Source organism: Cololabis saira, chromosome 10 (assembly GCF_033807715.1).
Source record: "Cololabis saira isolate AMF1-May2022 chromosome 10, fColSai1.1, whole genome shotgun sequence".
Lineage (NCBI taxonomy): Eukaryota > Metazoa > Chordata > Actinopteri > Beloniformes > Belonidae > Cololabis > Cololabis saira.
The window spans coordinates 743,916-816,004 of record NC_084596.1 but is presented as its reverse complement, the minus strand read 5'-3'; the positions used below and the strand labels follow the sequence as shown (position 1 = coordinate 816,004).

Genomic DNA, 72,089 nt, shown 5'->3' with positions numbered 1-72,089 from the left:
GCATTTAAATGCAGTAACTTATGTCCACTAGAGGGTAAATAAATGCATTTAAATGCAGTAATTTATTTGTCCACTAGAGGGCAAATAAATGCATATAAATGCAATCACTTTTATGTCCACTAGAGGGCAAATAAATGCATTTAATTGCAGTTACTTATATGTCCACTAGAGGGAAAATAAATGCATTTAAATGCAGTAACTTATATGTCCACTAGAGGGCAAATAAATGCATTTAAAGACAGTAATTTATGTGTCCACTAGAGGGCAAATAAATGCATTTAAATGCAGTAATGTATGTGTCCACTAGAGGGCAAATAAATGCATTTAAATGCAGTAACTTATATATCCACTAGAGGGCAAATAAATGCATTTAAATGCAGTAATTTATGTGTCCACTAGAGGGCAAATAAATGCACTTAAATGCAGTAATTTATGTGTCCACTAGAGGGCAAATAAATGCATATAAATGCAGTAACTTTTATGTCCACTAGAGGGCAAATAAATGCATTTAAATGCAGTAACTTAAGTGTCCACTAGAGGGCAAATAAATGCACTTAAATGCAGTAATTTATGTGTCCACTAGAGGGCAAATAAATGAATTTAAATGTAGTAATTGATGTGTCCACTAGAGGGTAAATAAGTGCATTTAAATGCTGTTTATTTTATGTCCACTAGAGGGAAAATAAATGCATATAAATGCAGTAACTTTTATTTCCACTAGAGGGCAAATAAATTCATTTAAATGCAATAACCTTTATGTCCACTAGAGGGCAAATAAATTCATTTAAATGCAATAAACTTTATGTCCACTAGAGGGCACATAAATGCATTTGAATGCAGTCATTTATGTGTCCACTAGAGGGAGAATAAATGCATTTAAATGCAGTAATTTATGTGTCCACTAGAGGGCAAATAAATGCATTTAAATGCAGTTAATTATGTGTCCACTAGAGGGAAAATAAATGCATTTAAATGCAGTAACTTTTATGTCCCCTAGAGGGCAAATAAATGCATTTAAATGCAGTTAATTATGTGTCCACTAGAGGGCAAATAAATGCATTTAAATGCAGTAATTTATGTGTCCACTAGAGGGCAAATAAATGCATATAAATGCAGTAACTTTTATGTCCACTAGAGAGCAAATAATTTAATTTAAATGCAGTAACTTTTATGTCCACTAGAGGGCTAATAAATACATTTAAATGCAGTAATGTATATGTCCACTAGAGGGCAAATAAATGCATTTAAATGCTGTTTATTTTATGTCCACTAGAGGGCAAATAAATGCATATCAATACAGTAACTTTCATGTCCACTAGAGGGCAAATAAATTCATTTAAATGCAGTAACTTATGTGTCCACTAGAGGGCAAATAAATGCATTTAAATGCAGTAATTTATGTGTCCACTAGAGGGCAAATAAATGCATTTAAGTGCATTAATTTATATGTCCACTAGAGGCACAACAGATGGGCAAATGTTGCACAAAGCACAGCAGACTGTGACCATCTTGTCAAGACTGGATGTAACTGGTCTCTACTACAGTAGATCACCCCCTGTGATTAACTAGTGATTAACTAGTGATTAACTGATCTATCAGAGACAGAGTCTGAGTTTCTGAGATTGTGATTCGAAAAGTTCAGGCAAAAAAATAAAAATAAAGATACGTTCAGGCAACGTTGGCAAAGTTAAAACGTCATTTCTTTGTTTATTTATCTCAGAACGTAAATGATTTGATTTTCTGGACGTTAAGTTGGCACTTTAATCCAAAAACAGAGGTTTAACTCCGTTTAGTTCGGATTCAGGAAATAAAATAACCTCCATTCATCCACAGATACCTGGTATCAGTAGTACAAGTACCTGAGATACCTGGAATTCAATTCAATTCAATTCAATTTTATTTATATAGCGTCTAATACAACAGAGTTGTCTCTAGACGCTTTACAGAGACCCATACCCAGAACATGACCCCCGAGCAGTTATTACATAAACAATGGCAGGTAAAAACTCCCCTAGTGGGAGAAAAACCTTAAGCCAAACAGTGGCAAGGAAAAACTCCCCTTTAGGAGGGAAGAAACCTTGAGCAGGACCAGGCTCATCAGGGGGGACCCTCCTGCCGAGGGCCAGACTGGTGGGTCAGGGACGGCAACAGCACAGCAGGCAGGTGGAAGCAGCAACGGGATGACCGGGGGTGGGGACCGCAGGCCAGCACACAGCTCCCGAAGCTCCGGCCCAATCAGCAAGTCCCAGGTTGGGGTGCAGGGTCAGGAAAAGACTTGTGCTCCGTAATGCAAGCTACAAGCCACCCATGGCCACCTGCAGGACAAAAGAGAGAAAAGGGAGGAGAAGGGGGGGACAGCTACGGGATGACCAGGGGTGGGGACCGCAGGCCAGCACGCAGCTCCCGAAGCTCCGGCCCAATCAGCAAGTCCCAGGTTGGGGTGCAGGGTCGGGGAAAGACTTGTGCTCCGTAATGCAAGCTACAAGCCACCCACGACCACCTGCAGGTTCCGGTGTCCGGCAAAGGATGCTGCAACATGGACAAAAGAGAGAAAAGGGAGGAGAAGGGGGGGGCCAGCACAAGAAACCACAGGAGCGACTCTGACACACTAAAGTTTACACTACCTAGAGATTTACCAACACCAGCTAGAGGTTTACTAAACACTAACTATAGGCTTTACTAAACAGAAATGTTTTAAGTTTAGTTTTAAAGGTGGAGGTGGTGTCAGCCCCCTTAACCCAGATTGGAAGTTGGTTCCATAGTAGTGGCGCCTGATAGCAGAACGCCCGCCCTCCAAATCTACATTTAGATACTCTAGGAACTACAAGTAAACCTGCACTTTGAGAACGGAGAGCTCTGACAGGAACATAAGGCACTATCAGGTCTTGCAAATAATGCGGAGCCAAGCCGTTTTGGGCTTTATACGCAAGTAATAAAATTTTAAATTGGATTCTGAATTTTACGGGTAACCAATGGAGCGACGCTAATACTGGAGAGACGTGGTCTCTCCTGCTAATTCCTGTCAGTACTCGTGCTGCTGCATTTTGGATCAGCTGGAGCCTATTCAGCAAATTACTTGGACATCCTGCTAACAACACATTACAGTAATCTAGTCTAGAAGATACAAACGCATGAACTAGTTTTTCTGCATCACTCTGTGAGAGGATTTTCCTAATCTTTGCAATATTACGGAGATGGAAAAAGGCTATTTTACAAACCTGATTGACATATGGTTTAAACGACAAATCCTGATCGAAAATAACACCAAGATTTCTCACAGTTGCACTGGAAGCCATCGCAACACCATCTAATCCCTTCCTAAGATGCTCTGGACCAAGAATGATAACCTCTGTTTTATCTGAATTTAGAAGCAGGAAATTTCTGGACATCCAGTCCTTGATGTCCCTAAGACATGCCTGAAGTTTAACTAACGGTTCTGTTTCATCCGGCTTCATAGACAAATAGAGCTGCGTATCATCAGCATAACAATGAAAGTGTATGCCGTGATTCTGGATTATACTTCCCAACGGCTGCATGTATAAACTGAACAAGATTGGCCCTAGCACTGAACCCTGCGGAACACCATAACAGACCCTTGACTGTTCTGAAGAAACCTCATGTACATGAACAAACTGGAACCTGTCAGATAGGTATGATTTAAACCAACATAGAGCTGTCCCTTTAATCCCAACAACATGCTCTAACCTGTGCAGTAAAATGCCATGATCTATAGTGTCAAAAGCAGCACTGAGGTCCAGTAGAACCAGTATGGACACTAATCCCTTATCTGAGGCCATAAGGAGGTCATTCGTGACTCGAACAAGTGCTGTCTCTGTGCTATGATGCATTCTGAACCCTGACTGAAAGACTTCAAACAGATCATTTCTATACAAATAGTCACATAACTGGCTTGAAACTGCCTTTTCCAGAATTTTAGACACAAATGGAAGGTTGGAAATTGGTCTATAATTAGCTAAGGTGTCTGGGTCAAGAGAAGGTTTTTTAAGTAAAGGTTTAATTACTGCGACTTTGAAAACCTGTGGTACATATCCTAAACTTAGGGATAAGTTAATTTGGTCCAGTATTGTCGTACCAATAAGAGAAAAAATATGTTTGAATAGACGAGTCGGGATGGGGTCTAACATACATGTGGTTGACTTAGCTCTATTAACGAGTGAAGTCAGCTCAGGGAGGTCTATAGGATCAAAACAGTCTAGAGACAAGTCAGAGCCTAAGGAAGTCACTAAAGCTGAAGAAACGCCCACAACCGGCTGGTTGATTTCTTCTCTAATTCTCGCGATTTTACTGTTGAAGAAGCCCATAAAGTCCTCACTACTGAGAGCTGCAGGAATGCACGGCTCAACAGAGTTGTGACTCTTTGTCAGCCTGGCTACAGTGCTGAACAGAAAACGTGGGTTACTTTTGTTATCCTCTATCAACGTTGAATAATAAGCTGTTCTGGCTTTGCGAATGGCTTTTTTATATACTATTAGAATATCTTTCCATTCACGATGAGAGTCTACAGACCTACAAGAGTACCACTTCCTTTCCATTTTACGCACGTTTTGTTTCAACATGCGGATATCTGAATTATACCAGGGAGTTAAGCTCCTGTGGCTAGAAACCCTCCTTTTCAAAGGAGCAACTTCATCTAAAGCTGAATGCAACAAATCAGCAGTGTTACTAGCAAGGAAATCAACATCTGCAGAGGTAGAACCCAGGTCACTGGCCTCGACTACATCACTATTTCGCACTGTCGTAAGATAAGCAATGGCCTCCCTAAATTTAACAATAACTTCATCAGACAAACATCTGCTAAAATAATACCTCCTATTTTGCACTTCAACATCAACAAAATTAAATTCAAACGTTATTAAGTAATGGTCGGATAAAAGGGAGTTTACAGGTGACACCAACAGACCATCAGTTTCAACACCGTAGGTGAGAACGAGATCGAGAGTATGATTAAAACAGTGCGTCGGTTTATCCACTTTTTGTGAGATACCCATTGATTCTAGAAGAGAATCGAAGGCTAATTTAAGATTATCGCTTTCAACATCCATATGAATGTTAAAATCACCCACTATGATGAATTTATCTGTGCTGATCAATAATCCAGAAAGGAAATCTGAAAATTCAGACAAAAACTCCAGATACGCACCAGCAGGGGGCCGGTACACTACCACTAACACAACTGGCTTCTCTGATTTCCGGCTCGGAAATTTCAGACCAAGCATGAGGCTTTCAAATGTATTATAGTTGCACTTGGGTTCAATTTTTGTTTGGAGACCGGAGTTATAAATTGCTGCGACTCCTCCGCCTCGGCCCGTGCTTCTAGGAATGTGATGATTAAAGTAGCCGGGCGGAGTTGATTCATTCAAACTAACATACTCTTCCTCCTGTAACCATGTTTCTGTTAAGCAGAAAATATCACTCCTGCTCTCTGTAATTATATCATTTACTAACAGAGACTTAGAGCTTAATGATCGTATATTTAGTAGTCCGCATCTAATTTTTCGGTCTGTAATTGGTACCAAATGTGCATTGGTTTTAATTTTTACAAGGTTATCTTGGTTAACGCCTCTATAACGCTGCACCTGGTGAACTTTTGGAGGGCGGGGAACTGCAACCACTTCTATTTTGCTAGGCACCTGGCCAGAGTCGCCAATATCATGTAATCCTACAGTTTTAGAGTCGCTAATTACATAATGCAATCCTACAGTTTTGTTGGCAGGCGTTGGTCCTTGAGAAGCAACAGATGTGTCGCTGAGCCCTTTAAGACTACCCTTCCTCCGAACCGTCACCCAGCTGCCCTGCCTGGCCGGCTGCCGGGGAGCTGCAGGGGAGCGGTTACGCTCAGCTGCTACGGGCCGGTCCGCAGAGGATTCTATCGGACTATGGTCTAGTTGGCCAAACCGGACCTCTAACTGACTAAGCCTCGCCTCCAGCCCTGTTAAACTACAGCTCTGCATCCTGGCCTGGACCCTGCATTGTCAGGGGGAGTGTCTAATAACATTGGCCAGATTTCTAGACATAAGAGCTGCACCATCCCGGGTGGGATGAATGCCGTCCCTTCTAATCAGACCGGGCTTTCCCCAGAATGTCTCCCAGTTGTCAATAAAGTCCACGTCGTTTTCTGAACACCACTGAGACAACCAGCGGCGGAGCGAGAGCATGCGACTAAACATGTCATCGCTGGTCAGATTGGGGAGGGGGCCAGAAAAACCTACAGAGTCCGACATGGTCTTGGCGAAGTTACACACCGAGACAATATTCATTCTGGTTACTTCCGACTGGCGAAGACGGGAGTCATTAGCTCCGACATTGATGATAACTTTACCATATTTACGATTACCCTTTGCCAGTAGCTTCAAATTTGCTTCTATGTCGCCCGCTCTGGCCCCCGGGATGCACCTAACTAAGGTCTCTGGAGTCGGCTTCACATGTCTGACTATGGAGTCTCCAATCACCAGGGTCGGTTTCTCAACAGATGTGTCGCTAAGTGGGGAAAATCTGTTAGACACATGAAGCGGGTGGTGGTGTTCCGTGAGCCCTTTAAGACTAGTCTTCCTCCGAACCGTCACCCAGCTGCCCTGCCTGGCCGGCTGCTCGGGAGCTGCAGGGGAGCGGCTACGCTCAGCTGCTACGGGCCGGCCCGCCGCTAGCTTAGCCTGGTTAGCTGAGGAGGCTCTCGGACTATGGTTTAGTTGGCCGAACCGGACCTCTAACTGACTGAGCCTCGCCTCCAGCCCTGCAAATAAACTACACTTTAAGCACTTACCGTCTTCACTAAAGGAGGCAGAGGAATAACTAAACATTTCACACACTGAGCAGGAAAGAGGTGAAGCGGTGGGAGCCGGAGCGGCCATGCTAAGATGCTAACGGAGGCTAACGGACAGAAAATGTATCGGTGATTGGTGACAGTGAAAGTTACGGAAGAGAAAATGAGCGAGTGTTGAAATAAAGACAGTAATGTACCAGATATAGTGCTATTTTACCAGAAAACAGTCTAAGTTTTAGATAAAAAGTCGGGAGAGATCTGAGCCTGCAAACGCCGTAAGACGGCAGCAGCACAGACCGCAAACACCAGGAAGTGACGCGATGCGTGACGCAATACGTTACCCAATCAGCAAGCCCTGATGCAATCCAGCAGCAGTCAAAGTGTAGTGTAGTGTTGGGTGGCTGACTTCCCTCCCTCAAACCAGCAGGAATCAGTAGTACAAGTAACTCAGATACCTGGAATCAGCAGTACAAGTACCTCAGATACCTGGAACTGGTAGTACAAGTACCTGAGATACCTGGAATCAGTAGTACAAGTAACTCATAAACCTGGAATCAGTAGTACAAGTAACTCATAAACCTGGAATCAGTAGTACAAGTAACTCATAAACCTGGAATCAGTAGTACAAGTACCTCAGATACCTGGAATCAGTAGTACAAGTACCTCAGATACCTGGAATCAGTAGTACAAGCACATCATACCTGGAATCAGTAGTACAAGTACCTCAGATACCTGGAATCAGTAGTACAAGTACCTCAGATACCTGGAATCAGTAGTACAAGTACCTCAGATACCTGGAATCAGTAGTACAAGTACATCATACCTGGAATCAGTAGTACAAGTACCTCAGATACCTGGAATCAGTAGTACAAGTACCTCAGATACCTGGAATCAGTAGTACAAGCACATCATACCTGGAATCAGTAGTACAAGTACCTCAGATACCTGGAATCAGTAGTACAAGTACCTCAGATACCTGGAATCAGTAGTACAAGTAACTCATAAACCTGGAATCAGTAGTACAAGTACATCATACCTGGAATCAGTAGTACAAGTAACTCATAAACCTGGAATCAGTAGTACAAGTAACTCATAAACCTGGAATCAGTAGTACAAGTACCTCAGATACCTAGAATCTGTAGTACTAGTACCTCAAATACCTGGATTCACTGTTTATTTTGTCATAAACTCCGTAGCAGACGAGAGTTCAGGATGTTTAGAGTTTAAAGTTCCGCTGGAACTGAAAGTGAAAGTGAAACTCGAGTTCTGCCGGCTCCTCGTGGTATTTTGTGGCATGCTAACGTAGTTAAACGATTTATACTCGATTTGAATATCATTTAGAAATAGATGTTGGACCGACGACCGGAACCGAGCTACGTTGATAAATTAGCACTTCCTGGTTAATGTTGAACGATAACAAACGTTACATATAACAAATGTTATCTGTTAAAATCTGTTTGATTTTGTTTTAAATAAAAATTGTAAACTTCTTTATATGTCATTGCTTAATTTACTAATGGTTAACTATGGTTAAGTAATGCTTATGAGGCAGTTAAGCATTAATAATGTGTTACCTAAGGGATACATGTGTTACACTTTACAATAAGGGTCCAGAAAGTATTTACTAATGGTTAACTATGGTTAAGTAATGCTTATGAGGCAGTTAAGCATTAATAATGTGTTACCTAAGGGATAAATGTGTTACACTTTACAATAAGGGTTCAGAAAAGTATTTACTAATGGTTAATTATGGTTAAGTAATGCTTATGAGGCAGTTAAGCATTAATAATGTGTTACCTAAGGGATACATGTGTTACACTTTACAATAAGGGTCCAGAAAGTATTTACTAATGGTTAACTATGGTTAAGTAATGCTTATGAGGCAGTTAAGCATTAATAATGTGTTACCTAAGGGATAAATGTGTTACACTTTACAATAAGGGTCCAGCAAGCCTTTACTAATGGTTAAGTAATGGTTATGAGCCACTCCTATACATTTATTAAGGTTTATGTCAGGTTACCGTTCATAAGGTCAGGTAAGCTACCTGATAACATACACAGCACAATTAGGAAATGATTACTTAAGACTCTAAATAGTTGCTTAATAATGCCCATCCAGGTAACATGTACACCATTAGTGAATGATTAGTAGATGTATTAGGTAGCTGTTACTTAATGCATATTCACTCCAAATAAACACCATTAGTAAATGATTACTAGATGTATTAGGTAGCTGTTACTTAATGCATATTCACTCCAAATAAACACCATTAGTAAATGATTACTAGGGACATTATTAACGTTTTACTTATGTATTAACTAATGTATTACTTAATACTAAGTAATGCATACATAAGGATAAATAATTACATCATGTAACGTATATTAATGCTTACTAATGTATTAATTAACTCTGAGCAGTAGGCATTAATTAACTGTTTATTAATGCATTAACTAATATGCTACTTAATGTTAAGTAATACTTAATAATGGTTATTTAACTATTATTAAACTGTTAATTAATGCTTAATAATGCATTAACTAACGTTAATTAAGGGACCCTTATTGTAAAGTGTTACCAATGTTTTTATTTTAAGCCCTTTGAGCTGTCTTGTACATGAAATGTTATAAACAAACTTTCCTAAATGACCTCATGATCTAGCTTTAATCTCCTCTGCAGGTTGAGTGTCTGTAACCTCTCAGAGGACATCTGTCCACTTCTGTCCTCAGTTCTCAGCTCTCAGTCCTCCAGTCTGACAGAACTGGAACTGAGCAACAATGACCTGCAGGATTCTGGACTGAAGAAGCTGCGTCCTGGACTGGAGAGTCGACACTGTCACCTGGAGTCTCTCAGGTCAGAATTCATTCAAGTCTTTTCCAGGTCCAGAGAACATGCTGCTAAACGTGTCTGCAGCAGGACACTTGAGCAGAGGACATGAAATAAAAAGGGTCCGCACGAAACTCCGTGTCTCTCCATCCTTCGGTCGGGCCCCCGTGGCACTCGCCCTGCCACATACACCAAAATCAATGCAAGAAATTGTACTCTGTGGGCTACCAGGAGCCATCCCACGCTGAGCATATGGTTTGCTGTTAGGTGAGCCCGAGATGGAAGATTGAGCAGCCTTATCAGTTTGTTTTGAGCTGTCTGGAGCTTGGTTTTCAGAGCCTTAGTGGCGTCACGGTACCAGACATGAACTCCATAATCAAAGTGAGGTTGAATGAGTGCCCTTTTTTTTTTTATATATTTGTATCCCGGTTTTTTCCCCATTTTATCACCCAGTGCTCCTACCTAACAGTCCTGGGCATTGCTCACCCTCTACCAACCCCGGGAGGGCCCTGCACTGAGCTCAGGTCTCCTCCTTAACCTGAGGAGTGAGCAGGCCGCATCTTTTCACCAGACAGGGTGGGGCTTCTCCAGCCGGACGTAGCGCGTGGAAGGATCACGTTATCCCGGACGGATCCTCCCCACCCCATCTGGTCCCCGGTTGGCCAGAGGGGGCAGTAGAGCCCAGGACTGTTGCATGTTTTTGTGAGGGTAACTCACATTAGCTACCCAGGGGAACACGGGGAGAACATGCAAACTCCACACAGAAAGATCCTTTCGCCAACCCCACCCAGGGTGTGGGCGCACCCAGGGTGGAGCCTGCTGGACAACGATGGTTGACACCAGGAGGATCTTCACTCGTTCATGAGTCCATCAGTGATCAATAACTGATAAATAATAACTGCAGCTGCTTGTTTGTTCTCTCCATCAGATTCCTGTCAACTCACCATCGACACAAACACAGTCCACAAGGAGATCAAACTGTCTGACAACAACAGGAAGATGATGTATGTGATGGAGTATCAGTCATATCCTGATCATCCAGACAGGTTTGATCTTCATCAGCTGCTGTGTAGAGAAGTTCTGACGGGTCGCTGTTACTGGGAGGTCCAGTGGAGCGGACCTGTTTCTGTATCAGTGAGTTACGGAAGAATCAGCAGGATAGGAAACTCTGATGACTGTTGGTTTGGAGGAAACGATAATTCCTGGAGTCTGTCATGTTCTCCAGGCGATCGGTACAGTGTATCTCACAATAACAAATACACATCCACCTCCTCATCTCCATCTTCATTCTCTGGCAGAGCAGCAGTGTACGTGGACGTTCCTGCTGGAACTCTGTCCTTCTATGAAGTCGTCTCTGACAGACTGATCCACCTCCACACCTTCAACACCAGCTTCAGTGAACCTCTCTGTGCTGGATTTGGATTCTGGTCCAGTCCTGGTTCCTCAGTGTCTCTGTGTCCAGTTTAGTCTCCAGAGTCTCCTGTCAGAGAAACTGTCTCTGTTGGATCCTGGACTTGGACTCTGGTTCTGGTTCCTCAATGTCCCCATGATGATGATGATGAAGATGATGAAGATGATGATGATGATGATGATGATGATGATGATGATGATGATGATGATGATGATGATGGTCACTGTTTATCTTTAGTTTTTGGCTTAATTGTATTTTTTTAAACATTTAAACATTAAATCATTTACTGGATTGTTGAAGTTTGATCATTTAGATTTTTAACTCATTATTCTTGTTTGATTCTTGATTCTGTCTCTAAATGTTTTCATGTTTGACTTCACGTTGAGATTCTTAAAGTCTTGTGTCTTCCCTTAAAGAAAGTTTGAGCTTCAAATCTAAACATTTCCATTTTACATTCAACTTTTCCAGTTTGTATAATATTTGATTGATTTATCTGATTGTTTTAATTTGATTCCTTCAGTTTTCAAAGTTGTTGATGTAAAAATGAAGTGAGAAGAGGGAAATATTCATGTAACATCCAACATGTAAAAACATCAGCAACATGTGTAAAAGTATTCAAGTACTCTTGAAATAAATATAATAAATATATAATAAATACATGTAATTTTAATGCAGTAATTTATGTGTCCACTAGAGGGCAAATGAATCATCTTATCAGTCAATCAATGATGGTGATCAGTTTATCAATGATGATCAGTTTATCAATGATGGTGATCAGTTTATCAATGATGATCAGTTCATCAATGACGGTGATCAGTTAATCAATGACGGTGATCAGTTCATCAATGATGGTGATCAGTTCATCAATGATAGTTATCAGTTTATCAATGATGGTGATCAGTTTATCAATGACGGTGATCACTTCATCAATGATGGTGATCAGTTTATCAATGACGGTGATCACTTCATCAATGATGAACAATTAATCAATGACGGTGATCAGTTCATCAATGACGGTGATCAGATATTTTCTTTTTTCAGTTGTAAATATTAATCATTAATCAATACGATCAGAAACAGCTGGAATCAACCGACAGACGAAACAGTAAAACAATAAAGAAGAATATTTGATAATATTTAATATTTATGCTTAAATTTCCTCCTCACATTAAGAACAGTCATATAAAAGCACATGGTTGCCATGGCGATCAGCGCTAACATGGAGAGCTCACATAGAAAACTATAACTGGCAAACACTGAAATATCTGGTAATAAATGATCGTAAACTTCTTTAGAAAAGAAACGAGTCGTTCCTTCGGCGTTTCCCACAATGCATTTCACCCAACACTCGGCAGGAAAGAGAAATGAGTAAAAAATAGAGAAAACATCGTTGTTGTATAGCAGATTAAAGATATAGTCGTCTAACTTCATATTCGTGATAAAGTTCTCAACACAGAGTCTACGCTAACATTTCCGCGTCAATGTTTTTGATTGTTTTCACTTCCACTAAACTTTATTTATAACAAGGCAGAAACACAAACGTATAAAATCCATCCAAACACCTCGATTAAATTAACACCTATAAACGTTTAATCCCGACGAGTCGTTCTGTTGTTTAAGTTAAGCTAATGTTGCTCCAGAACAAACGGGAATCACCGTAAGAAAATTCCTCTTTAAGTTACACGAGTCAAATAATTATATAAGAAAACAGTCGTACATTTTTGAGGAAACAAATCTGTCGTACGAACAAACGTACGATGTTTCCCCAGAAAAACATTCTCCGTTTCTCGGTTCCCCTTCTAAATTCCACACGTTCTACATTTATGCAGATTAGTCACTAATTTACAAGAATGACGTCATTAACTTGCATCTTTATAATCTCCTATTGTTTTTTTACATTAACATTTTTTTTTAATAAATAAGAATAAAATAGAAGAAAACTTTTCTTATGAAATTATGACTTTAATCTTGTAATTCTGACATTAATCCCATAAATCCATCTTTAATCTCATACATGGACCTTTTTGTAAATCCAACTTCTCTTGTTGTAAAAAAGTAACTTTATTTTCACAATATCTTTCATTAAATTAGGACTATTTTTAAACTAAATGTTAAAACTTCTTCCTCTAACGGGCCTGTTGAGCCGCCTTTTGTAATAACGGTGTATTTTGTAATAAACGTCCAAAATGTTATAACTTTTTTCAATTCATTTTGTAATAAACTACCCCATTTTGTAATACATTTTGGCGCATTATGTAATAAGTTATTGCATTTTCAGAAGATTATTATAAATTGCACTGGCAACTTTTTTATTTTCTAGGAAATGTAATTACATGGTGCATTTTCTAATAATACATATTATTGTTTGTTTAACAATTAATTCATACAAGAGTGACTTTTGTTGTTTTTAATGCAATTTCCCTTAGAGCTATGTAGCCCAATAAATCTATGTATAAAACTCCAAATATAACTTTAGTTGCCTATTTGAAGTTTGGAATTATATGGATGTTTTGGATGTTTATTACAAAATGCGCCTCAACAGACGACCTCAATGTTCAAAGTGCAACTATAAAATGTTTCTGGTGTTTTTATAAAACCGTTAGCAGCAGCGACATCTGCACCTCCAGATGTGAAGCAACGACGACAGAAGCAGAAATATCCAGAAATATCCAGGTATGTACAAAAACCTCCAACCGGTGGTGGAACCGGCACGTTACGGTGGAGCATTAGGCCGGAATAAAACTCAAATCCATTTCTCCACCACAACCAGCACTTAAAATCTAAAAATACCTACCAGTTCCAGTTGAGACCCTGGTAGGGTGTTGGGGTGGGGGCACCCCTGGTAGGGCACCCGGGTGCCCTACCAGGGGTGCTGCTACCCCAACACCCCCACCAGGGTGCAGCGGTGCCCCCACCCCAACACTCTACCAGGGTGCAGTGGTGCCACCGATGGATTCAAACTCGTCACCAAACTCCATCAAAACGCTGCACGTCAAAGGAAAAAACAACAGTTATCAGAACATAAACTGGGTTATATTTGTCCATCACAATGCTGTTCTGCCCAGAGCTAGCGGCGCTGCGGCCTCCGCAGGATTCCGTCCGCGGGATTCCGTCCGCAGGATTCCCCCTGCAGGATTCCCCCTGCAGGATTCCGTCCGCAGGATTCCGTCCGCAGGATTCCGTCCGCAGGATTCCGTCCGACCGTCGTCTCACTCGTATCTACTAAACATCACAGAACTGAGCTGCAAGTGTTTCAAATCATCGGTTCTCCATCCTTCCGGGGGTCCGGGATTAAAAGAGTCAAGCTAACAAAACATGACATTACAAATACAGGTAGCCTGTAGCCGGTAGCCGGTAGCCGGTTCCAGGTAGCCGACGGCGGGGCCAAAGGTCCTCACAAGGTCCAGGAACCAGTCAGAGTTCAGGTCCAGTTGGACCCAGCGGGGCAGGAACCAATCAGCAACCAGAAAAACCACTAGAGAGTTTGGGGGCGGGGCTAGAACAGTTTGGTCCCGCCCCCAAAAGTGCAGGTCCCGAACTCGCGGCCGCCGCCTGTAATAACGGTGTATTTGTAATAAACGTCCAAAATGTAATAACTTTTTCATTTCAATTTGTAATAAACTACCCCATTTTGTAATACATTTTGCCGCGTTATGTAATAAGATATTGCATTTTGAGAAGATTATTATAAAATGCACTGGCAACTTTTATTATTTTCTAGGAAATATAATAACATGGTGCATTATGTAATAATACCTATTGTTATTGTTTGTTTAACAATTAATTTATACAATAGTGACTTTTGTTGTTTTTGATGCAATTTCCCTCAGAGCTATGTAGCCCAATAAATATATGTATAAAACTCCAAATATAACTTTAGTTTCCTATTTGAAGTTTGGAATTATATCGGCCAATAACAAACAAACTATGCTTTAGAATTGTTATTACATAATGCAACATGTTATTACATTTTGTAGAGAATAAAAAAGTTGCAAGTGCATTTTGTAATAATCTTCTCAAAATGCAATAACTTATCACATAATGTTGCAAAATTTATCACAAAATGCGTTAGGGTAGTTTATTACAAAATGCGGCTCAACAGACGACCTCAATGTCCAAAGTTTTTCAGTCCTTGTAGGCAAGGCCCAGCGTGGGGGAAGGGGCGTGGCCGAGGACGGGGCGGGGCAGGGTGGGGGGGGGCGTGGGGCCCGGGCGTCCGAACCCGCCCCCCCCCAGGGGCCGGCCGGGGAACCCAGGGAACCCGGGAAACCCGGGCACCAGCGGGTTCTCCTGGAAGCTGCGCAGGTTCTCCTGGAAGCGGCTGCTGCTGCCGTCGTGGTCGTCGTTGAGGCGGGGGGGGTTCAGGTCGGGGGTGGGCCCCCGCTCCGGGGCCCCGCCGCCCCCGCCCCCGCCCTTCCTCCGCAGGGTGGACTCGCGGCTGGACGACGCCACGGACTGGCAGTCGGAGCCGCCGTCGCTGCTAGCGGCCGCCACCTCCACCGGCGTCACCCTGATGGTGGTGAGCGCCTGCGGGTGGGGGTGGAAGGGCGGGGCGAAGGTGACGGCGGGGGGGAAGGGCGCGGCAGGCGGGGGCGGGCCGGGGTAGCCGGGGTTGTAGCCGGGGTTGTAGCCGGGATTGTAGCCTGGGTGCTGGTGCAGCGCCGGGTGCAGCACGTGGGGGTAGCTAGCGTAGACGCCGCCCCCGTCGCAGCCGCCGCCCTCGCCCTCCGACTCGGCGCCGCCCAGGCTCTGCCTCCCGTCCAGCGAGCCGCCGTCCCTCAGCGAATCGCAGCTGTCCGTGTGTCTGCTGAGGTCGTTGAGGGCGAAGGTGGAGCCGCGTAGCGCCGCGCGCGCCTCCGGCGGCTTCCAGCGCCACGAGCCGCTGCCGTCGTTGCTGGGCGGCTTCACCACCGGCTTATTCTGCCGCTGCGCCTCGGGATGCGCCGAGACGCGGACGATGCTGCCGCTGCGCTCCAGACCTGCAGGGACACCATAGCTAGTTAGTTAGTTAGTTAGTTAGTTAGTTAGTTAGTTAGTTAGTTAGTTAGTTAGTTAGTTAGTTAGTTAGTTAGTTAGTTAGTTAGTTAGTTAGTTAGTTAGTTAGTTAGTTAGCTAGCCTCGGGGTACGTCCTGGATGTAATCTATCGTTGTTTGTTCATTCGTTCGTTCGATCGTTTGTTGTTCGTTCATCGTTTGTTCGTTTGTTTGTTTGTTCGGTTGCTCGTTCGCACTAAGAAAATGTACATTTGTGATCAGTGCTGCCATCATTTAGTTTGGGAGTTCATTTGAAATGCACCAATTGAGTTTGGTTAGTGTAGTTTGAGAAGAAATAATTTACACATATGCACTGACACACAAACCCACATATAGATGATCTGAAGTTTGTGTTTAATGTTTAGTGAGTTTTGTTTATGTGTAGTTTACGCATCGGAATTCATCCCAAAATGTGTTTAATTTGTTTTAAGACTTTTATACATTCTGATTAATTTGAATGAGAAAAAGGAGTAAACAGGAAGTGGAAAAAGAAGGCTAAAAAATAAATAAATAAATAAATAAATAAATAAATAAATAAATAAATAAATAAATAAATAAATAAATAAATAAATAGATGAAACAGTAAAAGCTGCTGATGGTCTTGCAGATCCATTTCGGGATACCGACCAGTTTGCAATTGGCTTGGTAGATTTGGAGTTAAAATTAAATAATCACATTATTGTGTCTCCGTAGAGGAGCATGCACTTGCATTGCAGCATGCAAACAGAAGACTGGGAGTCTCCTGAAGACTATATGATTCATCAGGAGACGAATTTCCGGCATCATTCTGGCTTTCCCTTTGAACTTGCGGACAATAGAGCTTAACAGCAGTTGATAAGGCATTATTATATACTCCCTTCAGTCAAACGTTTTGTAACAATAAATTATTGTTTATATATACAGTATATAGGTTCACTAAGAACTACTACTGTTTTACGTTGCAGGAGAGTTGCTGCACGGACAGTTTTGTGTGTGAGGCACCCGAGCATGAACGGCCAGGACCGTTATGTGGTTAATAACTTATGTTATTAACTTGTGTGTTGTTACTTTAATAAAACCATAACCCACTTGGGTTGAAATAAGATAATTCTGTGGTCCTTGACTAAGGTAGGAGACAGAATTTAACAGGTTTTGCCCCTTTTTAATCTAAGGTGATGGGAGGGGGGATCTGGTGGATCTCAGAGAGATAACTGACCCTAGAGAATCATTAAGTCAAACCTCCGACCTGCCAGGATGCAAAGGTCAAGAAGTGGGAGGACCACTTATCCGGGGAGAAGTCAGGATTCTGGCAGCCCTGACCCCTGTTGACATGCGAAAACAATGTTCCTGTCATGGTTTTTCAGTTGAATATGTTTTTTACTTGTTAACTCACTCTCCTGTCATTCCAGACCCTGCCACCCTCATCAGCCAGAAATCCACTCATTCCCTTCACCTGTGCTTCCCCTGCCCAGCTCCACACCTGGTTTCCCTCATCAGCAGTTCCCCTCATATACCGGCCCATTTCCACCTTCTAGTTTGCCAGATTGTCGAGTGTTTGTGCCTCACTTTCCAGCGTTCCCGATTTTTGATCAGTTTTCTGCCTGCCTGTCTGTCTGCGACCCTGCCTGATTCCGGTTTTTGGATTTTTGCCTACCCCCTTGGATTGTTTGCCTGATCTGCCTGACTACCCGGTTTTGACCCCTGCCTGCCTTTTGACCCTGATTAAAGCTTCTTGGACTCTGATTCTGTTTGGTGTCGTGCATTTGGGTTCTCTGTCTTTGAGCCGTGACAGTACAATCTGGCCAAAAGCATGAACCCAGCCGACCCAAATCTAGATCCAGTACAGCACGCGCTGTCTTCTCAGGCTGCTGCTATTCAGCGTCATGAGGAGGAACTCTCCAATGTTGCCGGAGGACTTCAGGAGTTTGCTGCTCGTCAGGACCGGTGTTTAGACGCCATCCGGGAGCAGATGAACCAGCTTTTCTTGTCGACCCGACCCCCAGCACCTGAGGCTCGGCTTCCGCCTCCAGAGCGGTACTCCGGTGAGCCACGAACATGCCGGCCGTTCCTCACTCAATGCTCTCTCCTCTTCGAGCTCCAGCCGTCTTCCTATCCGTCGGAGAGGGCCCGGGTGGCCTTCATCATTTCCCAGCTCACAGGGAAAGCCAGGGACTGGGGAACCGCGGAGTGGGAGAGGCAATCCCCGATCTGTTCCTCAGTGAAGCTTTTTTCAGACGAGCTGAAGAAAGTTTTTGATCACGTTACACCGGGGAGAGAGGCGGCTCGTGGTCTGCTCACCCTGGCTCAGGGGGGACGAAGTGTGGCCGATTATTCCATTGAGTTTCGCACGGTGGCAGCTGAAAGTAAGTGGAATGCTGATTCACTCTATGATGCGTTTTATCATGGTCTCTCTGATTCTATTAAAGATGAGCTGGCAGCCAGAGATCCGCCCATCGGCCTGGATGCCCTGATCGCTCTCGCCATTCGGGTGGATGGACGCCTCAGAGAGAGGAAGAGGGAGAGAGCCCAGTCCGTCGTACTCCGGGGGTTCCCTCACCTACCGGCCGCGGTTCCTGTCTCAGCTCTCCCGTCCACTTCTAATGATTTTCCGGAGCCCATGCAGTTGGGGCGGACTCATCTCTCCTTGGCAGAACGCCAGCGCCGCCTGCGGGAAAACAGGTGCATGTACTGTGGCCAGGTTGGACATTTTGTGGCTTCCTGCCAGGTAAAAGGGCAGGCTCACCAGTAATTCCGGGGGTGCTGGTGAGCCGGATCTTTGAGTCAGAAATGCCCTCTCGCCCTTTGGTCTTTGGAAGATTGACTGTAACTGGTCAGACTCATGTGGTGACGGTCTTCATCGACTCTGGTGCCGACGCCAATTTTATGGATAGTTCCTTGGCAGCCCAATTGGGAATCAAGCGGGAGCTCCTATCCAAGCCTGTCCCGGCCAGCGCAATTGATGGGCGTCGGCTCTGCTCCGTAACTCACCGCACGGCTCCGGTTCACCTTGGCATGTCAGGTAACCATCATGAAACTCTTACATTTCACTTAATTCATGCACCCAGTTTACCTGTCATATTGGGTTATCCCTGGCTGAAACAACACAACCCTCACATAAACTGGTCTTCAGGGATCATTTCTCAGTGGAGCTCTCATTGCCATGCTGTCTGCCTCAGATCTGCTCTGCCTGTCACTCCCTGTAACTCCCCTTCATCTGAGTTTCCAGATTTGTCTGAGGTTCCTCCAGAGTACATGGACCTCAAGGAGGTGTTTAACAAGGCTCGTGCCTCCTCCTTGCCCCCGCATCGGCCCTACGATTGCGCAATCGACCTCCTGCCTGGCACTTCTCCACCCAGGGGCCGTATCTTCTCCCTGTCTGCTCCAGAAACCAGGGCCATGGAGAAGTACATCAATGACTCGTTGGCAGCAGGCCTCATCCGTCCATCTTCATCTCCTGCTGGGGCCGGATTCTTCTTTGTGGATAAGAAGGACAGGACGCTGCGCCCCTGCATTGATTATCGTGGTCTGAACAACATTACTGTGAAGAACAGGTACCCCCTCCCACTCATTTCCTCTGCTTTTGAGCTGTTGCAGGGTGCCACGGTGTTTACCAAGCTGGACCTCAGGAATGCGTATCACCTGGTACGCATTAGGGAGGGTGACGAGTGGAAGACGGCGTTCAACACTCCCCAGGGCCACTACGAGTATTTGGTCATGCCATTCGGGCTCACTAATGCTCCTGCGGTTTTTCAGGCTCTGGTTAACGACGTCCTCAGGGACTTGCTCAATACCTGTGTTTTTGTTTATCTGGATGATATCCTCGTCTTTTCCAAGTCCAGGGAGGAGCATGTTCAGCATGTGCGAGGTGTCCTCCGCAGGCTCCTGGAGAATCACCTGTTCGTGAAAGCCGAAAAGTGCCAGTTTCACGCTTCGGAGGTTTCATTCCTGGGCTCCATTATCAAGGAGGGGGGCCTCCAGGTGGATCCTGCCAAGGTAAAGGCTGTTCGGGATTGGGCCTCTCCTTCCTCCCGGAAGGAACTGCAACGCTTCTTGGGCTTCGCCAATTTTTACCGGCGGTTCATAAGAAATTACAGCGCTGTGGCAGCCCCCCTCACAGCTCTCACTTCCATCAACTCCCCTTTTGTGTGGTCCCCCGAGGCGGAGAGGTCATTCGGTGAGTTGAAAGTTTTGTTCACCTCTGCTCCTATACTCACCCTCCCGGATCCCTCACTTCAGTTTCTGGTAGAAGTGGATGCGTCTGATTCTGGTGTGGGGGCTGTCCTCTCTCAGCGGTCTGCTAGGGATCATAAACTTCACCCTTGTGCCTTTTTTTCACGCAAGTTGTCTTCCGCAGAGAGGAATTACGACATCGGCAACCGTGAGTTGCTAGCCGTCAAGCTGGCTTTGGAGGAGTGGCGGCATTGGCTGGAGGGGGCGGAGCTGCCGTTTGTCGTTTGGACCGACCACAAAAACTTGGAATACCTCCGTTCTGCCAAGAGACTGAACTCCCGCCAGGCCAGGTGGGCGTTGTTTTTCAATCGGTTCAACTTCACTCTCTCTTACCGCCCAGGGTCCAAGAACACAAAGGCCGATGCCCTGTCCCGCCAGTTCCAGCTCATGGAGCCCCAGGCCGCACCTGAGGGGATCCTTCCGTCTGCCTGCGTGGTTGGGGCCATTACTTGGCCTGTGGAGGACAAGGTCAAACAGGCAAGCTCTCAGTTTCCTGCCCCCAGTAATTGCCCCAATAACCTCCTCTTTGTGCCTGCCAGCCTTCGCTCTGAGGTTCTTCAGTGGGGCCATTCTTCACCCCTGGCCTGTCACCCCGGTGTCGCCCGCACCCTGGCGTTCCTTAAGCAACGGTTCTGGTGGGCTTCCATGGAGAAGGATACCAGAGAGTTTGTCGCTGCCTGTCAGGTCTGCTCCCAGAATAAGAGTCTTCGGCAGGCTCCTGCCGGCCTCTTACTTCCTCTACAAGTTCCTCATCGGCCTTGGTCCCACATCTCCCTGGATTTTGTCACCGGGCTTCCTCCCTCAGATGGTAACACTGTAATACTCACTGTGGTTGACCGTTTCTCCAAAACTGCTCACTTCATTCCATTACCCAAGCTACCATCTGCCAAACAAACTGCTGAACTGATGCTTCATCATGTGTTCCGTCTTCATGGCCTCCCCAGGGACATTGTCTCTGACCGGGGGCCCCAATTTACCTCTTGTTTTTGGCGTGAGTTTTGCAGGCTCTTGGGTGCCTCCGTCAGCCTCTCTTCAGGCTTCCACCCTCAGTCCAATGGCCAGACGGAGAGGATGAATCAGGAGATGGAGACGGCCCTGCGTTGCCTCACGTCCCGTAACCCCTCATCCTGGTCCAAGCAGCTGTTGTGGGTGGAATACGCCCACAATACCCTTCCCAGCACAGCTACTGAACTCTCCCCTTTCCAGTGTTCCCGGGGATATCAGCCTCCGCTTTTCCCGACTCAGGAGGGAGAAATCACAGTCCCATCTGTCCAGGCCTTTATTCGCAGGTGTCGGCGAACCTGGCTGCAGGCCCGCTCCACACTGCTTCGCACCTCTGACCGGTACCGTAAGGATGCTAACCGGCGTCGCGTCCCAGCCCCCCAGTACGCCCCTGGTCAGAAGGTCTGGCTTTCTACCCGGGACTTGCCATTAAGGGTGGAATCCAAAAAACTAGCGCCCCGCTTTGTGGGTCCCTTCCCCATATCCAAGGTTATCAACCCAGCAGCCGTTCGACTACGCCTCCCTCGTTCCATGAGGGTTCATCCCACATTCCACGTTTCTCGCCTCAAGCCTGTCAAGGAGAGTCCCCTTCAACCCGCCTCCAGGCCCCCACCGCCCCCCCGGCTCATTGGGGGTGGTCCGGTTTACACGGTGCGGCGCCTCCTTCGGTCCCGTCGCCGTGGGAGGGGCTATCAGTATCTGGTGGACTGGGAGGGCTACGGCCCTGAGGAGCGCTGCTGGGTTCCTACACAGAGGATCTTGGATCCCACTCTCATCCGGGACTTCCGCCGTGCTCATCCCGACCAGCCTGGTGACCCTGCCTGATTCCGGTTTTTGGATTTTTGCCTGCCCCCTTGGATTGTTTGCCTGATCTGCCTGACTACCCGGTTTTGACCCCTGCCTGCCTTTTGACCCTGATTAAAGCTTCTTGGACTCTGATTCTGTTTGGTGTCGTGCATTTGGGTTCTCTGTCTTTGAGCCGTGACAGCTCCGCAAAGAGAGGAGGACATTTGACTAAATGAAGGTGCTACTGTACCTTCAGAAGGCCTCTGTGTGGTGCGAAGCAAACCAGTGCTCCCAAGCAAACCAGTGTTCCCAAGGGATTTGTTCCCCCTGGTGGCTGGGGTTGGTACATCACCAGGACTAATCTAAATACATTTTAAAATTGTTTTTTTCAAGTTGGATTTCATTGAGCAGTCCGGAAGTGGGCGATACTTGGAATTAACTAATGGCACTGTTAAGCTAAGGCTCAGGAAAACCATGGAAGAAACTGGAAAACCGTGACCTGAATGCCGCCCATTATTCGAAATGTACATGAGAATCGTCACGCCCTTTGGGTGGTGCATGGTCGCCCGTTCCAACTCCCTTCTATCGGACGGAGAACCATGGCAAGAGAAAACCGAAGAGGCAAATCCACGCTCGATGTGGAGGAGCAAATTGTTTGCTGGAAAAATGTTCAAAGTTCTTGTGAGCTGCTGGTTTCTTCTCTCTCTCTCCTAAGCAGGAACTGCTGAAATTGGGTGACCAGATCCTGAGTCGAGTGGTGAAAGGTCATCACCCCGTCAGGACGGCCCTTTTGCTCTCCAGATCACGACCCCGACAGCAGTAAAGTCTGCTGAACGATCTACGTGGGTTCACCAGTTACAGTGAAAGCTAGTAGAAAACTTTCCAGACCCTGAGTAGGCCGGAAGTCGGACGGTATCAAAACCCTTGTCCGCTGAAGAACTCACCTGACGCCTACTCACCAGCCACAGGGCTGAAGAAGATGACTAGCCCAAACTGACTGGCTACAACAGACTGGAGAGGACAAGTACCTGCTGGCTGGTACTGGTACTGACCTCCGCCACCCATGGGCCCGGTGGTGGACGCCGGCGGCGACGGGTCCTGGTCCGTCAGGGCCCGGTACCGGATGGATCCGGTGCAGCTAACGCTGCTGCCGCCGTCCTCCGAGCGCGGAGAGTGGAGCAAACCCTGCTGCTTGGACAAGGCTATCACCTGGAAAACAAGGACAAGGACAAGGCTATCACCTGGAAAACAAGGACAAGGATATCACCTGGAAAACAAGGACAAGGCTATCACCTTGAAAACAAGGACAAGGCTATCACCTGGAAAACAAGGACAAGGCTATCACCTGGAAAACAAGGACAAGGCTATCACCTGGAAAACAAGGACAAGGACAAGGCTATCACCTGGAAAACAAGGACAATGACAAGGCTATCACCTGGAAAACAAGGACAAGGACAAAGCTATCACCTGGAAAACAAGGGCAAGGCTATCACCTGGAAAACAAGGACAAGGACAAGGCTATCACCTGGAAAACAAGGACAAGGACAAGGCTATCACCTGGAAAACAAGGACAAGGCTATCACCTGGAAAACAAGGACAAGGCTATCTCCTGGAAAACAAGGACAAGGCTATCACCTGGAAAACAAGGACAAGGCTATCACCTGGAAAACAAGGGCAAGGCTATCACCTGGAAAATAAGGACAAGGACAAGGCTATCACCTGGAAAACAAGGACAAGGCTATCACCTGGAAAACAAGGACAAGGCTATCACCTGGAAAACAAGGACAAGGCTATCACCTGGAAAACAAGGACAAGGCTATCACCTGGAAAACAAGGGCAAGGCTATCACCTGGAAAATAAGGACAAGGACAAGGCTATCACCTGGAAAACAAGGACAAGGCTATCACCTGGAAAACAAGGACAAGGACAAGGCTATCACCTGGAAAACAAGGACAATGACAAGGCTATCACCTGGAAAACAAGGACAAGGACAAAGCTATCACCTGGAAAACAAGGGCAAGGCTATCACCTGGAAAACAAGGACAAGGACAAGGCTATCACCTGGAAAACAAGGACAAGGACAAGGCTATCACCTGGAAAACAAGGACAAGGCTATCACCTGGAAAACAAGGACAAGGCTATCTCCTGGAAAACAAGGACAAGGCTATCACCTGGAAAACAAGGACAAGGCTATCACCTGGAAAACAAGGGCAAGGCTATCACCTGGAAAATAAGGACAAGGACAAGGCTATCACCTGGAAAACAAGGACAAGGCTATCACCTGGAAAACAAGGACAAGGCTATCACCTGGAAAACAAGGACAAGGCTATCACCTGGAAAACAAGGACAAGGCTATCACCTGGAAAACAAGGGCAAGGCTATCACCTGGAAAATAAGGACAAGGACAAGGCTATCACCTGGAAAACAAGGACAAGGACAAGGCTATCACCTGGAAAACAAGGACAAGGACAAGGCTATCACCTGGAAAACAAGGACAAGGCTATCACCTGGAAAACAAGGACAAGGACAAGGCTATCACCTGGAAGACAAGGACAAGGCTATCACCTGGAAAACAAGGACAAGGACAAGGCTATCACCTGGAAAACAAGGACAAGGCTATCACCTGGAAAACAAGGACAAGGCTATCACCTGGAAAACAAGGACAAGGACAAGGCTATCACCTGGAAAACAAGGACAAGGCTATCACCTGGAAAACAAGGACAAGGCTATCACCTGGAAAACAAGGACAAGGACAAGGCTATCACCTGGAAAACAAGGACAAAGACAAGGCTATCACCTGGAAAACAAGGACAAGGACAAGGCTATCATTACCTTGATGTAATCTACTACCTGGATGTAATCTATTCTCGGGAGCCTCGGGAGCTGGCCTGTGTTCCCGCCCCCTCCCCCCCCATCCCCGGTCATCCCATTGCTGCTTCCACCTGCCTACGTGGATGTCTGCTGTTGCTGCTTCCGCCTGCCTGCCCCCCCCCCCACACCTCTGGTCATCCCGCTGCTGCTTCCACCTGCCTGCTGTGCTGTTGACGTCCCTGACTCCCCCAGTCTGGTCTTCGGCAGGAGGGTCCCCCCTTATGATCCTGGTCCTGGTCCAGGCTTCTTCCCTCCTAAAGGGGAGTTTTTCTTGCCACTGTTTGGCTTAAGGCTTTTCTCCCACTAAGGGAGTTTTTACCTGCCATTGTTTATGTAATAACTGCTCGGGGGTTTATGTTTATGTTTATGTTCATGTTCATGTTCTGGATCTCTGGAAAGCGTCTAGAGACAACATCTGTTGTATTAGACGCTATATAAATAAAATTGAATTGAATTGAATTGAATTGAATTGTAATCTATTACTGGATGTAATCTATTACATATCTCGCTGGTCTCCTGCATCCGGGTCCTAATACAACCGCACCGTGACAGTGCGGTTTTCAAAAATCATAAGTATTTAATTTAAGAGTATGCTTAAATAACAAATAAAAAGAAAATAAAATGATAAGAAAAGAGTTAAAATAATAAAAAGCACAAGATGTTAAAAAGTAACATGGAACACGAGAGAGAAGTTCTGAGTTGGTCGTGGCTACTTCCTGGAAACGGTGAGACGGTTACGTTACGGTTTCCGTTTGTTTGGATGTTGTAAACGAACCTGCATGAGTCGCGGCTGTCCGCCGGCGCTGAGCGGTCGACACGGGAGACTCGTCTTCTCCGTCACCCGCTGCCACTTGTCCCTCACAGACCCCGCCCCCTCCGCGATGCTGTCCTCTGATTCGCTCTCCTGGTCCCTGCTGGGGGGGTTCTCCTCCTCGGGGATGTGGACCAGCTGGGAGGACCCGGGCCGGGACTGGATGGAGACCCGGGCCCCGCCCATGGCCCCGCCCATGCCGACGCCGCCGTTGTGGTTCAGGTGGTTGTGGTTGACCATCGGCACGGAGCTCGCCGCTAGCTTCATGTACTGCGCCGGGATGTGAGCCCCAGCGCGGAGCTCCGCCTCCAGGCCCATGGCGGAGGCCATGTGAGCCCCAGCGCGGAGCTCCGCCTCCAGGCCCATGGCGGAGGCCATGTGAGCCCCAGCGCGGAGCTCCGCCTCCAGGCCCATGGCGGAGGCCATGTGAGCTCCAGCGCGGAGCTCCGCCTCCAGGCCCATGTGGGCCCCAGCGCGGAGCTCCGCCTCCAGCCCCATGGCGGAGGGCTCGGACGAGCAGCGCAGCTCCACGCTCCTCTGCGGGGACGAGGCGGAGGCCGGCCGGATGCCGTCCATCACCTGCAGCGACAGCTTCCTGTTGTCGTTCTTGTTCTTCCACTGGCTGAGCAGCTGCTTGGAGCGGGTGGAGTCCATGGAGGCGTGGATGGAGGCGTGGCGGCGCGGGACGCGAGCCTCCTCCAGCGACGAGCTGCCGTGAGACCTGAGAGGAAAACAGAAGCTGCTCAGGTTCCAGGAGGAAACAACAACTCAGCTAAGCTAAGAAACGACGCTAAGAAACAACGCTAAACAGCTCAACAAGCTAGCTGCAGCTACGACTACTGGCCCTAACTCACAATAACAGGAGTGGCTAACCAGTCAGAGTCAGAGCCACGATTGGTTCCTGTGTTACTGCAAAGAGCCACATCAACTACCCATGATCCTTCACTCCATCAACTACCCATGATCCCTCACTCCATCAACTACCCATGATCCTTCACTCCATCAACTACCCATGATCCTTCACTCCATCAACTACCTATGATCCCTCACTCCATCAACTACCCATGATCCTTCACTCCCTGCTCTCTCTGAGACATAAAAATACCATCAGAAACTGGAAAGGTGAAATCCTGCAATCTGATTGGTTGTTAACTGTGGTATAATGATCTGATTGGTTGTTAACTGTGGTATAATGATCTGATTGGTTGTTAACTGTGGTATAATGATCTGATTGGTTGTTAACTGTGGTATAATGATCTGATTGGTTGTTAACTGTGGTATAATGATCTGATTGGTTGTTAACTGTGGTATAATGATCCTCAGCTGTGATATAATGACTCGGGATGACTTGCATCTTTTCCCTGCCATTTTGAGAGTGGATTTTTTCAACACGAGCGCTAGCGCCCGTATAGTTCAACGGGTTGAGCAGCGACTCATGTAAACCTTCCCCTGTACAGCGACGCAGGTTCGATTCCAGTCACGGCATATGTTGCCCCCACTTCCTACGCATCTGTCTTTCACTGCACCATCAGATAAAGAGCTGCATGACACCAGGAAAAGAGCTGCATGACACCAGGAAAAGAGCTGCACGACATCAGGAAAAGAGCTGCACGACATCAGGAAAAGAGCTGCATGACAACAGGAAAAGAGCTGCATGAGAAAATGTTATTACTTGCGTATAAAGCCCAAAACGGCTTAGCTCCGCATTATTCGCAAGATTTGATAGTGCCTTATGTTCCTGGCAGAGCTCTCCGTTCTCAGAGTGCAGGTTTACTCGTAGTTCCTAGAGTATCCAAATGTAGATTTGGAGGGCGGGCGTTCTGCTATCAGGCACCATTACTATGGAACCAACTTCCAATCTGGGTTAAGGAGGCTGACACCACCTCCACCTTTAAAACTAAATTTAAAACCTTTCTGTTTAGTAAAGCCTATAGTTAGTGTTTAGTAAACCTCTAGCTGGTGTTGGTAAATCTCTAGGTAGTGTAAACTCTAATGTGTTAGGGTCACTCCTGTAGTTTCTTGTGCTGGCCCCCCCTTCTCCTCCCTTTTTCCTCTTTTGTCCATGTTGCAGCATCCTTTGCCGGGCACCGGAACCTGCAGATGGTCGTGGGTGGCTTGTAGCTTGCATTACGGAGCACAAGTCTTTCCCCGACCCTGCACCCCAACCTGGGACTTGCTGATTGGGCCGGAGCTTCGGGAGCTGCTGCTGGCCTGCGGTCCCCACCCCTGGTCATCCCGTTGCTGCTTCCACCTGCCTGCTGTGCTGCTGACGTCCCTGACCCACCAGTCTGGCCCTTGGCAGGAGGGTCCCCCCTTATGATCCAGGTCCAGGTCCAGGTTTCTTCCTCCTAAAGGGGAGTTTTTCTTGCCACTGTTTGTCTTAAGGTTTTTCTCCCACTAGGGGAGTTTTTACCTGCCATTGTTTATGTAATAACGCTATATAAATAAAATTGAATTGAATTGAATTGAAAAAGATGCTGCGTGACACCAGGAAAAGAGCTGCATCTGATCTGCATCACATGGTGGCTGTTAGCCACCATGTGGCTGTTAGCCACCATGTGGACCAGACTACAGGAGTGAGGTTAGCCACCTTGTGGACCAGACTACAGGAGTGAGGTTAGCCACCATGTGGACCAGACTACAGGAGTGAGGTTAGCCACCATGTGGACCAGACTACAGGAGTGAGGTTAGCCACCATGTGGACCAGACTACAGGAGTGAGGTTAGCCACCATGTGGACCAGACTACAGGAGTGAGGTTAGCCACCATGTGGACCAGACTACAGGAGTGAGGTTAGCCACCATGTGGACCAGACTACAGGAGTGAGGTTAGCCACCATGTGGACCAGACTACAGGAGTGAGGTTAGCCACCATGTGGACCAGACTACAGGAGTGAGGTTAGCCACCATGTGGACCAGACGGACTACAGGAGTGAGGTTAGCCACCATGTGGACCAGACTACAGTTAAAGTTAAAGTTAAAGTTACGTGACTGTGCACGTGACTGTCGTATCCAACAGGGTGAGCTTGTTTTATGTCTCAGAGAAGGAGAGACGAGACGAGAGAGTGAGAAAAGCCTGTCATTTAACGCCCGCGGCTAAAAGCAAATGCGTGACAATGTAATGAAATGAAATGAAAAAAGCTTTAATGTCCCCGAAGGGCAATTTGGTTTGCAACCACAGGACAACATACATATATATCCCACTTCAAACACACAATACAATAAATAAATAAATATAATAAAAACAGTCATCACATCACATTGTTCCCCCTATAGGCTGTTTAAAAACTTTACCGCAGACGGGATAAATGACCTGAGGTACCTGTTTGTTTTGGCCCTACAAGGAAAAGTGTACCTTCTCTGTACGGGAGAAGCTGAAACTCAGCGTGAAGAGGATGGTGAGGGTTCGCCAGAATGGCCTTTGCCCTCCGAGTGGCTCTGGCTTGATAGATGTGATCCAGATCATTCAAGCTAATGCCAATTGTTTTCTGGCAGAGTTTGACCACATTCCTCAGCTTGTTTTTATTTAAAATGCTGAGGTTACCAAACCAGCAGATCAAAGCAAAAGTTAAAATAGACTCAATAAAAGATGAATAAAACATTTTAAGAAGCTTCGCATCAACGTTAAAACACCTCAGTTTTCTCAGATAAAACAATCTTTGATTTGCCTTCCTACAGATAGCGTCTGAGTTGATTCCACGATGGTGCCTAAATACCACTGCTGTGCCTTTAAGAAAGGTTTGAGTTGTGACAGGCGGATTCTTCCTAAAATCAAGAATCATGTCCTTTGTTTTTGACACATTGAGTTGCAGGTAGGAGTTATCACACCATCTAACAAAATAATCAAGGACAGGTCCATGGCCCACCTCCTGGTCCTGCAAGAGGCTGACAATCACGGAGTCATCAGCAAATTTTATTATGACCCTTGACTCGAACATGCTCTTACAATCATTGGTGTAGAGCATGAACAGTAGAGGTGCCAGGACACACCCCTGGGGCGAGCCTGTGGAACACAGCAGAGAATCAGACAGGGTTTCATTGACATGAGTTCTCTGCGGCCTCATAGTCAGAAAGTCGACTAACCAACATATGGTTCCCAAATCAATGTTGGTTAGTCGACTTTCTGACAATGGGGCCGCAGAGAACTCGTGTCAATGAAACCCTGTCTGATTCCCTGCTGTGTTCCACAGGCTCGCCCCAGGGGTGTGTCCTGTATACTCGAATATTCACGATAGAGTCATTTTGTACATTGCACAGAGTAGAAGCCGAGATACATCAATGTTCTGGTCTCCTCCAGCTCCCTGGGGACCTGGTACCGGGTCTGGACCAGTTCCAGGTCCAGACCCGGTACCAGGTCCAGGTCCATCAGGACCGGTACCTGGGCAGGGTGCTGCTGCTGAAGCTCATCATGTTGTCCATGCAGGCTCCCAGGGGGCTGGAGGAGGTTCTGGTCGTGATGGCCTCCACCTCGGTACCGGTTCTCTTCAGCAGGGACGGTTCCCGGTAGGAGGAGCTCCGGGTCAGGACGGGCCCTGATTGGTCCAGGGTGTGGGAGGAGCTCCGGATCAGGACGGGCCCTGATTGGTCCAGGGCCAGCGTGTGGGAGGAGCTCCTGGTCATGATGGGCTCTGGTTGGCCGGGGCCCAGGCTGTGGTGGCCTATCAGAGGAGAGCAGGCCGTTAGCAGGTCGTTAGCAGGCCGTTAGCAGGCTGTTAGCAGGACGTTAGCAGGCCGTTAGCAGGCTGTTAGCAGGCTGTTAGCAGGCTGTTAGCAGGCCGTTAGACGGCTGTTAGTGCTGGGCTACGTCTGAGTTTTTTTTTTTTATTAACAATTGCAAACATAACAATGATAAAAAAAACTTCACATTATGCAAATTCATGTCGAAATATAACATATAAAGAGTACAACTCAAATAAAAAACAAAACAAAAAGCACAACACATTATGACCAGCCAGGGGGGATGAAATTATAAAGCCAAAACATTTACATACATTTATGGTTTTGATTGCCTTTGAATTATTAGAAAACTTAATAGAGTCCAGATACTGTTTTAATTCACAATGAAAAGTAAAAAAAGAGGGTTTTTTGCTTAAGAATTTAGATTTGTGGATGTGGAATTTTGCGAGGATAATCAACAAATTAATAATAAACGTTTCCTTTGGCTTTGTTCTAATTGTTACATGGTCAAAAACACCAAACAACACATCCTTCCAAAATAAAATCAAATCAATATCAATTCTTTCAGACACAAAATTACACATATCACTCCAAAAAGTTGGGCTACGTCTGAGGTCATGTGATCATTTCACGGTTCTCGTCCTGTTTTATTTTGAAAATCTGTGGAAGGTTCTGGTTGTCCTTACCTTGGTGGTTGCTGGCTGCTGATTGGCTGGTTGTTCTTACCGTGGTGGTTGCTGGCTGCTGATTGGCTGGTTGTTCTTACCGTGGTGGTTGCTGGCTGCTGATTGGCTGGTTGTCCTTACCTTGGTGGTTGCTGGCTGCTGATTGGCTGGTTGTCCTTACCGTGGTGGTTGCTGGCTGCTGATTGGCTGGTTGTTCTTACCTTGGTGGTTGCTGGCTGCTGATTGGCTGGTTGTCCTTACCGTGGTGGTTGCTGGCTGCTGATTGGCTGGTTGTCCTTACCGTGGTGGTTGCTGGCTGCTGATTGGTGGGGGCGGGGCTTACCGTGGTGGTTGCTGGCTGCTGATTGGCTGGTTGTTCTTACCGTGGTGGTTGCTGGCTGCTGATTGGCTGGTTGTTCTTACCGTGGTGGTTGCTGGCTGCTGATTGGCTGGTTGTTCTTACCGTGGTGGTTGCTGGCTGCTGATTGGCTGGTTGTTCTTACCGTGGTGGTTGCTGGCTGCTGATTGGCTGACGTTGGGCAGGGCTGCCAGCACGTCCTCCCTGAGGACCAATGGGAGAGCAGATCTTCTCCTGGACTGGTCCTCACTGGGGTGGAAGTTCCCCACCGCGTACAGGCCCTGAACACAGAAGAGTTTACCCATGATGCACTGCTGCTTCACTACCCATGATGCACTGCTGCTTCACTACCCATGATGCACTGCTGCTTCACTACCCATGATGCACTGCTGCTTCACTACCCATGATGCACCGCTGCTTCACTACCCATGATGCACTGCTGCTTCAGTACTCATGATGCACTGCTGCTTCACTACCCATGATGCCTTGCTGCGGCGCTGAAGTATCTCCTGGTTGGACTTCAGACGGTTTCCAGCTCCAGCTTCTCCAAAGACTCCGTTAACTCCTTAACGCTAAAGAAACGTCTAAGACTCCGTCTCCACGTATCAGAAACGCTGGTGTTTTCCTGCGTTTTGTTCGTTCATTTACATGAAAACGAAGCTCAAAGTCTCCAAAAAGCATCATTTCTGAAAACTCCGTCCAAAGTGTAGATTTTTCAAACCTCCGTCTTCTCGTTTGCTTGTAAACGGAGAGAAACGGACATTTATTCTTCAGAACGTCACATTATGAGACAGAAACGTCACCAGCATCATGAGTGACACCTGTGGTTACAATTAGTTTGTAACCGTCAATATTTTCTTGTATTTTACCTGTTTTATATTCTAACGTCACACTTAAAAGTAACTCCACTTCTCTGTCACTCCAAACCAAAGACTCTGGTTCATCTTGGAAGTAACTGGAAGTTACTCGTGTCATTTGTTGATGTTTTTTTTCCAGGATTCTGATTGGCTAGCATGACTTTATCTTCTCGTTACACTGCCCCCTGTAGGTTTGGCTGCTCATAGCACCTTAACAGATATTTATGCAGGTTCCTGGAAATGATGGGATTTTTCTAAATGTAGAGGGAAATATCTGTTTTTATGTCTACATATGTGGAAACGTCTGTCAGAGACACAAGCGAAGCTTCAGCTCCAGATCCAGCAGGACAGGAAGGTTCATGACACACATTTTAGTGGGAAAGTGATAAAAATAAACGTCATGTGGCTGTAGATGCTGGATTAGATCAGATGAGATGAGATGAGATGAGATGAGATCATCCTGGCAGGGAAAATCGGTGGTGTAAAGAAGACAGGAGGAGTGGGAGGAAGGTGGTTGCTGACGGCTGCTATAGCTGGGACGGAATTCATGAAAATCCTGCACTTGGTGACCAGTTTTTGATATCTGGCATGTTAGTTATGGACATAAGGTTTTCAAAAAACACCACAAACAAATTGGGACGCCTATTCTTTCACTGTGACTTAGTTCTGAGATTCTGTTCATCTTCAGCCTGAATAAATGAATGAATGAACGAACGAACGAACGAACGAACGAACGGACGGACGGACGGACGGACGGACGGACGGACGGACGAACGAACGAATGAAGCCACTGTTCTCACCTAATCAGATTATTGACACTACAGTGATAGTGACTGTCCAATAAACAGAAAACTGCATTCCTTGGGGGTGAAAATATGATCTAGAGCCTCTATAATCTTTCTATGTGACTTAATTCTAGAGATATGGAGATCTTTGTGCAAAAAATCACCTTGAAAATGTAATTTGACCTTCAACATGACCTTGAAATAGGAAATGTATCTCCGAACTGAATTCCTAGCACCAAAAAAGTAGAGAAAGTGACAATAAACTGCTGTTCTCTTCCGGCTCTCAGCGAAGGCGGACGCTTCTCTGCTCCCTCTCCCTTATCTATCTGCCCTGCTGCTGCTTTTGTCCTGTCTCGTCTTCAGAGTCTTTTCTTTTCACTCCTCCGAAGCTCTACAATCATGGAATTGATTAACTGGTCTCTCAGCACAATCAACCAAATTTTTGCGACGAGAAGTCAGGGGGTTAGGGAGCCCTCCTGCCCCGATGGGACATTCTTTTCTGGATATATAATGGATTCTTGGAAACAGTGGAAGCCTTTATGTATCAAGATCCTGTCGGTCAAGGACGTTGAAGACGCTTCATAATGGGATTTATGATAGCAGGATTTCTCCTAATTGGAGCGGGGGGATTCCTCGTCTATCGACAAACGCGCAAGTCTGTGACAGCTGCATTGGCCCTCTCCGGGCTGCCTGACGTGACTGAAGGGATAAGCGCTGCGCTAACACTCTGACTTTAACACTGTTGGAGCAAGGCCGCAAGCTGGATGCAGGCTTTTGCAGGCTGGCGGCGTCTTCGAGCTCATTGGCAAGATGGATAAGAACTTGGAGAAGTTGGAAGCTCGGCTTGGCGGGAATTGATCACAAATTCGTCTGTTTTGAGTCGCCATTGATGAACCAGAGACTAAAGGCCGACGGAAAATTACTGAGGCTGCCTGTTCTTTTCAATAACAATTGTTGATTCTATAATCTGACCTTGACAGAGCGGTTTGGCTGAACGCTGTAGTCACAATCTCTCTGGTGGAATGTAAACAAGGGACTCTGCCCCGGAATAACCCTTCCCTCTCCAGATCACCCGCGGACCTGTTTTCAGAACTGACCGAGCCGCCTGATAACACCAAGGACATTGGCTGAGGCAGCTCTGAGCATGTTCATGGACTCACCGCCACACATACATTTGCTGATAACCACCTCCCTATTTTTCAACGCCTTCCTGGCTATAAGTGTTGTGAAGTTGATGTAAAATTGTTATGTGCTTTCTGTGCTGAGGTGTTTTTTTTTGCACTTTCTCACTGTGTACTTATACACAGTGTGAACGGCCAGCAGCTGGGCGGATTTACTGTCTTGTATTGCTGCTTAGTTGTCCTGAATTGCCCCTCAGGGATGAATAAAGTTTATCTGAATCTGAAACTGAATCTGAATCTGAATAAACAACAATCTAGGAGTGAGAGAAGCTGAGATTTGACCTTTGGTGTTTGGTCTTTTCAGCGGGAGCCATTTTGAATTTTCTGCAAACCGGCCACTAGGGGGCGTCACCAAACCGGCCACTAGGGGGCGTCACCAAACCGGCCACTAGGGGGCGTCACCAAACCGGCAGCTAGGGGGCGTCACCAAACCGGCCACTAGGGGGCGACACCAAACCGGCAAATAGGGGGCGACACCAAACCGGCCACTAGGGGGCGACACCAAACCGGCAAATAGGGGGCGACACCAAACCGGCCACTAGGGGGCGTCACCATTTGGAGGAGGACCGGTGGAGGACCAAACTGGGATATAATTGGGACAAATTGGATGTAATTGGACGGCGCTGAACTCGGTAGCTCCCTGGGGGGAGAAAGAGCCCTGGGAGGGTTTTTATCAGGAACCGGTGCCAAACACAGAAACTGGGTTGAGAGGAAAACATGAAATCTAAATTATTGAAGAGAAATATGGTAACGTGAGAATTAGACGTGTGATTTTCCTAATGCTCCAGTTTTAGAGATCATCCCCCACTGTGTTAGTGTGTGTGTACGTGTGTTAGTGTGTGTGTGGGCGGTGGGTTCCAGGGTGATGTGTATATGTGCGTTAGTGTGTGTATATGTGTGTTAGTGTGTGTTAGTGTGTGTATATGTGCGTTAGTGTGTGTATATGTGTGTGTTAGTGTGTGTATATGTGTGTGTTAGTGTGTGTATATGTGTGTTAGTGTGTGTATATGTGCGTTAGTGTGTGTATATGTGTGTTAGTGTGTGTTAGTGTGTGTATATGTGCGTTAGTGTGTGTATATGTGCGTTAGTGTGTGTATATGTGTGTTAGTGTGTGTATATGTGTGTTAGTGTGTGTATATGTGTGTTAGTGTGTGTATATGTGTGTTAGTGTGTGTATATGTGTGTGTTAGTGTGTGTATATGTGTGTGTTAGTGTGTGTATATGTGTGTTAGTGTGTGTATATGTGTGTGTTAGTGTGTGCATATGTGTGTGTTAGTGTGTGTATATGTGTGTTAGTGTGTGTATATGTGTGTTAGTGTGTGTATATGTGTGTTAGTGTGTATATGTGTGTTAGTGTGTGTGTGGGCGGTGGGTTCCAGGGTGAGTGTGTAGGATACGATTTGAGCATCAGCAGATGAGTTTCCTGCGAGCTGAACGCTGGTTTGACTCTGCAGAGGAGGAAATCATCACTTCCTGCCCCCCCGTTTCCATCCGGTTCTGAGCGGTTCTGAATAGGGATGTAGGGATGTAGAGAGTAGGGATGTAGGGATGTAGGGAGTAGGGATGTAGGGATGTAGGGAGTAGGGAGTAGGGATGTAGGGATGTAGGGATGTAGGGAGTAGGGATGTAGGGATGTAGGGAGTAGGGATGTAGGGATGTAGGGAGTAGGGATGTAGGGAGTAGGGATGTAGGGATGTAGGGAGTAGGGATGCAGGGATGTAGGGAGTAGGGATGTAGAGATGTAGGGATGTAGGGATGTAGGGATGTAGGGAGTAGGGATGTAGGGATGTAGGGATGTAGGGATGTAGGGAGTAGGGAGTAGGGATGTAGGGAGTAGGGATGTAGGGAGTAGGGATGTAGGGATGTAGGGAGTAGGGGTGTAGGGAGTAGGGATGTAAGGATGTAGGGAGTAGGGATGTAGGGAGTAGGGATGTAGGGATGTAGGGAGTAGGGATGTAGGGAGTAGGGAGTAGGGAGTAGGGAGTAGGGATGTAGGGATGTAGGGAGTAGGGAGTAGGGATGTAGGGATGTAGGGATGTAGGGAGTAGGGATGTAGGGAGTAGGGATGTAGGGATGTAGGGATGTAGGGATGTAGGGAGTAGGGAGTAGGGATGTAGGGAGTAGGGATGTAGGGATGTAGGGATGTAGGGATGTAGGGAGTAGGGATGTAGGGATGTAGGGAGTAGGGATGTAGGGATGTAGGGATGTAGGGAGTAGGGATGTAGGGATGTAGGGATGTAGGGAGTAGGGATGTAGGGATGTAGGGATGTAGGGATGTAGGGAGTAGGGATGTAGGGATGTAGGGAGTAGGGAGTAGGGATGTAGGGATGTAGGGAGTAGGGAGTAGGGATGTAGGGAGTAGGGATGTAGGGATGTAGGGATGTAGGGATGTAGGGAGTAGGGATGTAGGGATGTAGGGAGTAGGGATGTAGGGATGTAGGGAGTAGGGATGTAGGGATGTAGGGAGTAGGGATGTAGGGAGTAGGGATGTAGGGAGTAGGGATGTAGGGAGTAGGGATGTAGGGATGTAGGGATGTAGGGATGTAGGGAGTAGGGAGTAGGGATGTAGGGAGTAGGGATGTAGGGGTGTAGGGAGTAGGGGTGTAGGGAGTAGGGATGTAGGGATGTAGGGAGTAGGGATGTAGGGATGTAGGGAGTAGGGATGTAGGGAGTAGGGAGTAGGGAGTAGGGAGTAGGGAGTAGGGATGTAGGGAGTAGGGATGTAGGGATGTAGGGATGTAGGGATGTAGGGAGTAGGGATGTAGGGATGTAGGGATGTAGGGAGTAGGGATGTAGGGATGTAGGGATGTAGGGAGTAGGGATGTAGGGAGTAGGGATGTAGGGAGTAGGGATGTAGGGATGTAGGGATGTAGGGATGTAGGGATGTAGGGAGTAGGGAGTAGGGATGTAGGGAGTAGGGAGTAGGGATGTAGGGATGTAGGGATGTAGGGATGTAGGGATGTAGGGAGTAGGGATGTAGGGATGTAGGGAGTAGGGATGTAGGGATGTAGGGATGTAGGGAGTAGGGATGTAGGGATGTAGGGATGTAGGGAGTAGGGATGTAGGGATGTAGGGATGTAGGGATGTAGGGAGTAGGGATGTAGGGATGTAGGGAGTAGGGAGTAGGGATGTAGGGATGTAGGGATGTAGGGATGTAGGGATGTAGGGAGTAGGGATGTAGGGAGTAGGGATGTAGGGATGTAGGGATGTAGGGATGTAGGGAGTAGGGATGTAGGGATGTAGGGAGTAGGGATGTAGGGATGTAGGGAGTAGGGATGTAGGGATGTAGGGAGTAGGGATGTAGGGAGTAGGGATGTAGGGAGTAGGGATGTAGGGAGTAGGGATGTAGGGATGTAGGGATGTAGGGATGTAGGGAGTAGGGAGTAGGGATGTAGGGAGTAGGGATGTAGGGGTGTAGGGAGTAGGGGTGTAGGGAGTAGGGATGTAGGGATGTAGGGAGTAGGGATGTAGGGATGTAGGGAGTAGGGATGTAGGGAGTAGGGAGTAGGGAGTAGGGATGTAGGGAGTAGGGATGTAGGGATGTAGGGATGTAGGGATGTAGGGAGTAGGGATGTAGGGATGTAGGGATGTAGGGAGTAGGGATGTAGGGATGTAGGGATGTAGGGAGTAGGGATGTAGGGAGTAGGGATGTAGGGAGTAGGGATGTAGGGATGTAGGGAGTAGGGATGTAGGGATGTAGGGAGTAGGGAGTAGGGAGTAGGGATGTAGGGATGTAGGGATGTAGGGAGTAGGGATGTAGGGAGTAGGGATGTAGGGATGTAGGGATGTAGGGATGTAGGGAGTAGGGATGTAGGGATGTAGGGATGTAGGGAGTAGGGATGTAGGGATGTAGGGATGTAGGGAGTAGGGATGTAGGGAGTAGGGATGTAGGGAGTAGGGATGTAGGGATGTAGGGAGTAGGGATGTAGGGATGTAGGGAGTAGGGATGTAGGGATGTAGGGATGTAGGGAGTAGGGATGTAGGGATGTAGGGAGTAGGGATGTAGGGATGTAGGGATGTAGGGATGTAGGGAGTAGGGATGTAGGGATGTAGGGAGTAGGGAGTAGGGATGTAGGGATGTAGGGATGTAGGGATGTAGGGAGTAGGGAGTAGGGATGTAGGGAGTAGGGATGTAGGGATGTAGGGATGTAGGGATGTAGGGAGTAGGGATGTAGGGATGTAGGGAGTAGGGATGTAGGGATGTAGGGAGTAGGGATGTAGGGATGTAGGGAGTAGGGATGTAGGGAGTAGGGATGTAGGGAGTAGGGATGTAGGGATGTAGGGATGTAGGGATGTAGGGAGTAGGGAGTAGGGATGTAGGGAGTAGGGATGTAGGGGTGTAGGGAGTAGGGGTGTAGGGAGTAGGGAGTAGGGATGTAGGGATGTAGGGAGTAGGGATGTAGGGAGTAGGGAGTAGGGATGTAGGGATGTAGGGAGTAGGGATGTAGGGATGTAGGGAGTAGGGATGTAGGGAGTAGGGAGTAGGGAGTAGGGAGTAGGGAGTAGGGATGTAGGGAGTAGGGATGTAGGGATGTAGGGATGTAGGGAGTAGGGAGTAGGGATGTAGGGAGTAGGGATGTAGGGGTGTAGGGAGTAGGGATGTAGGGAGTAGGGAGTAGGGATGTAGGGAGTAGGGATGTAGGGATGTAGGGAGTAGGGATGTAGGGAGTAGGGAGTAGGGATGTAGGGAGTAGGGAGTAGGGATGTAGGGATGTAGGGAGTAGGGATGTAGGGAGTAGGGAGTAGGGATGTAGGGATGTAGGGAGTAGGGATGTAGGGATGTAGGGAGTAGGGATGTAGGGAGTAGGGAGTAGGGAGTAGGGAGTAGGGAGTAGGGATGTAGGGAGTAGGGAGTAGGGATGTAGGGATGTAGGGAGTAGGGATGTAGGGAGTAGGGAGTAGGGATGTAGGGATGTAGGGAGTAGGGATGTAGGGATGTAGGGAGTAGGGATGTAGGGAGTAGGGAGTAGGGAGTAGGGAGTAGGGAGTAGGGATGTAGGGAGTAGGGATGTAGGGATGTAGGGATGTAGGGAGTAGGGATGTAGGGATGTAGGGATGTAGGGAGTAGGGATGTAGGGATGTAGGGATGTAGGGAGTAGGGATGTAGGGAGTAGGGATGTAGGGAGTAGGGATGTAGGGATGTAGGGAGTAGGGATGTAGGGATGTAGGGATGTAGGGAGTAGGGAGTAGGGAGTAGGGATGTAGGGATGTAGGGATGTAGGGAGTAGGGATGTAGGGAGTAGGGATGTAGGGATGTAGGGATGTAGGGATGTAGGGAGTAGGGATGTAGGGATGTAGGGATGTAGGGAGTAGGGATGTAGGGATGTAGGGATGTAGGGAGTAGGGATGTAGGGATGTAGGGATGTAGGGAGTAGGGATGTAGGGATGTAGGGAGTAGGGAGTAGGGATGTAGGGATGTAGGGATGTAGGGATGTAGGGATGTAGGGATGTAGGGATGTAGGGATGTAGGGAGTAGGGATGTAGGGAGTAGGGATGTAGGGATGTAGGGATGTAGGGATGTAGGGAGTAGGGATGTAGGGATGTAGGGATGTAGGGAGTAGGGATGTAGGGATGTAGGGATGTAGGGAGTAGGGATGTAGGGAGTAGGGATGTAGGGAGTAGGGATGTAGGGATGTAGGGAGTAGGGATGTAGGGATGTAGGGATGTAGGGAGTAGGGATGTAGGGATGTAGAGAGTAGGGATGTAGGGATGTAGGGAGTAGGGATGTAGGGATGTAGGGATGTAGGGAGTAGGGATGTAGGGATGTAGAGAGTAGGGATGTAGGGATGTAGGGATGTAGGGATGTAGGGATGTAGGGAGTAGGGATGTAGGGATGTAGGGATGTAGGGAGTAGGGATGTAGGGATGTAGGGATGTAGGGAGTAGGGATGTAGGGAGTAGGGATGTAGGGAGTAGGGATGTAGGGATGTAGGGAGTAGGGATGTAGGGATGTAGGGATGTAGGGAGTAGGGATGTAGGGATGTAGAGAGTAGGGATGTAGGGATGTAGGGAGTAGGGATGTAGGGAGTAGGGAGTAGGGATGTAGGGATGTAGGGAGTAGGGAGTAGGGATGTAGGGATGTAGGGAGTAGGAATGTAGGGATGTAGGGAGTAGGGATGTAGGGATGTAGGGAGTAGGGATGTAGGGATGTAGGGAGTAGGGAGTAGGGATGTAGGGATGTAGGGAGTAGGGATGTAGGGATGTAGGGAGTAGGGATGTAGGGATGTAGGGATGTAGGGATGTAGGGAGTAGGGAGTAGGGATGTAGGGATGTAGGGAGTAGGGATGTAGGGATGTAGGGAGTAGGGATGTAGGGATGTAGGGAGTAGGGGTGTAGGAGTAGGGATGTAGGGATGTAGGGAGTAGGGATGTAGGGATGTAGGGAGTAGGGATGTAGGGAGTAGGGATGTAGGGATGTAGAGAGTAGGGATGTAGGGATGTAGGGAGTAGGGATGTAGGGAGTAGGGATGTAGGGAGTAGGGATGTAGGGATGTAGGGAGTAGGGATGTAGGGATGTAGGGATGTAGGGAGTAGGGAGTAGGGATGTAGGGAGTAGGGATGTAGGGATGTAGGGAGTAGGGATGTAGGGATGTAGGGATGTAGGGATGTAGGGATGTAGGGAGTAGGGAGTAGGGATGTAGGGATGTAGGGAGTAGGGATGTAGGGATGTAGGGAGTAGGGATGTAGGGATGTAGGGAGTAGGGGTGTAGGGAGTAGGGATGTAGGGATGTAGGGAGTAGGGATGTAGGGATGTAGGGAGTAGGGATGTAGGGAGTAGGGATGTAGGGATGTAGAGAGTAGGGATGTAGGGATGTAGGGAGTAGGGATGTAGGGATGTAGGGATGTAGGGAGTAGGGAGTAGGGATGTAGGGAGTAGGGATGTAGGGAGTAGGGATGTAGGGATGTAGGGAGTAGGGATGTAGGGATGTAGGGAGTAGGGATGTAGGGAGTAGGGAGTAGGGAGTAGGGAGTAGGGAGTAGGGAGTAGGGAGTAGGGATGTAGGGATGTAGGGAGTAGGGATGTAGGGATGTAGGGAGTAGGATGTAGGGAGTAGGGAGTAGGGAGTAGGGAGTAGGGAGTAGGGAGTAGGGAGTAGGGATGTAGGGATGTAGGGAGTAGGGATGTAGGGATGTAGGGAGTAGGGATGTAGGGATGTAGGGAGTAGGGATGTTGTTCTTATACTCTTATTGAGCTTTATTTCGAATATGCAAATTAGAAAGAACAATACTAAAAAGTAAAAAAAAACAAAAAAAGACAAGGCAGACCTCGCAGATCCACCCAGCATATTCGAAAGGGAGTAGGATTGAAGTATATACTTATCAGGTCCTACCCCCAAATCTTATATTCATTTTTCCAAAATAGCAAGAGAATCAATGAGCTTACTTATAGAACACAAAAAAAAACCATAATATAAGTCTATATATCAACATAAATATACATCCATTTACCAACATATCTACATATAACTATATATCCATATATATTAACAGAGATATATCCATACATAAATACTGTATGTATAATATATCACTATATATCCATATACATACATATACATATATATAACATGTTTCCATAATATTAATCTATATATCTACACATATTAAATAAATCTATATATATATATCTACATTTTTATTCGGGTAGGGATGTAGGGAGTAGGGATGTAGGGATGTAGGGAGTAGGGATGTAGGGATGTAGGGAGTAGGGATGTAGGGAGTAGGGATGTAGGGATGTAGGGAGTAGGGAGTAGGGATGTAGGGATGTAGGGATGTAGGGAGTAGGGATGTAGGGATGTAGGGAGTAGGGATGTAGGGAGTAGGGATGTAGGGAGTAGGGATGTAGGGATGTAGGGATGTAGGGATGGGAATTGATACCATTTTCTTACGATTACAATTTCCATTAATGATTTGGTTCTTTGTCGATTCGCTCATCGATTCTCATTTGGAAAAAAAGAACAACAATGAGGCAAATGGCGCTAATATGAATATGGCGGCGTTCGTTAGTCAATTAGTTACCTGCACTATCATTAGCCAAGGACATGCTAACGTTGTTGCTGGCTTGAGAAGTTCTGACGTTAGTCTGGATCGGAACGGCCACATTCATGGTTTGTAATTGCATGCTGTGTCTTTTTTACTGAAACGTAACCAGACTGTGGACTGTTTGTATCGCTAGGGGCGCCATGTTTACTGTTAGCTGCTAGCTCACGCTCATTTGTGTTGTAATGGGAAATTTTGGTATAACAATATTTTTAGTCTTGTATGCTTTAACACTAATGCACAAATCCTGTTTTCAAGTGAACATTCCCATGGCGAGGTCGTGCTCCTTTGACACAGAGCCTAGCACGGTTGCCAGGGTGATATTTCGTCTAGCTGTTCCCAGCCTGGCCATTATAAGAGAGCGTGTGTTAAACATTGCTAGGGCATTACTGGCTGACTGAGCGTCTGATCAGATCTGCACTGTGTGATCCTCCATTCTCCGTTCTCTTTTCATTAAAACTCCAGAAAGACAGCTGAGTGTGTCCTGACATTCATTTTTGAACACCTTATTTGAACGAACAACAATTTTTGCCACCACAGTGTCCAATGGATTAAAAAAAGGGAATAATTTGCAAACTTTGCGAGCTAAAAGCCTCCACAGGACTGGAGGGTTGGTGATCTCAGGTTCTGGGGGGGACGGGGGTCCAGCTAGACCAGACCAGAGACCGGCCGGTCTTACCAGGTAGACGGCCACGGCTGCTCCCAGGGTCCAGCCGAAGTAAACGTCCGCCGGGTGGTTCCGGAACTGGATGATCCGGGTCAGCCCGGCCAGAACCGCCAGCATGACGAAGGAGAAGACCAGCAGGGGCTTCAGCAGCTTAGCGGCGTCGCTGAGGACCGTGTTGAAATACATCTGGAACACCAAGAACCAAACCAAAACCTTTACACAGGGAGAAACCTTTACACGGGCAGAAAACCTTTACACGTGTAAAAACCTTTACATGGGTAGAAAACTTTACACGGGGAGAAAACCTTTACACGTGTAAAAACCTTTACACGGGTAGAAAACCTTTACACGGGGAGAAAACCTTTACACGTGTAAAAACCTTTACACGGGTAGAAAACCTTTACACGGGTAAAAACCTTTACACGGGTAAAAACCTTTACACGGGTAGAAAACATTTACACGGGTAAAAACCTTTACACGGGTAAAAACCTTTACACGGGTAGAAAACCTTTACACGGGTAAAAAACCTTTACACGGGTAAAAAACCTTTACATGGGTAGAAAACCTTTACTTTGGTAAACCTTCAGGGTTTCTCTCAGGCAACAGTTATGGTGGTGGAGGAACACGGTGGAGGAGGAACACAGTGGTGGAGGAACAAGGTGGAACCTGAACTGCAGATATTTAAGGGAACTTACTGAGACGTAAACGGCTGCGAAGGCAGACAGTGTTGCATGCTGGGAGGGAAACGACTTCCTGAAAGACAGAAGAAGAAGAATTGCACTTTTATGCTGATGACAGCCCACTTCATCTTCTGCTGAGCAGTTTATAGAGTTTATTTAAGTTTTTCCACTTTGATTTGAATAAAACGAAAAAACGTACGCTTGCACGAAAAAAGGCACGCACGCACGAGAGAACGCACAAAAAAACGCACGCACGCACGAAAAGACACGCGAAAGAATGCACAAAAGAACGCGCGCTCGCACGGAAAAAACGCACGCATGCACGAAAGAACGCAAGAAAAAACACACGCTCGAAAGAACGCACGGAAAAACGCACGCACGCACAAAAAAACGCACAAAAAACCGCACACACGCACGAAAAAATGCACACACGCACGAAAAAACACACGCACGAAAAAACACACGCACGAAAAAACACACGCACGAAAAAACGCGCGCACGAAAGAACGGACGAAAAAACGCATGCACGCACGCATGCACGCACGCACACACGCACGCAGGCACACACGCACGCACACACACGAAAAAACGCACACATGCACGAAAGAATGTCTTGTCTCCCTGCCACTCAACCTCATCTCCCAGCGTTGAGTCCTTAAGAAGAAACGCACGCACGAAAAACGCACGCACGCAAAACACACAAAAGAACGCATGCCTGCACGAAAGAACGAACGCTCGCACGAAAAAACGCAGGAAAAACGCATGAAAGCCGGCATGCACGCACGAAAAAGCGCAGGAAAAAACGCACGCACGCACGAAAAAACGCACGAAAGAATGCACGCACGCATGAAGAAACGCATGAAAAAATTCACGCACAAGAGAATGCACGCACGAAAGAACGCACACAGGCAGGAAAAAACGCACGAAAGAACACACGAAAAAACGCACTTAAAAACGCACGCATGCACGAAAGAACGCAATAAAAAACACACGCTCGAAAAAACGCACGCTGGCACAAAAAAAGGCACGCGCGCACGAAAGAACGGACGAAAAAACGCATGCACGCACAAAAACACGCACGCACACACGCACGCAGGCACACACGCACGCACACACACGAAAAAAACGCACACATGCACAAAAGACTTGTCTCCCTGCCACTCAACCTCATCTCCCAGCGTTGATGAGTCCTTAAGAAGAAACACACGCACGAAAAACGCACGCACGCAAAAACACACAAAAGAACGCATGCCTGCACGAAAGAACGAACGCTCGCACGAAAAAACGCAGGAAAAACGCATGAAAGCCGGCATGCACGCACGAAAAAGCGCAGGAAGAAACGCAGGCACGCACGAAAGAATGCACGCACGCATGAAAAAACGCATGAAAAAACGCACGCACGCACAAGAGAATGCACGCACGAAAGAACGCACACAGGCAGGAAAAAACGCACACACGCACGAAAAAAGGCACGCACGCACGAAAGAAAACACAAAAAAAAACGCATGCACACACGAAAAAACGCACGCCTGCACGAAAACACGCACGCACGCACGAAAAAAACGCACGTAAGAATACACGAAAGAATGCACAAAAAAAACGCACGCACGCACGAAAGAACGCATGCACGCACGAAAGAACACACGAAAAAACGCACTAAAAAACGCACGCATTCACGAAAGAACGTCTTGTCCTCCCGTCCCCCCCCTCAGCTCCCAGCGTTGATGAGTCCTTAAGAAAAAACGCACGTAAAAACGCACGCACGCAAGAAAAAACGCACGCACGAGAGAACGCTCGCAAGAAAAAGCGCGCGCACGCACCCTTGCACGAACGAACGCACGAAAAAATGCTGGCACAAACGAAAAAACGTCAGAAAAAACTCCCGCATGCACGAAAAAACGGACAAAAGAATGCACGCTCGCACAAAAAAAAACGCACGTACGCACGAAAGAACGCACGAAAAAATGCACGCTCGAAAGAATGTACAAAAAACGCACAAAACAATGTCTTCCACCTCACCTCCCAGCATTGATGAGTCCTTAAGAAAAAACGCACGCATGCACGGAAAAACGCACGAAAGAACACACGAAAGAACGCAGGCTCGCACAAAAAAAACGCACGCACGCACGAGAGAACGCACGCACGAAAAAGCGCAAGAAAAAGCGCACACACAAACAAAAAAACGCACCCTTGCACGAAGAAATGCTGGCACGCACGAAAAAAACGCAAGAAGAAACGCATGCATGCACGAAAGAACGCACGCTCACACGAAAAAACGCACGCACGCACGAAAGAATGCACGAAAGAACGTACGAAAGAACGCACGCTCGCACGAAAAAATGCACGCACACAGGAAAAACGCAGGAAAAACGCATGAAAGCCAGCACGCACGCACGAAAAAGCGCAACAAAAAGCGCACGCACGCACAAAAAAAACGCACTCTTGCACGGAAGAATGCAGGAAGAAATGCTGGCACGCACGAAAAAACGCACGCACACAGGCAGGAAAAAACGCACACACGCACGAAAAAAAACACAAAAAAACGCATGCACATACGAAAAAACGCACGCCTGCACGAAAACACGCACGCACACACGCACGCAAAAACGCACGTAAGAACACACGAAAAAAACGCACTAAAAAACGCACACATGCACGAAAGAACGTCTTGTCCCCCGTCTCCCCCCTCAGCTCCCAGCGTTGATGAGTCCTTAAGAAAAAACGCACGTAAAAACACACGCACGCAAGAAAAAACGCACGCACGAGAGAACACTCGCAAGAAAAAGCGCACGCACGCACAAGAAAACGCACCCTTGTACGAACGAACGCACGAAGAAATGCTGGCACGCACGAAAAAACTCCCTCATGCACGAAAAAACGGACAAAAGAATGCACGCTCGCACGAAAAAAACGCACGCACGAAAGAACGCACGAAAAAATGCACGCTCGAAAGAACGTACAAAAAACTTATGCACGCACAAAAGAATGTCTTCCACCTCACCTCCCAGCATTGATGAGTCCTTAAGAAAAAACGCACGCACGCACGGAAAAACGCACGAAAGAACGCACGAAAGAACATACGAAAGAACGCACGCTCGCACAAAAAAACGCACACACGCAGGAAAAAACGCACGCACACACGAGAGAACGCACGCACGAAAGAACGCACACACGCATGAAAAAACGCACGCACGCACGAGAGAACGCACGCACGAAAGAACGCACACACGCATGAAAAAACGCACACACGCAGGAAAAAATGCACGCTCACACGGAAAAAGGCACACAAGCACGAAAGAACGCACGAAAGAACGCACACGCAGGAAAAAACGCACGCTCGCACAAAAAAAGGCACGCACGCACGAAAGAACGCACGAAAAAACGCATGCACGCACGAAAAAACGCACGCCCGCACGAAAACATGCACGCACACACGCACGCACACACACACGAAAGAATGTCTTGTCCCCCCGCCACTCAACCTCACCTCCCAGCGTTGATGAGTCCTTAAAAAGAAACGCATGCACGCAAAAACGCACAAAAGAACGCACGCTCGCACGAAAAAATGCACGCACGCAGGAAAAACGCAGGAAAAACGCATGAAAGCCGCACGCACGCACGAAAAAGCGCAAGAAAAAGCGCACGCACGCACAAAAAAACGTACTCTTGCTCAAAAGAACGCAAGAAAAAATGCTGGCACGCAGGAAAAGACGCAGGAAAAAACGCACGCACGCACGAAAGAACGCACACTCACGCAAAAAAAACGCACGCACGCACGAAAAAACGTCCGAAAAAACTCCCACATGCACGAAAGAATGCATGAAAGAACGCACACACGCACGAAAGAACGCATGAAAGAACGCACGGTCGCATGAAAAAACGCACGCACGCACAAAAGAACATCTTGCCCCCCCCTCACCTCCCAGTATTGATCAGTCCTGTATCTTGTCCCCCCCCCCCCCCTCACCTCCCAGTATTGATCAGTCCTGTATCTTGTCCCCCCCCCCCCCCTCACCTCCCAGTATTGATCAGTCCTGTATCTTGTCCCCCCCCCCCCCCTCACCTCCCAGTATTGATCAGTCCTGGATCTTGTCCCCCCCCCCCCCTCACCTCCCAGTATTGATCAGTCCTGTATCTTGTCCCCCCCCCCCCCCTCACCTCCCAGTATTGATCAGTCCTGTATCTTGTCCCCCCCCCCCCCTCACCTCCCAGTATTGATCAGTCCTGTATCTTGTCCCCCCCCCCCCCCCCTCACCTCCCAGTATTGATCAGTCCTGTATCTTGTCCCCCCCCCCCCCTCACCTCCCAGTATTGATCAGTCCTGTATCTTGTCCCCCCCCCTCACTTCCCAGTATTGATCAGTCCTGTATCTTGTCCCCCCCCCCTCACCTCCCAGTATTGATCAGTCCTGTATCTTGTCCCCCCCCCCTCACCTCCCAGTATTGATCAGTCCTGTATCTTGTCCCCCCCCCCCCCCCTCACCTCCCAGTATTGATCAGTCCTGTATCTTGTCCCCCCCCCCCCCCTCACCTCCCAGTATTGATCAGTCCTGTATCTTGTCCCCCCCCCTCACCTCCCAGTATTGATCAGTCCTGTATCTTGTCCCCCCCCCCCTCACTTCCCAGTATTGATCAGTCCTGTATCTTGTCCCCCCCCCCCCCCCCTCACCTCCCAGTATTGATCAGTCCTGTATCTTGTCCCCCCCCCCCCTCACCTCCCAGTATTGATCAGTCCTGTATCTTGTCCCCCCCCCCCCCTCACCTCCCAGTATTGATCAGTCCTGTATCTTGTCCCCCCCCCCCTCACTTCCCAGTATTGATCAGTCCTGTATCTTGTCCCCCCCCCCCCCCCTCACCTCCCAGTATTGATCAGTCCTGTATCTTGTCCCCCCCCCCCCTCACCTCCCAGTATTGATCAGTCCTGTATCTTGTCCCCCCCCCCCTCACCTCCCAGTATTGATCAGTCCTGTATCTCCCCCCCCCCCTCACCTCCCAGTATTGATCAGTCCTGTATCTTGTCCCCCCCCCCCTCACCTCCCAGTATTGATCAGTCCTGTATCTCCCCCCCCCCCCCCTCACCTCCCAGTATTGATCAGTCCTGTATCTTGTCCCCCCCCCCCCCTCACCTCCCAGTATTGATCAGTCCTGTATCTCCCCCCCCCCCTCACCTCCCAGTATTGATCAGTCCTGTATCTCCCCCCCCCCCCCTCACCTCCCAGTATTGATCAGTCCTGTATCCCCCCCCCCCTCACCTCCCAGTATTGATCAGTCCTGTATCTTGTCCCCCCCCCCCTCACCTCCCAGTATTGATCAGTCCTGTATCTTGTCCCCCCCCCCCCCCTCACCTCCCAGTATTGATCAGTCCTGTATCTTGTCCCCCCCCCCCTCACCTCCCAGTATTGATCAGTCCTGTATCTTGTCCCCCCCCCTCACCTCCCAGTATTGATCAGTCCTGTATCTTGTCCCCCCCCCCCCCTCACCTCCCAGTATTGATCAGTCCTGTATCTCCCCCCCCCCTCACCTCCCAGTATTGATCAGTCCTGTATCTCCCCCCCCCCTCACCTCCCAGTATTGATCAGTCCTGTATCCCCCCCCCCCCCTCACCTCCCAGTATTGATCAGTCCTGTATCTTGTCCCCCCCCCTCACCTCCCAGTATTGATCAGTCCTGTATCTCCCCCCCCCCCCCCTCACCTCCCAGTATTGATCAGTCCTGTATCTCCCCCCCCCCCCCCCCTCACCTCCCAGTATTGATCAGTCCTGTATCTCCCCCCCCCCCTCACCTCCCAGTATTGATCAGTCCTGTATCTCCCCCCCCCCCCCTCACCTCCCAGTATTGATCAGTCCTGTATCCCCCCCCCCCTCACCTCCCAGTATTGATCAGTCCTGTATCTTGTCCCCCCCCCCCCCCTCACCTCCCAGTATTGATCAGTCCTGTATCCCCCCCCCCCCCCTCACCTCCCAGTATTGATCAGTCCTGTATCTCCCCCCCCCCTCACCTCCCAGTATTGATCAGCCCTGTATCTTGTCCCCCCCCCTCACCTCCCAGTATTGATCAGTCCTGTATCTTGTCCCCCCCCCCCCCCCTCACCTCCCAGTATTGATCAGTCCTGTATCTTGCCCCCCCCTCACCTCCCAGTATTGATCAGTCCTGTATCTTGTCCCCCCCCCCCCCCTCACCTCCCAGTATTGATCAGTCCTGTATCTTGCCCCCCCCTCACCTCCCAGTATTGATCAGTCCTGTATCTTGTCCCCCCCTCACCTCCCAGTATTGATCAGTCCTGTGTCTTGTCCGGAGCAGATGTCCTCCAGGATAAAAGCTTCGTCGCAGCTGGAGACGTTGATGCTGGTCAGGTTGGGTTTGCAGACGTCCAGCCAGAACGGCGTTAGCTGGCCGGTGGAAAGCTGCAGGATGTCGGTGATCAACGCCGTCACGCACAGGCCGAACACGTGGACTCCTGCAGGAGAATAAAGATGGTGCAATAATCAATCACAGGCCGAACACGTGGACTCCTGCAGAGAAGAACCAATAACCGCTACAACCACCAATCAATCAATCAATCAATCAATCAATCAATCAATCAATCAATCAATCAATCAATCAATCAATCAATCAATCAATCAATCAATCAATCAATCAATCACAGCAGAAGAACGATGGTGCGTTAGGAGGTTTTGACCTCTTTTACTTTTTAATATTTTAATTTAAACGTATTACACTCCGCTAGACGCCGCTCACTTATACCAGAGCTAAAATGAAAAAGCTACGGCTGGCAGAGACAACGATGCTTCTAGAATGTTTCTAAAACTCCCTAGACCAGCGGTCGGCAACCCAGAATGTTTTAGATCCACATTGGACCAAAAACACAAAAAACTAATATATCTGGAGCCTTGTAGTCTTGTATCAGCCTTAGAAAGAAGACAAATGTCAAGAAAAACATTCCAAATGTCGAGATTAATGTTAAAATGTCGAGATTAAAAAGTAAAGGAGAAAGGAAGAAAAAAAGAAGAAAAAAAAGAAAACGAGAATTTTTTTTTTTTAAAACAGGAAAAAAAGAGAAAAAAAGAAAAAGCAAAAAGGAAAAAAGAGGAAAAAAAAAGGTCAAACATTTTTGAAAAAGTTCCAGGAGCCACTAGGGCGGCGCTAAAGAGCCGCGGGTTGCTGACCCCTGCCCTAGATGGACAAGTGCAAGTGAAATGTTTGTGACCAGTTTCCAGGCTGTACTGATGAATATTATGTTTAGATTTATGTGTAGACTGAAGGAGTCAAAGAAAGCTTTAATTATGGCCTGAACAGAGACGACACAGAGATACAAGGTTCTCCTGTTTCTGGAAACACTGGAGGAAATGTTTGTATGTTTTTAACGAATTTGAACGGCACAAGTGAATCTCTTTCTCTTTGTTTTTAATGTCTGTGTCTTGTATCTCGTTTTGTATTCTGGACCCAGTGTCTGCAGATAAAGTTTATATATATAATAAAACCTCTTCTGGATGCTACAACACTTAATAACTGTAGGCCAATATCAAATCTGCCATTTTTGGGGAAAATCATTGAAAAGGCAGCAAATTCATGCTTTTATGATGCAAAACAATCTTTTTAACGCTTTTCAGTCTGGATTTCAGCCACAAACAGCACTGACACTGTACTCATCAAAGTCGGAATAATGACGCAATTAAATACTTTTTGAAAACCGTGCAAAGTTATGGATAAGCCCTGAATGCCGGCATTGTGACGTAGAATTGTCAAATTGGTCTTATTCACCGTACGATTTGTTACAGATTACTTTTGTAATCCTGTATTTGACCCGGTCTTTGTACGTTTTGACCGTATAGAAACGTAATTATTGCCATTATAAGAATGAGATGAGCCTGCTGGATCTACTGCCCTTACCGACTAACAACTGGTGCTTTTATTATTTTACCTCTTTTCTTATTTTATTTGTTATTTACTGTTTAATTGTGACTTGCTGCTTTTAATGTTGATGTTGTGGCGGACACAATTATGGACCTCGCACCCATCAGGACTGTAGGGAAGGAGGCGTGGTCACGGGGCGGTTTTGGTTAGCAACGCGTTTTCTTTTTGAGTTGTCAACCGTCAGTTTTTGTTGTCAGTTGGGTTCTGTTGTCTGGGAATAAAGTCCTGTTTTAGTGGAGTCGAGCTTCATCCTGCCAAAATGGAAAGCACTTTGAATTACCTTGTGTTTGTCAGGGTTTGACATTTCCCCCGGTTTTAGTTTTCAGTTCGTTCCCTCCTGTTTCCATCTGCCCTGATTGTCGTCACCTGTGTCTCGTTATCACCTGTGTCTCGTTATCTCCTGTGTCTCGTTATCCCCTGTATCTCGTTATCCCCCGTGTCTCGTTATCTCCGGTGTCTCGTTATCCCGTGTGTCTCGTTATCCCCTGTGTCTCGTTATCCCGTGTCTCGTTATCCTCTGTGTCTCGTTATCTCCCGTGTCTCGTTATCTCCCGTGTCTCGTTATCCCGTGTGTCTCGTTATCCCCTGTGTCTCGTTATCCCCTGTGTCTCGTTATCCCCTGTGTCTCATTATCCCCTGTGTCTCGTTATCCCCTGTGTCTCGTTATCCTCTGTGTCTCGTTATCTCCCGTGTCTCGTTATCTCCCGTGTCTCGTTATCCCGTGTGTCTCGTTATCCCCTGTGTCTCGTTATCTCCGGTGTCTCGTTATCCCGTGTGTCTCGTTATCCCCTGTGTCTCGTTATCCCGTGTGTCTTGTTATCCCCTGTGTCTCGTTATCCCCTGTGTCTCGTTATCACCTGTGTCTCGTTATCTCCTGTGTCTCGTTATCCCCGTGTCTCGTTATCCCCTGTGTCTCGTTATCCCTGTGTCTCGTTATCCCCTGTGTCTCGTTATCCCCTGTGTCTCGTTATAAGATGTGTCTCGTTATCCCCTGTGTCTCGTTATAAGATGTGTCTCGTTATCCCCTGTGTCTCGTTATAAGATGTGTCTCGTTATCATCTGTGTCTCGTTATCCCCTGTGTCTCGTTATCCCCGTGTCTCGTTATCCCTGTGTCTCGTTATCCCCTGTGTCTCGTTATCCCCTGTGTCTCGTTATAAGATGTGTCTCATTATCACCTGTGTCCTCGTTATCCCCTGTGTCTCGTTATCCCTGTGTCTCGTTATCCCCTGTGTCTCGTTATCCCCTGTGTCTCGTTATAAGATGTGTCTCGTTATCCCCTGTGTCTCGTTATAAGATGTGTCTCGTTATCCCCTGTGTCTCGTTATAAGATGTGTCTCGTTATCCCCGTGTCTCGTTATCCCTGTGTCTCGTTATCCCCTGTGTCTCGTTATCCCCTGTGTCTCGTTATCCCCTGTGTCTCGTTATAAGATGTGTCTCGTTATCATCTGTGTCTCGTTATCCCTGTGTCTCGTTATCCCCGTGTCTCGTTATCCCTGTGTCTCGTTATCCCCTGTGTCTCGTTATCCCCTGTGTCTCGTTATCCCTGTGTCTCGTTATCCCCTGTGTCTCGTTATAAGATGTGTCCTCGTTATCACCTGTGTCTCGTTATCCCCTGTGTCTCGTTATCCCCTGTGTCTCGTTATCCCTGTGTCTCGTTATCCCTGTCTCGTATCCCCGTGTCTCGTTATAAGATGTGTCTCGTTATCCCCTGTGTCTCGTTATAAGATGTGTCTCGTTATCCCCTGTGTCCTCGTTATAAGATGTGTCTCGTTATCCCCGTGTCTCGTTATCCCTGTGTCTCGTTATCACCTGTGGTCTCGTTATCCCCTGTGTCTTGTTATCCCTGTGTCTCGTTATCCCCTGTGTCTCGTTATCCCCTGTGTCTCGTTATCCCCTGTGTCTCGTTATCCCCTGTGTCTCGTATAAGATGTGTCTCGTTATAAGCTGTGTACTGTTTGCTCCCTCCATGTCTCCTCTAGTTGTTGGATTCCTGTTTTTGTTCTGCCTTTTTTGATCCTGCTCTGCAGCGTTTTTGGTTCCTGAGTTTTCTGGAACTCCTGCCTCCTGCTCTCCTGCGTTTGGGTCCTCAACAACACCACACCGTGACAGTGTTGAATTGTTCTCTACAAATAAACTTGCCTTGCCTTTACAGTATTTGCTTTCTTCATTTCTTGCCATTTGAAATCCACCTGATATGGTGATGAAACCTCAGCCAGATCTTTACCCGGCCCAGTTTTGTCTGTTTGTGTTCGGTTCTTACGGCCACCGAAACATGTGAATTAGCAGCTGCAGCAGTGCAGCGTTTAGTCCTCCCACCTATGAAGCGGACGGCTCGGCGGATGTAGGAGTTGAAGTTGCAGCCGGCGGCGTTGATGTTGGCCTCGGTCTGCAGGACACACCGACCTCCGGGACAGATAGCAGTACAGGATGGCCTCTCCAATCAGAATCTAGAACACAAACACAAGGACAGATAGCAGTACAGGACGGCCTCTCCAATCAGAATCTAGAACACAAGGACAGATAGCAGTACAGGATGGCCTCTCCAATCAGGATCTAGAACACAAACACAAGGACAGATAGCAGTACAGGACGGCCTCTCCAATCAGAATCTAGAACACAAACACAAGGACAGATAGCAGTACAGGATGGCCTCTCCAATCAGGATCTAGAACACAAACACAAGGACAGATAGCAGTACAGGATGGCCTCTCCAATCAGGATCTAGAACACAAGGACAGATAGCAGTACAGGATGGCCTCTCCAATCAGGATCTAGAACACAAGGACAGATAGCAGTACAGGATGGCCTCTCCAATCAGGATCTAGAACACAAACACAAGGACAGATAGCAGTACAGGACGGCCTCTCCAATCAGGATCTAGAACACAAGGACAGATAGCAGTACAGGATGGCCTCTCCAATCAGAATCTAGAACACAAGGACAGATAGCAGTACAGGATGGCCTCTCCAATCAGAATCTAGAACACAAGGACAGATAGCAGTACAGGATGGCCTCTCCAATCAGAATCTAGAACACAAACACAAGGACAGATAGCAGTACAGGATGGCCTCTCCAATCAGGATCTAGAACACAAGGACAGATAGCAGTACAGGATGGCCTCTCCAATCAGGATCTAGAACACAAACACAAGGATAGATAGCAGTACAGGATGGCCTCTCCAATCAGGATCTAGAACACAAACACAAGGACAGATAGCAGTACAGGATGGCCTCTCCAATCAGAATCTAGAACACAAGGACAGATAGCAGTACAGGATGGCCTCTCCAATCAGGATCTAGAACACAAGGACAGATAGCAGTACAGGACGGCCTCTCCAATCAGGATCTAGAACACAAGGACAGATAGCAGTACAGGACGGCCTCTCCAATCAGGATCTAGAACACAAACACAAGGACAGATAGCAGTACAGGATGGCCTCTCCGATCAGGATCTAGAACACAAGGACAGATAGCAGTACAGGATGGCTTCTCCAATCAGAATCTAGAACACAAACACAAGGACAGATAGCAGTACAGGATGGCCTCTCCAATCAGGATCTAGAACACAAGGACAGATAGCAGTACAGGATGGCCTCTCCAATCAGGATCTAGAACACAAGGACAGATAGCAGTACAGGATGGCCTCTCCAATCAGGATCTAGAACACAAGGACAGATAGCAGTACAGGATGGCCTCTCCAATCAGAATCTAGAACACAAACACAAGGACAGATAGCAGTACAGGATGGCCTCTCCAATCAGGATCTAGAACACAAGGACAGATAGCAGTACAGGATGGCCTCTCCAATCAGAATCTAGAACACAAACACAAGGACAGATAGCAGTACAGGACGGCCTCTCCAATCAGAATCTAGAACACAAACACAAGGACAGATAGCAGTACAGGATGGCCTCTCCAATCAGAATCTAGAACACAAACACAAGGACAGATAGCAGTACAGGATGGCCTCTCCAATCAGGATCTAGAACACAAACACAAGGACAGATAGCAGTACAGGACGGCCTCTCCAATCAGGATCTAGAACACAAGGACAGATAGCAGTACAGGATGGCCTCTCCAATCAGGATCTAGAACACAAGGACAGATAGCAGTACAGGATGGCCTCTCCAATCAGGATCTAGAACACAAACACAAGGACAGATAGCAGTACAGGACGGCCTCTCCAATCAGGATCTATAACACAAGGACAGATAGCAGTACAGGACGGCCTCTCCAATCAGGATCTATAACACAAGGACAGATAGCAGTACAGGATGGCCTCTCCAATCAGGATCTAGAACACAAACACAAGGACAGATAGCAGTACAGGATGGCCTCTCCAATCAGGATCTAGAACACAAACACAAGGACAGATAGCAGTACAGGATGGCCTCTCCAATCAGGATCTATAACACAAGGACAGATAGCAGTACAGGATGGCCTCTCCAATCAGGATCTAGAACACAAGGACAGATAGCAGTACAGGATGGCCTCTCCAATCAGGATCTAGAACACAAGGACAGATAGCAGTACAGGATGGCCTCTCCAATCAGGATCTAGAACACAAGGACACATAGCAGTACAGGATGGCCTCTCCAATCAGGATCTAGAACACAAACACAAGGACAGATAGCAGTACAGGATGGCCTCTCCAATCAGGATCTAGAACACAAACACAAGGACAGATAGCAGTACAGGATGGCCTCTCCAATCAGGATCTAGAACACAAACACAAGGACAGATAGCAGTACAGGACGGCCTCTCCAATCAGGATCTAGAACACAAGGACAGATAGCAGTACAGGATGGCCTCTCCAATCAGGATCTAGAACACAAACACAAGGACAGATAGCAGTACAGGACGGCCTCTCCAATCAGGATCTAGAACACAAGGACAGATAGCAGTACAGGACGGCCTCTCCAATCAGGATCTATAACACAAGGACAGATAGCAGTACAGGATGGCCTCTCCAATCAGGATCTAGAACACAAACACAAGGACAGATAGCAGTACAGGATGGCCTCTCCAATCAGGATCTAGAACACAAACACAAGGACAGATAGCAGTACAGGATGGCCTCTCCAATCAGGATCTATAACACAAGGACAGATAGCAGTACAGGATGGCCTCTCCAATCAGGATCTAGAACACAAGGACAGATAGCAGTACAGGATGGCCTCTCCAATCAGAATCTAGAACACAAGGACAGATAGCAGTACAGGACGGCCTCTCCAATCAGGATCTAGAACACAAGGACAGATAGCAGTACAGGATGGCCTCTCCAATCAGAATCTAGAACACAAACACAAGGACAGATAGCAGTACAGGATGGCCTCTCCAATCAGGATCTAGAACACAAGGACAGATAGCAGTACAGGATGGCCTCTCCAATCAGGATCTAGAACACAAGGACAGATAGCAGTACAGGATGGCCTCTCCAATCAGGATCTAGAACACAAGGACACATAGCAGTACAGGATGGCCTCTCCAATCAGGATCTAGAACACAAACACAAGGACAGATAGCAGTACAGGACGGCCTCTCCAATCAGGATCGAATGAAAAAATGCATGCTCGCACGAAAAAACGCACGCACGAAAGAACGCACAAATAAACGCACGCACGGAGGAAAAAAACGCATGAAAAAACGCACGCACGAAATAACGCACGCTCGCACGAAAAAACACACAAAATAACGCACACTCGCACGAAAAAACGCACGCACGCACGAAAGAACGCACAAAAAAACGCACGAAATAACGCACACTTACACGAAAGAAAGCAAGAAAAACGCAGGCACACGAACAAACGCACGCACGTACGAAAAAAACGCATGACAAAAACCCACGAAAAAACGCACGGAAAAACGCACGAAAGCACTCGTGAAAAAACGCACGCACGCATGAAAAAACGCACGCATACACGAAAAAACAAACGCACGCACAAAAAAACGCATGCACGAAAGAACGCACGAATAAACGCAAGGACAGATGGCAGTACCGGACGGCCTCTCCAATCAGAATCTAAAACACAAACACAAGGATAGATAGCAGTACAGGACGGCCTCTCCAATCAGAATCTAGAACACAAACACAAGGACAGATAGCAGTACAGGATGGCCTCTCCGATCAGGATCTAGAACACAAGGACAGATAGCAGTACAGGATGGCCTCTCCAATCAGAATCTAAAACACAAACACAAGGATAGATAGCAGTACAGGACGGCCTCTCCAATCAGAATCTAGAACACAAACACAAGGACAGATAGCAGTACAGGATGGCCTCTCCGATCAGGATCTAGAACACAAGGACAGATAGCAGTACAGGATGGCCTCTCCGATCAGGATCTAGAACACAAGGACAGATAGCAGTACAGGATGGCCTCTCCAATCAGAATCTAGAACACAAACACAAGGACAGATAGCAGTACAGGATGGCCTCTCCAATCAGAATCTAGAACACAAACACAAGGACAGATAGCAGTACAGGATGGCCTCTCCAATCAGAATCTAGAACACAAACACAAGGACAGATAGCAGTACAGGACGGCCTCTCCAATCAGGATCTAGAACACAAGGACAGATAGCAGTACAGGATGGCCTCTCCAATCAGAATCTAGAACACAAACACAAGGACAGATAGCAGTACAGGATGGCCTCTCCAATCAGAATCTAGAACACAAACACAAGGACAGATAGCAGTACAGGATGGCCTCTCCGATCAGGATCTAGAACACAAGGACAGATAGCAGTACAGGATGGCCTCTCCGATCAGGATCTAGAACACAAGGACAGATAGCAGTACAGGACGGCCTCTCCGATCAGGATCTAGAACACAAGGACAGATAGCAGTACAGGATGGCCTCTCCAATCAGAATCTAGAACACAAACACAAGGACAGATAGCAGTACAGGATGGCCTCTCCAATCAGGATCTAGAACACAAGGACAGATAGCAGTACAGGACGGCCTCTCCGATCAGGATCTAGAACACAAGGACAGATAGCAGTACAGGATGGCCTCTCCAATCAGGATCTAGAACACAAACACAAGGACAGATAGCAGTACAGGATGGCCTCTCCAATCAGGATCTAGAACACAAACACAAGGACAGATAGCAGTACAGGATGGCCTCTCCGATCAGGATCTAGAACACAAACACAAGGACAGATAGCAGTACAGGATGGCCTCTCCAATCAGGATCTAGAACACAAGGACAGATAGCAGTACAGGACGGCCTCTCCAATCAGGATCTAGAACACAAGGACAGATAGCAGTACAGGATGGCCTCTCCAATCAGGATCTAGAACACAAACACAAGGACAGATAGCAGTACAGGATGGCCTCTCCAATCAGTATCTAGAACACAAACACAAGGACAGATAGCAGTACAGGTCGGCCTCTCCGATCAGGATCTAGAACACAAACACAAGGACAGATAGCAGTACAGGATGGCCTCTCCAATCAGGATCGAATGAAAAAACGCACGCACGCATGAAAAAACGCACGCACGAAAGAACGCACAAATAAACACACGCACGGAAGAAATAAACGCACGCACGCACGCACGAAATAACGCACAAAAAAAGGCACGCACGAAATAACGCACACTCGCACGAAAAAACACACAAAATAACGCACACTCGCACGAGAAAACGCACGCACGAAAAAATGAACGCATGCACGAAATAACGCACACTCGCACGAAAGAACGCAACAAAAAACGCACGAAAGAACGCACGAAATAATGCACACTCACACGAAAGAACGCACAAAAAAACAAACGCACGCACGTACGAAAAAAACGCACAACAAAAACCCACGAAAAAACACACGCACGCACGAAAAAATGCATGCACGCACGAAAAAACGCACGCACGAAAGAACGCACGAAATAACGCACACTCACACGAAAGAACGCAAGAAAAAACGCACGCACACACGAACAAACGCACGCATGTATGAAAAAAGCGCATGACAAAAACCCATGAAAAATTGCACGAAAAAACGCACGCACGCAAGAAAAAACGCACGCATGCACGAAAAAACGAACGCACGCACAAAAAAACGTATGCACGAAAGAACGCACGAAAAAACGCACGCACGAAAGAACGCACGAAAAAACGCAAGGACAGATGGCAGTACCGGACGGCCTCTGTGATATTTAATGGTTTGCATTAATGGGCGTGGCCTAATGGCTCAACAGCGCCCCCTAGAAAACTTTGTGTCTCAAGCCCCACGATACGGTTAGACGTACATGCACGAAAATCGTATCTGTATCATGTCCAGTGTTGGGTGTAACGCGTTACAAAGTAACGCGTTACTGTAACGAGATTACTTTCGCCAGTAACGCAGTAATGTAACGCGTTACAGTTGTAATTTGGGTAATCCCGTTATAGTTACTCTAAGACAAGAAAAAATACGTTACTTTAGTTACTTTAAGCTTTTCAGCTACATGTAGAACGGGAGAACAGAAAAGAAAATCAAACTTGCCTTTCATGCGTCTTCACCATGCGCTGCAACACTTGTCTGACTTGAGGCTGATTTATGGTTCCGCGTTAAATCGACGCAGAGCCTACGGCGTAGGGTACGCGGCGACACACACCTTACGGTGCGCTTCGCCGCGTACCCTACGCCGAAAGTCTGCGTTGGTGTAACGCAGAACCATAAATCAGCCTCTAACGTGATCTTACGTGATCTTACGGGATTTTACGGGATTTTACGGGACTTCTGGTGCTGATCTGGGCACTGCAGTAATAAAGTTCCAACTACAGGACTGTCTCAGAAAATTAGAATATTGTGATAAAGTTCTTTATTTTCTGTTATGCAATTAAAAAAAACAAAAATGTTATACATTCTGGATTCATTAGAAATCAACTGAAATATTGCAAGCCTTTTATTATTTTAATATTGCTGATTATGGTTTACAGTTTAAGATTAAGATTCCCAGAATATTCTAATTTTTTGAGATAGGATATTTGAGTTTTCTTAAGCTGTAAACCATGATCAGGAATATTAAAATAATAAAAGGCTTGCAATATTTCAGTTGATTTGTAATGAATCCAGAATGTGACATTTTTGTTTTTGTAATTGCATTACAGAAAATCACAATATTCTAATTTGCTGAGACAGTCCTGTAAATGTTGTTCATTGGCAATCGAGTTCTGGTGCAGCTCAGGTGATATTGCGGAGTAATCCAAAAGTAATGTAACTAGTAATGTAACTAGTTACTTTCAGCAACCAGTAACTAAGTAGTGTAAGGGATTACTTTTTTTAAAAGTAACTAGTAATATGTAATGGATTACTTTTTTTGAGTAACTACCCCAACACTGATCATGTCGCAACTTATTTTGCGACATGAGGGATTTTTTTTCATTGTGCACTTCGAGAAAAAAGTCGAAATGTTGACTTTTTTTCTCGACATTTCAACTTTTTTCTCGACATTTCGACTTTTTTCTTGCAGTGCATAATGAAAAAATAAATCTTCCTTCTCTAAAATATGAATTGTATTTTTCTCCTGCCTGGCCTTGATAGTCTTCCGTAGTATTTGTAATGACAGGGAGGAACATGAAGTAAGTTTTTAGTGGTGATGGATCAATAATGGGTATTCCTGGTCGACTCACGGTGACGGTGGGGCCGGCGAAGGCCAGGCTGAACAGCAGCGGCAGCGGACACACTTCCTGTCTGGGCAGGATGTAGGGCAGCGACAGGCTGCGGTCGTTACAGCTGTACCCAGAATGCACCGGCTGGAACACGTCAGTCAGCTCCAGGAAGTAGAGGCTGACGACGGAGGAGGCCAGGATGGGCAGCTGCGGAGACAAACATCGGTTAATCACCACCAGAGTCACAAACATCGGTTTATATCACCACAGCATTTTGACTTTTTTCTCGACATTTCGTCTTTTTTCTCGTCATTTTTCTCAAAACTTTTACTCTTTTCTCGACTTTTTTCTCAAAATTTCGACTTTTTTCTTACTTCTTTCTCAGAATTTTGACTTTTTTCTCAAAATTTTGACTTTTTTCTCAAAATTTTGACTTTCTTCTCGACTTTTTTCTCAAAATTTCGTCTTTTTTCTCAAAATTTCTCAAAAACAGATATTTCCCTCTACGTTTATAAAAATCCCACTTCTCAACATATTGACTTTTTTCTCGACATTTCGTCTTTTTTCTCGACATTTTTCTCAAAACTTTGACTCTTTTCTCGACTTTTTTCTCAAAATTTCGACTTTTTTCTCGACTTTTTTTCTCAAAATTTCGACTTTTTTCTCGACTTTTTTTCTCAAAATTTTGGCACTTCTCAAAATTTTGACTTTTTCTCAACTTTTCTCTCAAATTTTTGACTTTTTTCTCGACATTTAGTCTTTTTTCTCAAAATTTCGACTTTTTTCTCAAAATCTCGACTTTTTTCTCAAAATTTCTCAAAAACAGATATTTCCCTCTACGTTTATAAAAATCCCATCATTTCCAGGAACCTGCATAAATATCTGTTAAGGTGCTATGAGCAGCCAAACCTACAGGGGGCAGTGTAACGAGAAGATAAAGTCATGCTAGCCAATCAGAATCCTGGAAAAAAACATCAACAAATGACACGAGTAACTTCCAGTTACTTCCAAGATGAACCAGAGTCTTTGGTTTGGAGTGACAGAGAAGTGGAGTTACTTTTAAGTGTGACTTTAGAATATAAAACAGGTAAAATACAAGAAAATATTGACGGTTACAAACTAATTGTAACCACAGGTGTCACTCATGACGCTGGTGACGTTTCTGTCTCATAATGTGACGTTCTGAAGAATAAATGTCCGTTTCTCTCCGTTTACAAGCAAACGTGAAGACGGAGGTTTTAAACATCTACACTTTGGCCAGAGTTTTCAGAAATTATGGTTTTTGGAGACTTTGAGCTCCGTTTTCCTGTAAACGAACGAAAAAAATATCTGCTGGACGTTTCACAGACATTTAAAAGCCATAAAACAGCTGAGCCTCCGATGCGTCTCTATTAGCTTATATATTAGTTTATAATCCAAACCCTGGTCAACCTGCTGCTCCAGCTCAGTTCTGGGAGTTATTTCATATTTTTAATGATCCGTAGTGATGCAATAATCACGTATGTAGCCCAGCTAGCTCAGTTCTGGGAGTTATTTCATATCTTTAAGGGCTAATGATCTGTAGTGATGCATTAATCACATATGTAGCCCAGCTAGCTCAGTTCTGGGAGTTATTTCATATTTTTAAGGGCTAATGATCCGTAGTGATGCATTAATCACGTATGTAGCCCAGCTAGCTCAGTTCTGGGAGTTATTTCATATCTTTAAGGGCTAATGATCCGTAGTGATGCATTAATCACGTATGTAGCCCAGCTAGCTCAGTTCTGGGAGTTATTTCATATTTTTAAGGGCTAATGATCCGTAGTGATGCATTAATCACGTATGTAGCCCAGCTAGCTCAGTTCTGGGAGTTATTTCATATTTTTAAGGGCTAATGATCCGTAGTGATGCATTAATCACGTATGTAGCCCAGCTAGCTCAGTTCTGGGAGTTATTTCATATTTTTAAGGGCTAATGATCCGTAGTGATGCATTAATCACGTATGTAGCCCAGCTAGCTCAGTTCTGGGAGTTATTTCATGTTTTTAATGATCCGTAGTGATGCATTAGTCACGTATGTAGCCCAGCTAGCTTAATCACATATGTAGCCCAGCTAGCTCAGTTCTGGGAGTTATTTCATATTTTTAAGGGCTAATGATCCGTAGTGATGCATTAATCACGTATGTAGCCCAGCTAGCTCAGTTCTGGGAGTTATTTCATATTTTTAAGGGCTAATGATCCGTAGTGATGCATTAATCACGTATGTAGCCCAGCTAGCTCAGTTCTGGGAGTTATTTCATGTTTTTAATGATCCGTAGTGATGCATTAGTCACGTATGTAGCCCAGCTAGCTTAATCACATATGTAGCCCAGCTAGCTCAGTTCTGGGAGTTATTTCAGATTTTTAAGGGCCGTGTGAGAGATTCAGTTTGGAGGTTCCCTATAAAGTTAAACTTGGGTTTGAAGGGGAATCCAAACCCCTGCTAATGCATTCATCACGTATGTAGCCCTGCTAGCTAGCTGGTCCCACCGAGCTTCTACCTGAGTATCATCTGAAAAGCCACCACCGCTAACGGCTAGCAATTCCAACGAGATAAACTACAATACAAAGAGTTAGCAAAGTGGTCAACGCTAGTACTGGGTTTCAGCACCAGAATAAATAGACAGAATGGGCTACTGCTAATGCTAATTTTGCTGCTGCTAATTCTGCTAATGCTACTATTGCTTCTCCTACTGCTACGGAGATTTTCTCGTTCAGGTCCAAATGTGATGAATCCAGACAGATTTGATCTCTAAAAGTGGAAGATCTAGTTGGATATCTGCCGTTTTTCTCCATTTCCTTTTCCTTCATCGTGTTTAGAGGTTATTGTTCTCTCCTGCCGAGTCTCAAGTGTTTCCTTCATTTAGACCAGATTTATTCTCATAAAGCTGCTCATTTCAGAACTAGCAGCTTTATGCTTTATACATTAGTGACGCGCAGGAAAACTCCTCCTGCGCGTCACTAATGATAATGCATTCATCACATATGTAGCCCAGCTAGCTAGCCAGCCCCGGTGCATCATGGGAGCCCCGGTGCATCATGGGAGCCCCGGTGCGTCATGGGAGCCCCGGTGCATCATGGGAGCCCCGGGTCACCTCTGGCGGACGGAGAGAATCTCTGCAGTCGATACTTCCTCACGTCTGCAGCTCCGACACTAAAATACTCCCCATTCAGAGCAGCGTTGCCTAGCAACAGGATGGAGGATGGAGGATGGATACACACACACTGAAAAAGGTTTTTAGTTCATCCAACTTAAGAGTTTGTTTGTTTGTTTGTTTGTTTGTTGTTATTTGTTCACATCTATATCGTATAATTTAACCCGCTGAAAATAATCAAACTGGTCTCAAACGTATTTTGTATTTCCATGGAAAGTTTAAGACTTGGCCAGAATCATATTTTCTGGTTAAAGGAAGTCAATTCATTTAAATTGTATGTTTTATCTAAACAAAAATAACCAGATTTTATCAAACAATTTTTTATCATTTAATAAATACAACTAAATAGAAATAGTTTGTTTTATCCAATCAAAGAGATATTTATTTGATCAAACAAATATTTATCATTTGAGAAATACAACTGAATAAAAATTATTAGTTTAATCAAAAAATATACATCAATAATTCTCAGGACACTTGACATCAATTAACTAATTTATTACAATTATAAAACAAGACATTCTAATTTATTACAATTATAAAACAAGACATTCCTGACACAGAAACAGTCAGACTTTACGCACACGTGCAGTGAAACAGAAACAGAAAAGTCTTGGTTTGAGCTCTGGGTGAAATTTAACGTAAAAATATTCATTTTAAACAAATTAATAAATGAAAAATTATTAATTGGAAAAATAAAAGAAATAATAATAAACTGCTTGGAAGGACAATTATAAACTGGATGAAGTTCAGCTCAAAAAACTCTTTCAGTTCATGGATGGATGGATGGATGAACGGAGAGATGATGGACGGAGAGATGACGGATGGATGGAGGGATGATGGAGAGATGATGAATGGAGAGATGATGGACGGATGGAGGGATGAACGGAGAGATGATGGACGGATGGATGGATGAACGGAGAGATGATGGAGAGATGATGGAGAGATGATGAACGGAGAGATGATGAATGGAGAGATGATGAATGGAGAGATGATGAATGGAGAGATGATGAATGGAGAGATGACGGACAGATGGATGACGGACGGAGAGCTGGATTCACCTCCACGAAGTAGAAGCAGGGCAGCAGCGTCACGGAATCCTTCACCTCCTGCAGAACCAGAATGAAAAGGAGAATCAGAACCAGAACCAGAATGCTCATTCTGTGGTTAAAACTTTTACACTTTCTAAATTCCAGGTGGATTCTTCCCTGATGTCTATAGCTGTGTTCGAAATCATCCACTCGTTCACTCACTCCCTACTCCCTACATAGTGCACACTACATAGTGCACTACATAGTGCACTATGTAGTGTACACTATGTAGTGTACACTATGTAGTGCACTGTGTAGTGCACTATGTAGTGTGCACTACATAGTGTACACTACATAGTGCACTATGTAGTGTACACTACATAGTGCACTACATAGTGCACTACATAGTGTACACTACATAGTGTACACTATGTAGTGTACACTACATAGTGCACTACATAGTGCACTACATAGTGTACACTACATAGTGCACTATGTAGTGTACACTACATAGTGCACTACATAGTGCACTACATAGTGTACACTACATAGTGCACTACACAGTGCACTACACAGTGCACTACATAGTGCACTACATAGTGTACACTACATAGTGCACTATGTAGTGTACACTACATAGTGTACACTACATAGTGCACTACATAGTGTACACTACATAGTGCACTACATAGTGTACACTACATAGTGCACTACACAGTGCACTACACAGTGCACTACATAGTGCACTACATAGTGTACACTACATAGTGCACTATGTAGTGTACACTACATAGTGTACACTACATAGTGCACTACATAGGAGATGACCAGAGGAGATTTCGGACACTACAACGTACATTTTTTCAACGTGTTTGCGTCAGTAAATGCGCTGGATGTTCCTGTGGCGTAGCGGACGCGACATGCAACATGTAAACACTCCGAACCATGCTCCGGGATCTGATACTGTGTCAATAAATTGTTGAAAATGAATAGTGTAGAAGTGTGCTACTGTCAACTACTGTTGTGTGTTCCAATCCTCAGCTAGAACTGCTCACCACATTGCACAAGCTAAAACCTATTTAGCTCCCGCGCTCCCCCGCCTCCTGTTCAGCTGCCATTTTTTCTTCTTCTCCTTCTTCTCCTCAGACAAAACATGACCGCATTGCATTGTGGTATACGGGAGTAGAAAGTAGGGTACATGGCTTGTACACTAACTTTTGCGGTGCATTGTGGGTATTTTATAGTGAACGAGGTAGTGGACGAAATGTAGTGTAGAGAATTCGAACAGCACTACAAAATGTAGTGCACTATATAGGGGATAGGGGGCGATTTCCAACACAGCTTATGTTTTATCGTTCTTTCATCGAATCTGTTCTCACTTTTTCTTTTATTTGTTGGTTTCAATCTTTGAAAGTCAAAGACACAAACTTGCTCAATAAGGTCGTCAGTCTAAGCAGTAAAACCATCAACAAACTTTACCAGAACTTTATACCAAACAGCTGATCCAGAACTCATGTTGATTCTCTCATCCCTGAATAAACCGTTTCAGGTTCTTTTATTCTATCGTTCTTTTAAATGGAAGGAAAAGTTAGTGTGTGAAAAAGCCTCAGGTCTGTATATGATGTGGAACCTACTGTAACTTATTAAGTATATTTATGTATATTTACCATTGTGTGCTTCTGTCGCCAAACTAATCACCCCCTTGGGACAAATAAAGTGATTGATTGATTGATTGATTGATTGATTGATTGATTGATTGATTGATTGATTGATTGATTGATTGATTGATTGATTGATTGATTGAATCAGAATCAGATTTATTGGCCAAGTTTGAACTTTGCCCGACAAGGAATTTAACTCCGGTAATTTCACTCACTGAACCAGATTTAAAAATAGCAACAGTAAATAAACATGTACAGTAAATAAACTAATGTGGCTCTTATTAACAAATATACAATTAAATAAGTGATAGGTGATAGGTCTGATAGCTGCAGCAGAATGAGGTGATTATTATTGGAAGGTGCAGTTACAGCACGTGATAGTTATTATAGTTACTGTTATTATTATTATTATTATTATTATTATTATTATTATTATTATTATTATTATTATTATTATTATGTTATTATAATAAATGTTATTATTAATATTATTACCTTCATCTCCTTCATCTCCTTCCCTCCTCCTCCTTTCAGTCGTTCCTTCTGTTATTATTATTATTGTTGTGTTATTATAATTAATGTTATTATAGTTATCGTGTTAATATATTAATGTTATTATAGTAATTATTACCTTCATCTCCTTCCCTCCTCCTCCTTTCAGTCGTTCTTTCTGCCGGGACATGACGGCCTGATCTGATTGGTTGAAATCTTTATTTCCTGCATAAAAGAAAAAAGAAAAACAATTACACTAAACATCAGAAAAGAACAAATAAACCGTCATTAAAAAATTTAAGGGAAATAAACTTCCTGCCCCAAAAGGAGGAAGTAAAAACTTATGAGTTCCTAAAACTTGTTTCTATTTACATTTTACTGGAATACAAAATAAAAATAAATATAACAGCAAGCTTTACTTTCTCAAAAAATATACCTGTTATTACATTATAAAAATATTACAGCACTTTATTACAATATTATACCTGAGCATTATAAATATAAATATAAATATAAATATAAATATAAATATAAATATAAATATAAATATAAATATACTTGAGCATTATAAATATAAATATTATAACACTTCAAAAACTAAAAATCTTACCAGGAATATTTGTCTTATTTCTAGTTAAAATGTCTCATTTTTAGTCAAAAAATCTCATTACACTTAAAACAAGAGTCATTACCAGAAAAATAACTTTTCACTTGAATTTTCACTTGAAGTAGAAAAATCTGCCAGTGGAACAAGATTTATCTTCTTATTACAAGCAAAAAATCTTGTTCCACTGGCAGATTTTTCTACTTATTTCAAGTGAAAATCTACTTGAAACAGGTGAAAATTGTTGTTTTTTTCCAGTGATGAGTCTTGTTTTAAGTGTAATGAGATTTTTTTACTAAAAAGAGACATTTTAACTAGAAATAAGACAAATATTCTTGTTAAGATTGTGAGTTTTTGCAGTGATCCATGTTACTTATCCTGTGAAGGACAGAGTCATATTGATAAGTTCAGAAAAGTGTTTTTTATTGTTGTGTTTTGATGTATTTGATGTAAGCCCAGTGGATATTTAAAGCTTACAGAAGGCTGCATTTAACTGCTGCTATGTCATTCCTGCAGGATTTCTGCAGCTGTTTATTTGTATTATATTATTTGTAATCACCACAAATTATCTGTCTCCATATGATAAAATATATAAAATATATGATAAAATCCACCATCCCCCCTGATTTATTTACAACTCCAGTTCTGGATAGAAGTGACAGTTTGGGCTGTTTTTATGTGAAGAATTAAAATCACCACAAACCCAACAGATCAGAACATTATTAGTCTGCTCTGTTTCACATTCATTTAACTAGAAATAACACAATAATAATAATAATAATAATAATAATAATAATAATAATAATAATAATAATAATAATAATAATAATAATAATAATAATAATAATAATAATATTCCTGGTCAGATCTGACCGCGGTTGAATTGGTTTGATATTGGACATTGGATATTCAAAGACGTCCATTTAACTTGTGATACCACTGATTTGGTCATATTGCTTGTGATGTGTTCATGGTCATCTAGACTATATATCACAAGAGAGTAGTTATTATAAAATCATATTATGGGCTGATTTAAAAATCATATATATATATATGGGCTGATTTAATGTGGTTTAATAAATTCAACACCCATAAAACTTGTGATATATAACACTGATTGTTTTCAAACCACTTAATTATTATAAAATCAGCCCATAATATGATTTTATAATAACTACTCTCTTGTGATATATAGTCTATTGACCATGAACACATCACTAGCAATATGACCAGAATCAGTGGTTTGTATCACACGTTAAATGGATCTTTGAATATCCAATATCAAACCAATTCAACCAGGTCTGAGTTTTTCTCCAGTATTTTATTTTCTACGTACGTGGTTCGGAGTCTCCACCATCACGTGTTGCCCCGGCAACGGAGACGAGGAGGAGGTACCGGTTCCGAGGGAGGCCGAACCCCCCCAGACCCGCCGAACCCCCCCTTAGATCCGGTCCCGAGACCCCCCTCAGATCCGGTGGACCCGGTTCCGAGGACCCGGTTCCGACGCCGGGAGCCCGAACTCCCTCAGACCCGCCGGTACCGGTCCCGAACCCCCCTCAGATCCGAGTCTCCATGTCCTCCAGAACCGGACCAGAAAAACCCAGAAAAATACAGAAGAACCGGAACCGAGCCCCGCTCAGAACCGGAACCAGGACCCGCTCAGAACCGGAACCGAGCCCCGCTCAGAACCCGCTCAGAACCGGAACCGAGCCCTGCTCAGAACCCGCTCAGAACCGGAACCGAGCCCTGCTCAGAACCCGATCAGAACCGGTCCAGCTGTCACTCAGACCTGGTCCAGATTTCCTTCAGACCCGGTTCGGATCCGGTTCGGCTCATCCGGACCCGGTCCTGGTTTCACGTAGACCCGGTTCTGACCCGGTTCTGACCCGGTCCTGGTCCAGGATCTGGTCCAGGATCTGGTCCTGGATCTGGTCCTGGTATCAGATCTGGTCCTTCGGAACCGCTCCGGTCCGGTTCGGCTCGGTTCTGCTGCAGCAGGCGTAACGGAACACCAGCTGTTTCCGGCCGGACCTTCACAATAAAACCAAACACCAGCTGTTTCCGGCCGGACCTTCACAATAAAACCAAACACCAGCTGTTTCCGGCCGGCCCTTCACAATAAAACCAAACACCAGCTGTTTCCGGCGGGACCTTCACAATAAAACCAAACACCAGCTGTTTCCGGCGGGACCTTCACAATAAAACCAAACACCAGCTGTTTCCGGCCGGACCTTCACAATAAAACCAAACACCAGCTGTTTCCGGCGGGACCTTCACAGTAAAACCAAACACCAGCTGTTTCCGGCGGGACCTTCACAATAAAACCAAACACCAGCTGTTTCCGGCGGGACCTTCACAATAAAACCAAACACCAGCTGTTTCCGGCGGGACCTTCACAATAAAACCAAACACCAGCTGTTTCCGGCGGGACCTTCACAATAAAAGCCCGGCTGGTGTAAAGAGCAGATTCTTCTCTGAACTCGGTTTATCTGAATCTGTTTCAACTAACGCTGATGTTTTTAATAAATCTGAGTCTATATATCTGATTATTATTTATAATAATCAGATAATATAATATATTAGTTATAATAATCAGATAATATAATATATTAGCTATAATAATCAGATAATATAATATATTAGCTATAATAATCAGATAATATAATATATTAGCTATAATAATCAGATAATATAATATATATATAATAATCAGATAATATAATATATTAGCTATAATAATCAGATAATATAATATATTAGCTATAATAATCAGATAATATAATATATTAGTTATAATAATCAGATAATATAATATATTAATAATCAGATAATATAATATATTAGTTATAATAATCAGATAATATAATATATTAATAATCAGATAATATAATATATTAGTTATAATAATCAGATAATATAATATATTAGCTATAATAATCAGATAATATAATATATTAGTTATAATAATCAGATAATATAATATATTAATAATCAGATAATATAATATATTAGTTATAATAATCAGATAATATAATATATTAATAATCAGATAATATAATATATTAGTTATAATAATCAGATAATATAATATATTAGCTATAATAATCAGATAATATAATATATTAGCTATAATAATCAGATAATATAATATATTAGCTATAATAATCAGATAATATAATATATTAGCTATAATAATCAGATAATATAATATATTAGCTATAATAATCAGATAATATAATATATTAGCTATAATAATCAGATAATATAATATATTAGCTATAATAATCAGATAATATAATATATTAGCTATAATAATCAGATAATATAATATATTAGCTATAATAATCAGATAATATAATATATTAGCTATAATAATCAGATAATATAATATATATTAGCTATAATAATCAGATAATATAATATATTAGCTATAATAATCAGATAATATATTAGCTATAATAATCAGATAATATAATATATTAGCTATAATAATCAGATAATATATTAGTTATAATAATCAGATAATATAATATATTAGTTATAATAATCAGATAATATAATATATTAGTTATAATAATCAGATAATATAATATATTAGTTATAATAATCAGATAATATAATATATTAATAATCAGATAATATAATATATTAGTTATAATAATCAGATAATATAATATATTAGCTATAATAATCAGATAATATAATATATTAATAATCAGATAATATAATATATTAATAATCAGATAATATAATATATTAGTTATAATAATCAGATAATATAATATATTAGTTATAATAATCAGATAATATAATATATTAATAATCAGATAATATAATATATTAGTTATAATAATCAGATAATATAATATATTAGTTATAATAATCAGATAATATAATATATTAGCTATAATAATCAGATAATATAATATATTAGCTATAATAATCAGTTTCTGATCAGACTTTTCCATAAATGGTTAAGA

The 72,089-nt window shown here is 45.3% G+C and overlaps 1 protein-coding gene and 1 pseudogene across 1 annotated transcript; both read right to left on the bottom strand.

The window, feature by feature from the left end:
- Positions 1-4,662: 4,662 nt before the first annotated feature.
- On the bottom strand, positions 4,663-7,006 carry LOC133451771 (uncharacterized). Its single transcript, XM_061730913.1, has 2 exons — positions 5,922-7,006; positions 4,663-5,651 (listed from the first exon to the last, which is right to left on the bottom strand). Exon 1 carries the CDS (start codon positions 6,867-6,869, stop codon positions 5,994-5,996), a length of 876 nt encoding a protein of 291 aa, XP_061586897.1. The 5' UTR covers positions 6,870-7,006; the 3' UTR covers positions 4,663-5,651; positions 5,922-5,993.
- An 8,133-nt stretch (positions 7,007-15,139) lies between these two features.
- Positions 15,140-69,526, bottom strand: LOC133452286 (phospholipid phosphatase-related protein type 4-like; annotated as a pseudogene).
- Between the last annotated feature and the right edge of the window lie 2,563 nt (positions 69,527-72,089).

Excerpts from the sequence above, each read along its gene's own strand:
- LOC133451771 (XM_061730913.1), bottom strand. The coding sequence starts at position 6,869 with ATGGCCGCTCCGGCTCCCACCGCTTCACCTCTTTCCTGCTCAGTGTGT.